The 55709-nt window shown below is 43.3% G+C and overlaps 1 protein-coding gene across 2 annotated transcripts; it reads right to left on the bottom strand.

The window, feature by feature from the left end:
• Positions 1 to 838: 838 nt before the first annotated feature.
• Positions 839 to 52333, bottom strand: GPATCH1 (G-patch domain containing 1). Of its 2 annotated transcripts, XM_061138958.1 has the most exons (21): positions 52218 to 52300; positions 46159 to 46215; positions 44562 to 44696; positions 40743 to 40828; positions 38950 to 39110; positions 37016 to 37113; positions 36140 to 36198; positions 35172 to 35414; positions 33786 to 33933; positions 30528 to 30607; positions 26539 to 26743; positions 24430 to 24726; positions 23199 to 23377; positions 22575 to 22702; positions 20566 to 20702; positions 20040 to 20206; positions 12034 to 12250; positions 9030 to 9137; positions 7152 to 7249; positions 5968 to 6110; positions 839 to 1124 (listed from the first exon to the last, which is right to left on the bottom strand). In XM_061138958.1, the coding sequence occupies exons 4-21, from the start codon at positions 40752 to 40754 to the stop codon at positions 1094 to 1096; spliced, it is 2511 nt and encodes an 836-aa protein (XP_060994941.1). In that variant the 5' UTR covers positions 40755 to 40828; positions 44562 to 44696; positions 46159 to 46215; positions 52218 to 52300; the 3' UTR covers positions 839 to 1093. The 2 variants fall into 2 exon arrangements, with proteins under 2 accessions (XP_060994941.1, XP_060994940.1); XM_061138957.1 differs by lacking the exon at positions 46159 to 46215 and having other exon boundaries at positions 52218 to 52333.
• Positions 52334 to 55709: the final 3376 nt, after the last annotated feature.

Genomic DNA, 55709 nt, shown 5'->3' with positions numbered 1-55709 from the left:
CTTTGATAATGGAAAAAAAACCTCTTCACTCTACTTTTTCATTTCTTAAAAAATATTTAGTTGGCTAGTTTTGGCTGCATCAGGTCTTAGTTGCCTCACAGTAGTGGGATCTTAGTTCCCTGACCAGGGATCAAACCCATGTCCCCTGCATTGGAAGGCAGATTCTCAACCACTGGACTAGGAGGGAAGTACCCCCTTCTCTGTTCTCTTTTAAGTTTGTTTTGTTGTGTTTTTAACATGGACCATTATTTTAAAGTCTTTATTGAATTTGTTACAATACTGCTTTTTCTTTATAATGTTTTCTGGTCATGAGGCATGTGGGATTTTGGCTCCCTGCCCAGGAATCAAACCCACACCCCCTTACATTGGAAGGCTAAGTCTTAACCACTGGATGGCCAGGGAAGTCCCCTGCACGCTCCTTTTCCCAAAGTCTCATCAGGGCAGATGAGACGGCCTCAGAGCAGGGACCTAGGGCTACAGTGAAAACACCTGGAGCCTGTGTGATCCCAGATGTGGGCACACACTCTTCCACTCTTGGTCCCAGTGCCTTCCTCAGATACTTCGGTGGCTTCTTCCTCAAGAGGCTGAGGCCGCCTGCCCGGATCCTGGGGCTGTGCTGCCCACTGGGCTCCTGGCTCCCAGCACCACCCATGGGAGGAAAGGAACCACACCCCCCAGGAAAACAACAAGAATGGGAAAGCGACCACCCCGCTCCCATACGATTCCTTAAGTAAGTCAGACTGTCCTTATCTGAACCTAGCTTTCTTTACCACAAAACCAGAGAAAAGCCTTCACTTTTCATTTCTTTTTTAAAAGTTTCAGGGAATGAAAAATCAAGAAGATAGAAAAATGCCATTTTAATTAAACTGTACAGTCTGAATTTCTTCCTCTGACACTAACAGAAGTTAAAAATAGAAATCAATTTCAGCAAACTTCCAAGGCAGGCTTTGAAATGTCAAGGTTTAAAAAAAAAAAAAATTTCACAGCATTAATTTACATATAAATACAATCTGTACAATGTATTAACTGAGTGATCAATGAACTTCCATCCTGGAGGAGATCTGGTATTGGGACAGGCAGGGGCAGAATTCAATTACTGCCTCCTTAGTGGAAGACGCTTCAGCCTGGAAGAGGAAATAAAAGAGAGAGAGTTAGATACAAACAGAAGAACTAGCTGGTTCAGTGGGGGAGGAATATGAAAATGCCAGGCCTTTCCCTGAATCAACGTGGCACAAAATACAGAGAGTGACCCACACCATGAAAGAAAGCAGCATTTAATCTGCACTCTTTAAGATTCTGTTCCCCCCAAAACACAGAGAGACCCACTCCACCTCTTATGTTAAGTAAGACCCATTTATAAAAGCAAGTTCTAATCCTGGTTTCATTTACCTATCTCATGTATGACCCTTGGGAAGGAACTAAAAAAACAAAAAACATGCCTGCTCTGGGGCCAGAAGCTCCTGAGCTGCCAGTCTTAAACCCAGCTTTGAGCGCACAAGAATGTTCACGGCGGCTCTAACTCAGCAAGCAGAGCTGGGTCACCCTGACTCTAGATCCTTGCTCTACAGCCCCAGACTGGAACGCCAAAGGCCCCCAACAACAGGACAGAAGAATACTCTGCGGTGTATCCTATTAAGGAATACTCCACAGCAATGAGGACGAACCAGTTGTTACTAGGACAATACGGAGGAATCTCACAGGCCAGATGCAAGAGCTCCTAGTACACAGGTCCTTTAAATAAATCCCAAACACAAGCAAGAGCAGTCAGTGACGACAGAAGCCAGAATGGCTGCCTTTGGGGTTAGGGGTAGGGATTGTAAGTGAGTGGGGGTTTCTGGAGTGCTGGTTTAGTCCTTGATCTAGGTGAATTCAGCTAGTGAGAATGCATGAACGATGAGCTTATGATGTGAGTGCACTAAAGAGGGTATTCCACTGTATGATTCCAAGTCTGTGAAATTCCAGAATGGGCAAAGCTAACTTAGACGGACAAGACACAGATCAGTGTCTCCTGGGGAGAGGATGGGGTTGGGCGGGGGGCGGGAGGGGGCAGACTGCAATGCCATCTAGAACTAGGCCATACCGTCACTGAAGAAAAGCACAGGGGCCCTTGACAAGAGTGAGACCTCAGCCAGGTGCTGGGGATGCAAGTAAGACCCATGTGGTTGTGACCCTCAAAATGCCTCTTGCAGGAGAGACTTCCCTGGTGGTCCAGTGGTTAAGAACCAGCCTTGCAATGCACGGAATGTGGGTTCGATCCCTGGGTCCAGGAACTAAGATCCCACATGCTGCAGAGCAACAAAGCCCCTGTGCCACAACTAGAGAGTCCATGTGCTGCAACAAAAGATCCCGCATGCTGCAACTAAGACCCAACGCAGCCAAATAAACAAATAAGTAAATGGGGAAAAAAAAGCGCCCCTTGCAGGAGATAGATGCAGACAGGTAATATACAGAGTGGAGTGAGGCACAAAAGATGGACAGGCCCCCTGTCTCTCTGTGGAGAGTCTAGGAGGCTTAGGGTTGAGGGGATGTGGAAACTATACCTTTAACAACCACGAGAGTAAGATTTAAATACACTTCACACCTCGGCCCCTGCCTTCCCCCGCTCCCAGGCCCTGCCTCAGCGATAAGTGCTCTCAGGAGTGTAAGAACCCCTCCAGTCCTCTTCTCTGCAAAGATGTACATACAGGTGTACACGGGGAAATCCAAATGAGTGAGGATGATAGTACCAACTGTATACACTATTCCGTAGCTTTTGGCCTCTTATTGTTAGGTTTCAGATGCCAGTCAGCAAGCAGCCCATGTTTTCTGACCGCCATGCTCGGCACGCTCCACCACACCCTCCGGACGGGCACCGAGGGGCTTCCACGTGTGCAAGTGCCTCCCCGCAGGAACGACTCATTGCGTGGCCCCAAACAGTCAAGGGTGATGACATCAGCTGTTGGTACCAGCCTCTCTGGGCCCTGCTTTCCCTGCCTGTGAACCGAGGGGACGCAAGTCACAGGGTGTGTGGGCATTAAAGGAGCCCACACCCATGTGGGTGCCTCACAGTGCCCGGCCCATCAAGTCAGCACTGGCACGTGCCCTGAGAAAAGGCAGACGTGAAACAGCACAGCCGCTTCAGGGGGCTCTGGATTAAACTGAAATGCTCATATCTTTGTGTGTTTGAACCATGAGATTGTCCTGTCTACTGGGAAGACATAAATGAAAAAGAACATGGGGCTGGCACTTGTATTTCCAGATAGCAAAATAACTATAAGGCCATAGTAATTAAAATGGAGTGGATGGGCTTCCCTGGTGGTCCAGTGGTTAAGATCTGCCTTGCAGGGGACACCAGTTCGACCCCTGATCCAGGAAGATCCCACATGCCTCGGAGCAACTAAGCCCGTACACCACAACTACTGAGCCTGTGCTCTAGAGCCTGGGAACCACGACTGCTGAGCCTATGCTCCCTAGAACCCATGCTCCAGAGAAGAGAAGCCTGTTTTGTCCCTCTTCTTCCTGGGCCCACAGCTGGACTTCCCCTACCCAGTCCTGTGGTGGACAGCAGGGTGGTCGAGCTGCCCCGGGCTATGGGCTAGGAGGGAAGAGGAGCCAGAATATGCAGGCAGGGCCAAAACCACCTCCAGAACCATCTTTCAAGCCATTCCCCTCCTCTGAGGATCACATGCTACAGTGGAACAGACGGGGATCCTGAGTAATTTTCTCAATTCCATTTATGCTTCATTGGCTGAGCCCCTGGGGTTCAGGGGTTCTTTTAAATTACAGCTCATTTACTCACTCTCATTAATATTTACAACTGGCCATCTATCTGGAGAAAGTTAAGTTGGATGCCTATACTATTCTGTTCACAAAAAAGGGAAAATAAAACAACTCAAATAAACTAAATGAAAACAAAACTGAAAAAGCATGAGGATAGTCTACCTACATATACAAAATCTTATATTAGGGAAGGCCTTAAAAAAACAAAATGTAAAACACACCACCACCACCACCACCACCACCAAAAAGAACTAGAAAAATGAGTGTACCAAAAATTAAAGCTTCTGTTCAACAAAAGTCATACAACAGGTAACACTCTAGAACAAAAAGGATGACTATCCAGAATTATGTTTTAGTTTCTAAAAAAGTTTTTTAAATGTTAAAAAAAAAAGGCTTAGGGGGATACTTCTCTGGTGGTCCAGTGGTTAAGATTCTCTGCTTCCACTGCAAGGGTCACGGGTTTGCTAATACCAGACCACCTCACCTGCCTCCTGAGAAATCTGTATGCAGGTCAAGAAGCAACAGTTAGAACTGGACATGGAACAACAGACTGGTTCCAAATCGGGAAAGGAGTACATCAAGGCTGTATACTGTCACCCTGCTTATTTAATTTATATGCAGAGTACATCATGAGAAATGCTGGACTGGATGAAGCACAAGCGGTAATCAAGATTGCCAAGAGAAATATCAATAACCTCAGATATGCAGATGACACCACCCTTATGGCAGAAAGTGAAGAAGAACTAAAGAGCCTCTTGATGAAAGTGAAAAGGCTAGCTTAAAACTCAACATTCAAAAAACTAAGATCATGGCATCTGGTCTCATCACTTCATGGCAAATAGATGTGGAAACAGTAGAAATAGTGACAGACTTTATTTTTTTGGGCTCCAAAATCATTGGAGATGGTGACTGCAGCCATGAAATTAAAAGACGCTTGCTCCTTGGAAGAAAAGTTATGACCAACCTAGGTAGCATATTAAAAAGCAGAGACATTACTTTGCCAACAAAGGTCCATCTAGTCAAAGCTCTGGTTTTTCCAGTAGTCGTGTATGGATTTGAGAGTTGGACTATAAGGAAAGCTGAGCACTGAAGAATTGATGCTTTTGAACTGTGGTGTTGGAGAAGACTCTTGAGAGTCTCTTGGACTGCAAGGAGATCCAACCAGTCCATCCTAAAGGAAATCACTCCTCAATATTCATTGGAAAGACTGATGTTGAAGCTGAAACTCCAATACTTTGGCCACCTGATGCGAAGAAGTGACTCATCTGAAAAGACCGTGATGCTGGGAAAGATTGAAGGTGGGAGGAGAAGGGAACGACAGAGGATGAGATGGTTGGATGGCATCACCGACTCAATGGACACGAGTCTGAGTAAGCTCTGGGAGTTGGTGATGTACAGCGAGGCCTGGTGTGCTGCAGTCCATGGGGTCACAAAGAGTCGGACACGACTAAGCAACTGAACTGAGCTGAACTGAACTGAACAGGGAACTAAGATACTACCTGCATGCCTTGCAGTGTGGGCCAAAAAAATTTTTTTGTAATTTTTTAATAATAATTCATAAACATCAGTAAAACAGTACCTAAAAACCAGAAAAACAATTTAACAGAGGACAGAACATTGTGAAATGTTCAGGAGCACGTTATTCACAAAGGAGCCCACAGCAAACGCTGAGACCCAAAGCAAAGGATACTCGGCCTCGTTACTGATCCAGGAAACGCGATGAAGATGACCTGCCATTCTTCACCCATGAGGCTGGCAAACATCTCCACGCTGTCTGTAGCTGATGTAACAACAAGGTACTTTCACAATTCAAATGGATAGAGCCACTTTTGACAACAGTTTGGTGGTATTTATTCCTTCCAAGTGTTCATTCCTATAGATTTATGTTAAAAATGTGAAACAGAACATGTGTGTCCCTGTGTGTGTGTGTGTGTGTGTGTGTGTGTGTGTGTGTAGTTGTGTAAAAAAGTCTCAAAGTCACAAGGCAACCGACAACAGAGGGGACTGTGGAGAGAAGAGAGACTTGGGGAACTGGTCACAGCTTTACCTGTACGATTTGAATTTCCACAGCAATAATATATTTACATATTACTTATGCAATTAAAAGTTAACTTTTTAAAAAGCTGAGCCCATACACAAATCTATCGCTCCCGACATCTGCCTCTAAGCAAACACGGCAGGGCTCCAATCAGCCTCTGCGCTGCCTACCGTCTCAGCAGCTCCTGGGGTGACAGGTCTGTGGGCCCTTCACTCTGGCTGTCGCTGCTGTCCGTACTCTCAGAACTACTGCTTTTCTCTGATCTTTTACTCTTTTGCTTGCCTTTGTGCTTGTGCTTCCGGTGCTTCTTTTTCTGAAAAAAGTAAATAAATAAATTTAAGGAGAACAAATGGGTGTTTCCGTCCCTTATTCGGCACAATTATAGGCTAATGAGGCATTTGGTTGCTGGAATCATTCAAAAACAAAACCAAAGGGCCTTCCCTGGTGGTCCAGTGGTTAAGCACGAAGGAAAAACTGGTAGAAGGTTAGAGAACAACACATAGGCCGCTGAGAAACAAGAGAGTTTGGTTTTCAAACCTGTCAACACCCGTTCCTTTCCTTTCACTCCAGGAGAACTTCTCTTGTCTTCCATGCTTGAGAAGCCTGTTTTCTGGGAGCTAAAAGGGGAGCTGTTTCTAATCAGTTCTCCTACTGCCCAGACCACTGTGGGAGCCCAGCACTAACGTTAACTGAATTAAACGTCTGCACCATAATGCAAAAGAAGATACCGATGTCGAGGTAAGGGCTGTCAACGGTGATCTTCAAGTGTCCGTCACTTCAAATGACAAGCTACAGACCCAAGTCTCTACTTGTAGTGATGACAAAGTAGTTGAGAAGTATTCAAACTAATACCTTCTTTTTATATTGAATAATAATCAATATTAAATGTTTTTATTATTTAATTAAACAATTATTTCATTAAAGTTAGTAATTAATTGCTTTATTACTTAATACTCAACCATTACTCTAAGATATTTATTTATGTATTTTTGGCTGCATAACCTGTGGGACCTTAGGTCCCCGAGCAGGGATAGAACCCAGGTCCCTGCAGTGGAAGTGCTCAGTCCTAACCACTGGACCACCAGGGAATTCCCAAGCCTGAGATATTAAATGTCCTTATTTCCTACTTTTTAATGTTCATGAATTTTAAAAAAAATTTAAGTACCACTGGATAAATTAAAATATTCTGTCTGAAAGAAAAACAAAGTGTTTTTGAAAATCAAGGGGTTACACTTAACTGATACTCAGTCAAGTCAGTGAGAGGCCTGCTGTGGCCCTATCCCTCTTTGACTGGTTTCCTGGGTCACTCCTGGAGGCTGGGGCATCTGACGCCACACACCCGGAAGTCACTCACCTTCTCTTTCTTCCGTCTATGCTCTTTCTTGGTCTTGTGTTTTTCTTTGTTCTTTTTATGTTTCTCTTTGAGAGGTGCCTCAGGTTTTTGACGTGCATCTGAAACACAGATGTAATAAAGACATGAACTAGAGGCACCAAGGGGAAAAAAAGGCTAAATTACTGAATTCAGTAATGACGCAGATAGAATGTTTACCATTAAGGCAGAACTCCAGCCCTACCTCAATGGTAAACAAGCAGATTAGCGTGTCACACTGTAGCTCTATATTTAGAAACTGCCAGAAACCTCAACCTAAGACCTGTTTGATCCAACTGGTGTTTGGCCACAGCCTTATCTGCCAGATGAAGATAAAGTCAGACCAGAATGCCTACAAGCTTTCTGTAATTTAACATCCTTGGGTAAACTCAAAGACGGATCAGAATCTGCATCTGGCTCTGTCACCAGCTCTGTGATCTTTGACACATTGTTAAAGCTCCCCAAGTCTGTTTTCCCATCTGAAAAAAAGGGGAAAACAAGAATCTCTATCCCCTTAGGGACATAGAGAGGATCAGAAGGGACCATAAATATGAACCCCAAAGCCATAACTGCCAGCCCCTCTGAAAGCCTCCTCCCTTTCCAAAAGCACATTTCATATGAGTTCGACTTATAACTGGAAAGGCTAAAAAATTAGCATCAAAAGAACATAATGTACGTGATCATTAAAAATGACTAAACAAGTTGCATGAGCCCAAATTCTCTATCTCCAAATTCTGATCGAAACGTTTTCATGAACTTCTAGTCATCAAACCAGCAGAAAACTACCTAGAGTAGAAACACTGTAAGCCATTAAATCAACTTTCATCTACCTAAAAAAAAGCTCCAAGATATTTCATGAATACAGTTCATTTTTCAAACCAAGTTAACAGATATCTGCAACTTTCTAGTATTATAGTTTGGTCAGATATTTCCAAATTTGACCTCCCCAAACTACTGTTTTTAATGCTAGTTTTTGGAAAATAACTCATAGACCAAATTAGGTTATTAACTATTACAAGGATATCAAGGGCCATTCTGGGAAACAGTCATAAGTAACTTAGCTTTCAGGTACAGACACACGTAGTTTAAACTAAAGATCTGAACAATTCTAGAGATGAGAAATACATTCACCACAATTTTTCAAAAGCTCACACTTTTTACTCCTCTCTGCTTTCTATCACTTCTTTGAAGTCTGGGTTAATTAACCAAACCGATATGTGTAAGTGGACACTACAGAAAACTATAAAGTAGGTAATAGAATTTTATGTCATTTATACATCTGGGCCCTGTTATCAGATGTGTGTTAACCCAGCTTTCAAAGAGATGATAAACCAGTATAAACATTTTATGTGAGAAGTCAATTTAAGCTGGCAACAAATAGAAGTTGTCAACAGACACTGGGGGAGGAGGATGAGCTATATTTACTACTGAAAGGATTAGTTTTATTTATTTACTTTTTTGCTATATTAGCCAAAGGATTAAAAAAAAGCCTCAATATCCTTCTCTCTACAATTCCTGTTCCATCTTCGTGTCCTCGATTTTTAATTTAGGACATTTTTTTTAAAATGTCTATAAGTGATAAAATTTGAGATACTAAGGACCTTTCTGTTAAAAAGATTTTTTTTTAAAAAAAACTGCAGGTGTCTGAGACTGAAGAGCAACTACTATCATTTAGGTACAAGGTGGAAGCACTGATTTTCTAAGTGTGACTGAGAACAGATAAGCGAGGAACAAACGTATATATTTGGGCGGACCCATGCTGAATTATGTTGGTCGGTGGAACGACGTGATTAGAGTTATCCTATCTCAGGGGGAGACTCTGGTGTCCATGCAAATGGATGACGCAAAGCACTCTCGACTCACTGGGGCAGAAGACTGGGGGCAGCCGTGGGCCGAACTCCTCTCTTTCATCTATCTGCATCTTCTGAATCGGGAAGAATGGAGCAGGCTCCTGGGGTGCTGGCTCGCTAGCTGAAAAACATCACAGTATTAATTAATATACATGCCAAACATTAATGTACTTGAGTCTAAAACTGTCTGTTTTCACTAGATAACATGTGCTTTTCTTCAGTACCCCACTTAACCAGCTCACGCCAAATGCTGAGGATACAGAGTGAACACGCAGGCCGAACCTCTGACCTCATGGACGTTTGAGCTGGGATGTCGGTCACACAAGGACACCTGCAACCAGGGGCCCCAGTGACCGTACCACTGGGGTGGCAAGGGTGCGTGTTGTACACACTCACATCACCTGAGACCTAAAAGGTTGAAATACATCCTTGAGGGAGGGCCATCTCAGGAGAATAAATAAGAAATAAATAAGGGCCATGTCCCAGCTCAGAAGGCTGCACATCACTCAAATTGTCAAAGAGCAGAAAAACTGAATATGAACAAATTATCATATTCACATTAATAATCTCATTTTTAAAGAAGAAATGATTTGGTTTTCAGAGATAAGAGAGAAAAAGATGGGGCAAGTTTGGAAAAATATGTTATCAAAGTGTTGGTGGTTATCTCTGTGAAAGGAGGATTCTAAGAGACTTAAGCTTTCTACATTTCTAAATTTTTAAACTTTTCAAGTAACATATAATTGTGTAACTAAAAAAATAAGTTGCCTTTTTTCACAGAAGAAATAAAGAAATAGGCTGACATTTTGCGGCCACCTGTGAACAAACAGGATCTTATATCTCTACATAACTTTTTGGTTAAAGGCCCTTAAAAATTATACTTAAGTCCACCACAGACTGACAAGGACACTCTAAGACTGAGATGGGAAATTCTGTCCACCCACCCAAGCATCTGAAAAGTCTCCCACCCTTGCAGATGGCCTCCCTTCCTATGCCAGAACCCCTGGCTGGAGTAAACAGAACAGGTAGAATAGGCTACTAACCAAGCATCAGACTCACTGTAATGAGAACAGATACCACCTATCAAGTGTTACTTATGTTTCAGGCAGTGCCCATCTGACAGGTGAGCCAGAGCACACAATCTGCCCTATAGAGAAGAAAGCAGAAGAACCCCTGTACATGTTATGTTCAAATGTTTCCCACTAATCCTGGCATCTTGTCATCAACCACATGAAAAAAAGAAAGTTGTTTTTTTAATGAAAATTTTACTATTTTTTAATTCTTCTCAATTAGCACATATAGGAAAATCAATATTATCAAACATAGCCATTCTAAAAATATACCATAGATTTATGCCAGATAGGAGAAAAAAAAAGAACTCTGCTCCATCTCAATTAAAAATGCAAAAGATTATGAATGAGAGTGAGTGAAAGTCGCTCAGTCATGTCTTACTCTTTGTGACCCCATCGACTGTAGCCTACCAGGCTCTCCTCTGTCCATGGGATTCTTCAGGCAAGAATACTGGCCATTCTATAAATCATATAAATATTTTTGGATCTGTCTACTAAGGAAAGCAAAAATAAACAAATAAGACCTAATTAAACTAAAAACGTTTTGCATGGCAAAGAAAACCATCAACACAATGAAAAGACAACTGAATGGAACAAGTATTTGCAAATGACATGACTGATAAAGAGTTAATATCCAAAATATTTAAACAGCTCATAAAACTCAACATCAAAAAAATTTTTAAAGTAAACAACCCAATTAAAAAATGAGGACAAGACCTGAAGAGACATTGTTCAAAGAAGACATACAGATGGCCAACAGGCATATGAAAAGATGTTCAACATCACTAATCAGCAGAGGAATGCAAATCAAAACATGATAAAAAAAAAAAAAAAACCCACAAGATATCACCTTACACTTGTCAGAATGCCTACCATCAAAAAGACCACAAATAACAAATGTTGGTGAGGATGCAGAGAAAAGAATTCTTGTGCATTGCTGGTAGGAGTGTAAACTGCTGCAGCCGCTGTGAAATATAATACAGAGATTCCTCAAAAAACTAAATAGAACTATCATGTGATCCAGCAATCCCACTCCTGAGTATATTTCCAGAAAAAAAAACAACAACTCTATTTTTAAAAGATACATCTACCCGAATGTTCACAGCAGCATTCTTTATAATAGCCAAGATATGTAAGCTACCTAAGTGTCCATCAACAGATGAATGGATAAAGAAGATATGGCATACACACAGACATGTGCGTGCGCGTGTGCACACACACACACAGACACGCACACAGGAATATTATTCGGCTATAAAAAAGGAAATTTTGCCATTTACAACAACATGGATGGACCTGGAACGTATTATGCATAGTGAAATAATTCCGACAGAGAAAGACAAACAGTAGATTATCACTTACATGGGAATATAAAAAATAAAACGAATGAATGAATATAACAAAACAGAAACAGACTCACAGACAGAGAAAACAGTCTAGTGTTCACCAGTAGGGAGAGATAAGGAGAGAGGGGCAAGAGAAGGGTAGGGGATTAAGTGATACAAACTACTATGTATAAAATAAGTAAGCTACAGGGTATTCCCTGGTGATCCAGTGGTTAGAACTCTGCACTTTTACTGCTAAGAGTGCAGGTTTGGTCCCGGGTCAGGGAACTAAGATCCAGTGAGCTGCAAGGTACAACAACACCACCAAAAAAGCTACAAGGTTATACTGTACAACACAGGGAACAGAGCCAAAATTTTAGAACACCTTTAAATGGAGTACAATCCATAAAACTTTTGGATCACTATGTCATATACCCAAAACATAATATTATAAATTAACTATACTTAAATAAAACTTGTTTTAATTTAAAAAAACACGAAACTTAAAAACATCATCAGTTGCTAATTATCCTGGTTAAAATTTGATACCGAATGAAGAAGCAGCTTCTCTATACACACCATTGTTTTCTTTTTCAGATTCCAAAGTCTGAAATATTTGACCTACCTTGAGCCACAGATGACGCTTCAATTAAGTCAGTCTCTTGGGAACTTTTGAAGTCAGCCTCCCTGGTACCCTCCTGATCATCCTCACTGTCACCCTGCTCATCCTCAGAGGATGAAGACTTCTCATCAGAGGAGCTGGCAAAGATGGCTTTGAATAAGTCCATGGATGGGCGGCCACCCTCTCCTTCAGTCTGTGAATCCACATCTTTGTTTACTCCCTGGATTAACAGTGAAATAAGAATCAGAGGTGAAGAGGCAAGGATGAAAGGAGCTACACATTCTAGAACACGGCACATGCACATACACAGGTACTTAACATTTATACTCATGTGTGTGGGTCTCCATATCCACACATTTGCTAACTAAACAATGATCACTCACATATTATCATTTTGTGGTATTTTTCTGATTCAATACCTGTAGACCACACTGACTGGTAGAAGCAGCTGAAACCTCTCAAAGAAATAGGTCATTAATCAGAGTTGCAAAGGACCCAGAAAAAGGCAGCAGGGACTAGCACAGTACCTCTGTCCTATTTTGAAAAGTCTATCTGAGGCTTCTACGGTGGTCCAGTGGTTAGAAATCCACCTTGCAATGCAACGGACACCGGTTCGATCCCTGGTCTGGGAAGATCCCACAACTACTAAGCCCACAGGCCCTGGAGCCCATGCTCCGCAACAAGAGAAGCCGCTGCCGTGAGAAGCTTGGGCACCACAACAAGTAGTAGCCCCTGCTGCTACAACCAGAGCAAGCCGCTGGACAGCAACGAAGACCCAGCACAGCCAAAAATAAATAAACACAAATTTTTTAAAAATGTCTATCTGAACCTTTAGAGGTCCAAACATGAAAGGTAGTGAAGACAGCGTACTTATTAAAAGGTGCTGAAAACTGGGGACCTCCACACTTGGACAGCAAGATCAAACCAGTCAATCCTAAAGGAAATCAACCCTGAATATTCACTGGAAGGACTGATGTTGAGGCTGAAGCTTCAATACTTTGGCCACCTGATGTGAAAAGCCAACTCATTGGAAAAAGACCCTGATGCTGGGAAGGACTGAGGGCTAGAGGAGAAGGGGAGGACAGAGGATGAGATGGTTGGATGGCATCACTGACTCAATGGACAAGTTTGAGCAAACTCCAGGAGATAGTGAGGGACAGGGAAGCCTGGCCTGCTGCAGTCCATGGGGTGGAAGAGTTGGACATGACTGAGTGACTGAACAACCACACGATGGGGAGACTGCGAGGAACACACTGACAAAGTGGTCCTGGAGCTCCCCTCTGCAATTACAGGTCACCCTTCCTAAAAGCAGCCCCAGGATGGAGGCTCAGGCTAGTGACTCTGTACATACTCCATCCCATAAACAGGGACAAAGGTGTGAAGAAGGCATGGTTCCCACATCCCTACAGCTTATCACCAGACAGGCATGGGGTGACCTAAAGTGCTAAGTGTAAACAGCAGCCACAAGAGTGGCTGAGATCAGAATCTGCTTCAGTCCTTCCATTCTACCACGGAAGAATGTAGGTCAGGAACGACACGAGGCTCTGTCAACGACGCACATGTGCTATACACACACACACACACATGCTACACGCCCCGCGTGGGCCTGGACTCTACCTGGCGGAGCTCTCGTTCTTGGCCAGTGGTCCCTCCCATATCCCACACCACCTCCAATTTCTGAAGCAGAGTTATAAATATGTGAAGAAAACCAGTACAAGATGGAGTTTGTGACTGTGTAAAACCCTTTCCCATAGAAAAAAAATGAAGGATATCATTGTCCACTAAAAATAACCAGGGCACTGTGGAGTAAGGACTACTCTAGAATTGGGGCTGAGATATAAAAAGATGAGCTTAGAACATCTAACTGTGCCCAGAAAGTGAGGACACGCTCACACCGTAAAAGGGACATACCAACGGCACACAGGAGCCAAACTGAATGGGCTTCAACTAACCAAACCAGGACAGTTGGAGCATTAAAATAAGTTGGAACTTCCCTGGCAGTCCAGTGGTTAACACTCCACGCTTCCACTGCAGGAAGCATGGGTTCAATACTTGTCAGGGAACTAAGATCCCACATGCCACACAGTGCGGTCAAAAAAAGTGACAGTACTCAATTATCCCTGTGGATAAAATAGCAAACCATGGGTCCACAGTGATAGAAACAATTTGATGAGGGACAGGGTGTTTATATATTTCAGAGCTCTTAAATTTGTATTGAAAACAAAGCAAAAATAATAAATAAAGATACTTAACTACAAAAGGGAAAAGACTAACTTCATAGTGGAGAAGTCTGCAGATACAACCTTACTTGAGTAATCAAAGTTAGAATCAGGAACAGGACAAATCAACACCATGCGCCACTCTGGCAGGACACTCTGAGACCACGGCAGCACCCCTTCTGAAGTGTTCCTGCCAAAAATGCAGGCGCGGATCTAGTCCTAAGGAAAGGCCAGATGAGCCCAAACTGAGGACTATTCTACAAACCACTGGCCTGTAATCTTCAAAAGTATCAAGATCATGAGAGTCAAGGAAAGACTGAGGAACTGTTCCAAGACTGCAGGAGACTAAAGAGGCGTGAGAGCTCAATGCAACAGTGATGCTATGCTGCACTCTTTTGCTATAAAGGACAGCTAGCGGGTCTCCAACGGGTTGGAGGACTGGGCAGTGGTAATGTATCAATGGTGACTTGCTGATTTTGATGGGCGTACCGTGGTTATATAAGAGAATGCCCTTCTTGGGACTCCCCCGGTGGTCCAGTGGTTAAGAATCCTTGAAATACAGGGGACAAGGGTTTGATCCCTGGTCAGGGAACTAAGATCCCACATGCTACCAGGCAACTAAGCCTGAGAGCCACAGCTAGAGAGTCCGTGCACCGCAAACGAAAGATCCCACGTGATGAAACACAGATCCGGTGAGCTGCAACTAAGGCCCGATGAGGCCAAATAAATACATGAAAAGAGAATGCCTTCTTTAAAAAAAAAAACGTGGGTGTGATGGGGCATCCGGCTGGCAATTTATACTCAAGTGGTTCAGGAAAAAAAAATTATCTACACTGTACCTAAACTTTCAAGATTGTTTCAAAATTTTAAAAGCTATAAAAATATCGGGAGAGAGGCTAACAGTGAAGCCCAAGAAATCATAGCCATAGTTCCCCATAAAAGTCATGTATTTGATATTTCTATGACAAGTCACAGACACCAAAGTCACATCCATGGACCAGTACTGAATGACAGTTTGCAGACAGTCCTGACCTTTAATAGTGTCTGTATTATTAAATGTCCCTTGGGGTGGGAAATGGCAACCCACTCCAGCATTCTTGCCTGGAAAACGCCATGGACAGAGGAGCCTGGTGGGGTATAGTCCATGGGGTCGCAAAGAGTCAGACACGATTGAGCACTTGAGCAAATACGCACATTATTAAATGTACATGAGTATATAAGACATTCTACCCTTAAACAGCCACAGAGGATGACTTCTTTTGTTTATATTTTTTCAAGAATATAGTAAGAGCTGTACTGAAATTAAACAATAACAACATATGCCAAACATACAACAACGGTATCTACAAAGCTCCCTAACCACCACCACCCCACCTTCCACCCAAAGTGTGTACATTCACAACTGTGGTGAGGCAGGGAAAGAAAGTAAGCAACTCAGAAAGGGGAAGAGACCCTCCTAGGGTCACAAGCTAATAACTGAAAAAGCAAGAACCAAGACATTTCAGCCAAAATTATCTAAATACCATCCCAACATGATTTGAGAAAATCTAGAAGGCTTTCTAACCCAATGACCATATCACAGAGCCAGAACCCCTGGGTTTTACACCATTAAAGCCCAAACGGCATGGTTCCAAATCCATGGTGGCATGGGGGATGGCTGCTCCTGCTAGGCTCAACAGGAAGGGGACCATTTTTTCTGACCATAGGAGCTGTGGTTCCAACAGTCTGGAGTGAATGTCACTGCTGTCTTCCCCATCCTGCCTTCCTGCCACTTGACTCCAGACAGAAAATGTCACGGGATATGCAAGGCAGAACAAGGAAACAAAAGCCCCAACTTTCTGACTGGAGGACTTAAAGGGCATGTCGGCAATATCAGGAAGAGGAGGAGCTGGATAGGGTGATCCAGGGTTAATGAGTTTCTTTCTGCCTCACCTCTGAGCTCAGGGATCTGATTTTAAGCAGCAAACCAAAGCCTTTGATAACAGAACTACGGGATTAACTACCAGCCAGGTCCCAGACCAGCCACAAGGAACAGCACATACAGGAAAGATCTGAAGAGTACTATAAAGGCTTTGAAAACTAGAAGAATATTTCAACCAAGATGGGTTAGAACTTGTGGCCTGAACCTAATAGGTCCATTGTCCACTTAAGCAAAACAAAACAAAACATCGAGATTCTCCTTAGAATTTAAATAAGACCCAGAATCTCATAACATTAATATTCAAAGTATCCAGAATGCAATCCAACCTTGAATAGGGAAAGTGTTAGTCGCTAAGTTACGTCTAACTCTTTACGACCCCATGGACTGTAGCCTGCCAGGCTCCTCTATTCATGGAATTCTCCAGGCAAGAATACTGGAGTGGATAGTCATTCCCTTCTCCAGAGGATCTTCCCAACCCAGGCAACGAATCTGGCTCTCCTAAATGACAGGGGGATTCTTCATCATCTGAGCCACCAGGGAAGCCCAAAAAGCCTATAGCACCTGATATTCCCAGGCATTCTCCTATCCAAGTACTAACCAGATCCCTGCTTAGCTTCTAAGATCAGATGAGATCGGGTACATTCAGTGTAGCATGGCCAGAGACAAAACTTACTTGGTACACAAACAAACAGGAAAATCTCAACTTGCAAAAGATAATCAACGCCAACCTCAAATGACAAAAATCAAAATGACAAAAATGTTGGAATTAGAAGATAGATTTTAAAGCAGCTATTATAACCATGCTCCAAGAATGGAGACAAACAAATGAAAAGATTTTTTAAAAGTCTTAGCAAATAAATAAAAGATATAAATACAATAACCCAAGTTAAAAATTCACTGGATGAAAAAAAAAAAAAAAATTCACTGGATGGACTCAGTAGCAGAATGGAAATAACAGAGAAAAGACTCAGTGAACTTAAAGACAAATCAAGAGAAATTATCTGATGTAAACAGAGGGGAAAAAAAGATTGACAAAGAGAACAGAGGCTCAGAGACCTATAGGACAAATTCATTTAATGTCAACAGAGTCTCAAGAGAAGTGTGAGAATGTGTGCAGAAAAATGTATCTGGGGGAATTCCCTGGTGGTTCAGTGGTTAGGATTCTGCAATTTCACCACTGAGGACGTGGGTTCCATCACCAGTCAGGAAACTAAGATCTCATAAACCTCTCTCTGTGGCAAAAAAGAATTTTTATAAAAGAAAAATGTTTGAAGAAAATAATGGCTGAAAATGTCCCAAATTTGTTCAAACATAAACTTATTAAAGATTCAAGAAACTCAGCAAACCCCAAACAAAATAATCTCAAAGAATCTCACACCCACATACATCGATATCAAACAGCCAAAACCGAAAACAAAGTGAAAATCTTAAAAGGAGTCAGAGGAAAAAACCACATCATTACAAGGAGAGGAACAACAATGTGAATGGCCACAGGTTTCTCATCAGGAACCACGAGGCCAGAAGGAGGTGGTAGAATATTTTTAAAGAGCTGAAAGAAAAGAACTGTTGACCCAGAATTCTACATCCAGCAAAAATATCCTTTAGGAATGAAGATGAAATACAGGATATTCTCAGATGAAGGAAAATTAAGAGAATTAGTAGTTGGAAGTTCTCGGAAAGAAATACTAAAGGAAGTAAGGGAGGAAATGACAAGAGGGAAACTTGGAACTTCAGGAGCAGAAATGGTAATATCCAAGTAGATCAAACATATTATCTCCTCAGCAGTTCTCTAAAATATGTATAATGATGGAAAGCAACAATTTAAATATTGTCTGCTGAAGTTTTCAGAGAATATATATATTAATATGTAGCATATAAGACAACATAAAGCCGGGAGGGTAAAGGGGTTGCACATTCCACTCAAAGTGATAAAATATCAACTCTAAATACATGGTGAAAAGGTTAAGTATGTGTATTGTAACTCCTAGAGCAATCACTGAAAAAACAGTAAAAAAAATAGACAAATTAAAATGGAGAACTAAAAATTATTGAATATAAAAGAAAGTGGGAAAGGAGAAACACAGGAATGAAAGAGTGGGAACAGAATACAAATAATAAAATTACAAACCAAAACCCAATTATATCAACAAATTACATTAAATGCAAATGGTTAAAACATACAAAGATTAAAACACACAGATTATCCAAATATATCTAGAAATAAAAGACCTAATAACAATGACATACTGTTTATTAAAAACCCACTTTAAATGTAATGATATTAAAAAAATGTAATGATAAAGAGTAATATTACATAATGATAAACAGGTCAATTCACAAAAAAAAATATAACAATCCTGGGAATTCCCTGGCAGTCCAGTGGTTAGGACTCTGCACGCTCACTATCAAGGGCCTGGTTTCAATCCCTGGTTGGGGATTGACCCTGCATGCCCCACAGAGTGGCCAATAAACACATAATACCTCTATATAAAACAATCCTCACTGTGTATGTATCTAACAAGAAAAGTTTCAAAATATAGGAAACAAGCACTGGGGAATACAGTATGGCCATTTCTTACAGTTACATCTGTATGTATGTATTTCCCACCAATCCCACAATTAGGTATGTACCCTAGAGAAGCGTCAACTCAACGTTCACACACAAATGCACACATGAATATTCACAGCAGCCTTATTTATGATAACCAACAGCTGGAAACAACTGTATGTCCTCAAAGACTGAACGGACCAAGAAGCTGTGGTGCACCCATCCAATGAAATATTGAGCAACAATGAGGGCACACACACTACTGAGGGATCTCAAAGGCAAGACACTCAGTGGGAGAAGCCAGTCTCAGAAGGCTACTTATGTATATTGTCTGATTCCATTTACATAACATCCTTCAAGGAACAAAACTATAGAGACAGAGTTGAGATCAACAGTTGACACGGGCTTAGGGTGACGGGAGGGTGTGACTACAAAGAGACAGCATGAGGGAATTTTTGAGGTGATGGTATCACTCTGCATCCTGACTATGGTGGTGGTTCCATAAACATGGATGGTTCATCCATCCATGAACTGATATATGTGCAAAAACTCATTGAACTGTATGTTTTTTTAAACAGTCAAGTTTAAGGTATGTTAAAAATAAAATAATTTTAATGAGGCTATTAGAAATAAAACCAACTTTTTATTAAGCTCAACCTTTAACTATTAAAGCAGTCATTTTTTTTTTTTTCTTTTTGCAGGGGGCACACCTCACGGCTTGTGTGATCTTAGTTCCCTGACCAGGGATTGAACTCGAGCCCTGACAATGAAGGTGTGGAGTCCTAACCACTGGACTGCCTGGGAATTTCCACAGCAATAATTTTTTAAAAACCCAATGGATATTTTCTCTACAGTTTCCACAAAAGTGAAACTTGTTACTTGAAAAAAATCATATTTTCTACATAATACACTGAGTTTTATTTCAGAGTCTGACACTCAGTGGAAGCCATTCTAGGTAGAGATGTTCATGACCTCTCCTCAAACGATTAAGGCTGTGTCTGAAATTGTTGAACTGCAGAGCAGACGTGGACAAACTACAGCCCATAGGCCAAAGCCAACCTACTGCCTGTTTCTGAAAAGTTTTCCTGGAACACAGATGAACTCATTTCTTTTCCCATATTGCCTATAGTTTCTTTCACACTCATCAGCAAAGGTGAATAGCTATGGTACTGTATGGCTCTCAAAGCCTAAAAATTTAATATCTGGCCTTTCACAGCAAAAGCATGCTTACCACTGCTATCGAATAACAACAAAGCATCACCACTGGGAAAGGCAAAGGCCACAGTCAGCCTGGCAAAGAGAGCTTGAAAGCCCTGAATACCTTATTCGAGACTGATTCCGTCGCACGCTCTTCCTCTTTGTTTACTAATGGACTGGGCTCTGGTTTAGCTGGACCAACTTTTGATCTAGCCAAACTTAAAAATTCACTAATGGAATCTTCTTTCTTTTCTTCTTTAGAAGTATCCCATCTGGATGGTTTTCTTAATTCTGAAAGGTAGGACACAGACCTAATGTCAGAATTAGCAAGCAAAAGGCAAGCTCTACATTATGGCTCTTTAATTCATTCAAGAACATCAGTGAGCCTTTATGGTCCAAGCACTGTGCGAGGTGGTAGGAATGTGGCAGATGCTGAAGCAGAGCCCCAATCACAATGGTGTACACTTGGACCATGTCAGCATGAGCTGATGTACTCATATAAACAATCCTTTTAACAGGAGAGTTTGCACTGCTTGTACCCTACGGGCTAGATGGGTAGTTGCACTGCTTGTACCCTTTACCTCTGTCTTCCCAACAGGGTAGGGGCTGGGACCACCGTCAGCACATGGACCTGGGGAAGCCCTACTCACTGTCGGAACCTCGGTGCTGTGAAACTTTTTCACTTGGTGCTTGAGTCACAGGTGAGGAAGCTGTCTCAGGGATCGTCAGAAAGTTGAAGACTGAGTATTTGTCACGTTTCACTCTTGGTAAGCCAACTAAAGTTGAACTGGGGGTTGAAAAGGAAACATATATATAATTTTAATAACAACTGCAAGGATAAAATCAAATTCCTATGAAGCTGCTCATCTGTTTTTCACCAGTAGCCATTCTACTTGACTGAAAAGATCCCTTAAGATGTTTTTGCTTCTCAAAGCAATTTTAGAACTTAGAATGTCCAACTTTAGGAGTCAGGAGCTTTTTCTTATTATAGTAAGAGCCAGAATTTAATTTTGACAATGAATTTCAATGAAGAAAAAGTTCGATTGCTAAAAATATGCTTAAATTGTCTGACAAAATCTCTGATTCAACTGGATATGCTTTCTTGCCATGTTTACAATCAGATAAGTTGTTGAATTCATGAAATGAATCAGAAAACATAAGTTTCATTTTAAACTTAAAAGCTTCTGCACAACAAAGGAAACTATAAGCAAGGTGAAAAGACAGTCTTCAGAATGGGAGAAAATAATAGCAAACGAAGCAACAGACAAAGGATTAATCTCAAAAATATGCAAGCAACTCCTGCAGCTCAATTCCAGAAAAATAAATGACCCAACCAAAAAATGGGGCAAACATCTAAACAGACATTTCTCCAAAGAAGACATACAGATGGCTAACAAACACATGAAAAGATGCTCAACATCACTCATTATCAGAGAAATGCAAATCAAAACCACAATGAGGTACCATTACATGCCAGTCAGGATGGCTGCTGTCCAAAAGTCTACAAGCAATAAATGCTGGAGAGGGTGTGGAGAAAAGGGAACCCTCTTACACTGTTGGTGGGAATGCAAACTAGTACAGTCACTATGGAGAACAGTGTGGAGATTCCTTGAAAAACTGGAAATAGAACTGCCATATGACCCAGCAATCCCACTTCTGGGCATACACACCAAGGAAACCAGATCTGAAAGAGACCCGTGCACCCCAATGTTCATCGCAGCACTGTTTATAATAGCCAGGACATGGAAGCAACCTAGATGCCCATCAGCAGATGAATGGATAAGGAAGCTGTGGTACATATACACCATGGAATATTACTCAGCCATTAAAAAGAATTCATTTGAACTAGTCCTAATGAGATGGATGAAACTGGAGCTCATTATACAGAGTGAAGTAAGCCAGAAAGATAAAGACCAATACAGTATACTAACACATATATATATGGAATTTAGAAAGATGGTAACAATAACCCTATATGCAAAACAGAAAAAGAGACACAGATGTACAGAACAGACTTTTGGACTCTGTGGGAGAAGGCGAGGGTGGGATGTTTTGAAAGAACAGCATCAAAACATGTATATTATCAAGGGTGAAACAGACCACCAGCCCAGGTGGGATACATGAGACAAGTGCTCAGGGCTGGTGCACTGGGAAGACCCAGAGGGATGGGGTGGGGAGGGAAGTGGGAGGGGGGATTGGGATGGGGAATACATGTAAATCCATGGCTGATTCATGTCAATGTATGGCAAAAACCACTACAATATTGTAAAGTAATTAGCCTCCAACTTATAAAAATAAATGGGAAAAAATAAATAAATAAATAAAATTTAAAAAAAAAGAAAACCTGAGTTTCATTTTAACTGTAAAACTCTATGTGCAGGATTAAAAAGGTGACAAATTAGACAGACATTTTGTTTTTGTAACTTGACATATCTGAGTTTCCTCAGATATCTTCTGACAGAAAAAAGTTTGCTAAATGGAGATCTGCTTATTTTTTTACTAACAAATTAAAAGAAGTTAAATCTGCAGAGTCTGCAGTTTCAAGCACTTACAAGAAAGTTCACCTAGAAAAAGGAAATTTAAACGAGTATGTAGGGGGAAAGAAAGCTTTAACACAGGGGCGTAAGTACTGACACAAAGGCAGGTTTATCCAACTTACTCTGGATAAGGGTCAGGGACATTAAATCTCTTACACAGAAGCTTGTCAGGGTGCCACTCAAATATATCTCGGGTAAGCTTCCCAAACATCTTCATCTTCACAGCCGACTGCTTGTCACCGATGTCATTCTGGGAAAAGACAGTCATCTGGTTCATCAAGTGGCCACACGGCTGGCCTGTTTCTCCATTTACGAGTTTTCAAACCATCTCCCAAAATTTCAAAACAGCTTACGCTATATATCTGCTAAAGTACACTGGAAGTTAAAAGAACAAACCTATTTCTTATTCTATAGTGCCATCTATATTTTGATGCTTTTCACCAAAAGATTTAATGTATTTGGCTACACAGGGTTTTCATTTTAAAAATTCAGTATTGTAGGAGGTACTTCCCTGGTGGTCCAGTGGTTGAGAGCCCGCCTTGCAATGCAGGGGACGTGGTTTTCATCCCCGGTTAGGGAACTAAGATCCCACATGCTGTGGAGCAACTAAGCCCATGAGCCACAGCTAGAGAGCCCGTGCTGCAACTAAGATCTGAGGTACCCAAATAAATAAATTAAGTAAACAAATAAATCATTTAAAAGAATTAAAAAAAAAATTCACCACGAAGGGAATGGTGGCAACAGACCTCTTGGTCCCGAGGGACTTCCACCTGCTCGGAATCGTCCTCCTCCTTGGCATGAGTGAACCGGGAGGATAACGTCGAACGGGAAGATGCATACAGCAGGGCTGCCCGGGCAAACTCGTCCCGCTCTCGGCCTCGCTCCCACTCCGTCATTCCGGGGTCCAGACAACGTTCCAGAGCATCTGCGGGGGAGAACAAGGAACAGCTTCACTCCTAGGAAAAAACGGGCAATTTACAGGAGAACAAGTCATGCGTGCCACTGTAGAGTTCATCGGAGGAAACGCAAATCGTTAGCCTGGTTTTGAAGGGCACGGCACTGAGGTACTTGGTAGGTAATCGTGCTCCCTTCCTCAAAACGATGCTTTTATCCAAAGCACCAATAGTCCACCATGGTAAACAGTTTGATGATAAAATAATCTGTTAAGTAAATGTTTTATTAACCCAAAAAACGGATGCTTTTGTTGAATTCTGCCTCCTGCATGTAACAGAGAAAATTACTGGGAGACTAATGCTTGATTCAGTTTTCAAATCCAGCAATTTATTACTAGTACCAGACAGTGAAAATTCATCTGTATACTGTATTCCTAAGTTTGAGCAGAAAACACTTCTTTCTCTTTTTTTTTTTTTTAATTCAACAAGAAAACATCAGGGATGTAAAATCTTGGCACAGTACACAAGGATATGGCACAAGGATATGCTTTGAAAAACCAACCCCTCTAATTTGAGGACAAGCTCTCTTAGGACTTCTGCGTATATGAGCAAGCTCGTGCCTCAGCCTTGCCATATTTACTTCATAGATCACAGAGTGACTTTTCTCCCATGCAAGGGTTCAACAGCCAACTATCTTTGTAAGTCAAACTTTAGACTATGATTTAGAGCTACATGGTTAGGATCTTAAGACAGAGTGGAAAATGACCTTCTTCTCTTGGCAGGAAGTGCAACCCTCACACAGAAGTCAAACATTTGCAAACAGAAAATGGTCTGTAATTTAGCATTAGCCAAGGCACGCTCTCTATTTAAACAGCTATCTTTGGGACCCGAGATACAGAGAAACACAGGCTAATTGTTCTTGCTTTCTTAGGTCAAGAGCCAGGGCCTGGAATCTTTACAGTGTTCACAGCAGGGCAAAATAAAACTGCCAGAGCAGGATACCTCAGTTCTGTCTGGGCCTCGGGTCAGAACAGTAAGAACACTCCCCCTGGTGACATGTGGGAGGCCCAGGCCTAGCACCCACCTTTCTGACCCCGTTTCATATTCACTAAAAATTCTTCATATCGTTTTTGCTTCTCTGGATCTTTAGCGAAAGGTTTGAAGTTACTGGTTCTTGTGGTGGCTGTCCCTCCACTCAACGCCATGTGCCACGAGCAGTGTCCGACATCTGGAGATGAGGGCTGCGGTCTGCTGCCTGAGGCACTCTGGGCCAGGCTCCTGGCCCTGAGCTGAGCGGCTTTAAGGTCAGATGCCTGCTTCACTTCTTTGAGTCTCTCTTTATCTTTCTGGGACAGAAATTCTAACACTGAAGTGGGTGCCCCTATAAAGAAACAATAAGAGTAAGAGATGAAAAATGTTGTTAAGACATCTATATGCACATTCCTCTCCACATATACATTTTCAATATCACAAATTTATGAAATTGGAGGGGAGTATTTTACATGCAGTGTCATCTGCATTCATACTGTCCCTGTGACACAACTAGACAGGAATAAAATAATGACACCTCCATTTTACACTTGGCAAAAGAGGGGGCTAATGCTTCAGTGTTTACCAGGCCAATGAGAGCTCCTAAAGAGGAACCTGACATTGCAGTCTCCGGGCCTCCGTTAGCATAAGCCCTGGCTCGGAGCACAGTTACCTGTCACACACTATGTCACAAATGCCCACTGAGCATCTGCTCCATGCTGGGCCTGGGGCTGGGAGAAATATGTGAGGTTGTGCTCTCACTACTGAGGGAGACGGACCCTAAAGAAAGCAAGAATCAACACCAGAGGACTGCCATGAGAGGAGGACTATGGGGGAAAAATAAACACAGAATAACCTAGATGAGAGGACTGGTCGTAGGGGCAGAGAGAGAGAGAATTAACAAACAGTGGGCAGGGAAAGCCTGGGAAGTGTCTCCAAAAAGATAATATCTGAGGTAAGTTCCAGTAAAAAGAAGGAGCTGGGAATTCCCTGGCAGTCGAGCAGTTCGGACTCTGCACTTTCACTGCCGAGGGCCTGGCTTCAATCCGTGGTGAGAGAACTAATATCCTGCAAGCCTCACAGCAAGGCAAAAAATAAAAAATAGCCAAAACAGGAGAGAAAAGAGAGGCAGAGGAAAAGTGAAGGCCCCAAGGCACATCATGGTGGCAGGCTCAGAGGGCAGGAGGGAGGACCACAAGGCTGGACCGCAGCGGGGTTCAGGCAAAGTGGAGGAGGCTGTGGCCCGAAAGGCAGGCAGGGTGGGGTCCCCAGGGCCCCGAGAGCAGGAGGGGAGTGTTTTAGGGGAGTGCGAGGGGAGCGATGTAATTTGGCGGCTGTTGAAGGGAACTGAGGAGGCAGGGAGGAGGCTGCGGCAGTGATCCAGATGACAGAAGGTGGGCGCAGAGACCAGGGTGGAAGCAGTGGCAATGCAGAGAAGGGGACGGGGTCCCCACGCACGGTGAGGGTAGACCGAGAGGCTTGCTGAGGGGCTGGGTATGGCAGGGGGAGGCAGGGAAAGAAAGGTGCGGAGAATCAGGATTCCCGTCTTCTAGGCCAGGCAGGGGGTCACTGGTGGTACCATTGACTGAGAAGGGGAAGGCTGGAGAAACAGCAACTTTGGGGAAGGAAGTGGGGAACCAAGAATTCTCATTTGGTCTACTATATTTCAGGCTCCCAAACCAAGTCCAAGTCCATCTCTCAGTGGGTCTTTGGGCTCCAGCCTACAAGGGGATTCTCCATATCTGTTCATCCTTTCAGACACACTCATTCCTCTCAGGCTTTCGGGAAAAGAGCCACAGTACCCCTTTCCCCTGAGGAAAAGAAACCATATGTTCCCAGGCTGTGCAGAAAAAAATGAAGGTACACATGGCCCTGGTCTTCACCTCATTCTTGGACAACTACCAAAAGTCTGGAAACTGCTGCACTTAAGACAGGGCTTATAATTTTAATGACAGAACTCAAACTGATGATGGGAAAACAACAAGTACTAAGTAGAGGATGTGTACAGTTAAGCATGCCATTCACAACCAACCATTTTTATTCCCACAGCTTGCGAATACAAAACTATGTAAAAAACTTCAATGGAAAAAGGACTTTCCATTTTGCTTTGGGTAGCTCAGGTTATTACAAATGTCATGATTTTAACCTTCTCCGTGGCACATACCTTGAATAGGCGTCTCTCCTAGCAACTCTCCCCTTTTGTAGGCATTCAGCTGGTGCCTACTATGTGTCCCTGGGTCATTTGTCGGCTTCCCGGCTGACTCCGATAATACCTGAAGTAAGTGGGAGTTCTCTGAGGTTGCAGCCACCACAGGTCTGAAATAATGCACTGGTCGATAGTCTTTTGGCAATTCAGGTGGTGGATAAATCTTAAAAAAAAAACAACAATAAAGCAAAACTCAAGAATATACAGGCAGCAAGGTGATGACGTTTTACTGAACCAAGACAGCTCATTACCTCTGGCCATTGTTAATCCCACCCTTTCCTAGGCAGGGTGGCAGCCCCAGGAACAGCCTGCCCAAGTGCCCAGGCAATACCCATCCTGGATGTGGAGGGGCATCAGAACCACCTTGTTCTCAAGGTCAGACATTTTAGATATCACCCCTGATCACTCTTCATTTTATTTTTATTAGTTGGAGGCTAATCACTTTACAATATTGTAGTGGTTTTTGCCATACATTGACATGAATCAGCCATGGATTTACATGTGTTCCCCTTCCTGATCCCCCCTCCCACCTCCCTCTCCATCCCATCCCTCTGAGTCTTCCCAGTGCACCAGCCCTGAGCACTTATGCATCCAACCTGGGCTGGTGATCTGTTTCACCCTTGATAGTATACTTGTTTCAATGCTATTCTCTCAGATCATCCCACCCTCGCCTTCTCCCACAGAGTCCAAAAGTCTGTTCTGTACATCTGTGTCTCTTTTTCTCTTTTGCATATAGGGTTATTGTTACCATCTTTTTAAATTCCACATATATGTGTTAGTATACTGTATTGGTCTTTATCTTTCTGGCTTACTTCACTCTGTATAATGGGCTCCAGTTTCATCCATCTCATTAGAACTGATTCAAATGAATTCTTTTTAATGGCTGAGTAACATTTCATGGTGTATAGGTACCACAGCTTCCTTATCCATTCGTCTGCTGATGGGCATCTAGGTTTCTTCCATGTCCTGGCTATTATAAACAGTGCTGCGATGAACACTGGGGTACACGTGTCTCTTTCAGATACCCCTGATCACTGTTAACAGAGATGCTACTGTGCATGCTTTATATCATGGGAACAATAATGATAACTATGATAATTATAGTTACTGCAACTGGTTCACATGGAGAACTGGTCCACTGTGAATTAGAAAACTTAGAAAAGTAAGATTCACGGCTTAGCTTTTAAAAAATAACTTTAAATAAGTTTTTTCCCCCCTGTAATCTCTCCTAGTTTAATGTTCAAATAGTATGACTGATAAAAAATGTTATTAAGGTGCTGGAGATATATTTGAAGAGTATTATGTCTTGGCTGAACTTAGTTATTTTTAAATTCAGTATTCTTTCTCTGGTTATGTTTCAGTTTCAAATGGGAGTTTCAGGCCTTTTTTTTTTTAATCAAAAAATTTTATTTAATTTCAGTACTTCACTGAAATTAAAGTACATTTGGGAAATTCAGGCATTCCTGATGGTGGAACAGATAAGCTAAAAGAAAGCACTCACCATTTTAAAATTACTGCTCTAAATGGTCTTCCTTGCTCCTGGTCTAACAAATACATGTTTAAGGACAGTCCTATTTAATCCATTTTCTAGATTTTTCAGCTACCTGGCATTCTGAGCTCTGTGATGAGTGAATCACTGAATGTTCTCAGCCCCAGCCACACACTGCACTCACCTGGGGGGGTTTAACACTACTGGTGCCTGCCTTCTGTCCCATAAAAAAAAGTCAGCTGTGGTTGGAGTTTCCCAAATTTCCCAGTGGCTGTAAGGTGCAGCCCGGGGTGAGCACCTGGTCTGATGAGAGTCATAAAACAGTGCTATGATCATTGTTAGCAAATCTCATTTTTATCATCTTAGCTTGACTACCTTCTCTGAAAAACACAGGCTCCCAAATCAGCCAGGAACATTCTCCTGTTACCATGACACAAAAATCCAGAAAAGCGTGGCAGAAAAGAAGTGTGTGTACACACGACTCTTCTTTATTCTCCTCTACTGCATTCAAGGGCTACCCTGACGGCTCAGTTGGTAAAAGAACCGCCTGCAGTGCAGGAGATGCTGCTTCTATTCCTGGGTCGAGAAAATCTGCTGGAGAAGGGATAGGCTACCCACTCTGTATTCTTGGGCTTCTCTTGTGGCTCAGCTGGTAAAGAATCCGCCTGCAATACGGGAGACCTGGGTTAGATCCTTGGGTTGGGAAGATCCCCTGGAGAGGGAAAGGCAACCCACTCCAGTATTCTGGCCTGGAGAATTCCATGGACTGTATAGTCCGTGGGGTCGTAAAGAGCTGGACACGACTGAGCAACTTTCACTTTCACTGCATTCAAAGCATTTCACTCCCTCTGCTAAATCATTGCTCTGTTCTGCCTCTGGATGCAGAGCCTGGGTTTTTAGTCGCATATTAGAAAACCTGCCTGTCCGTAAGAGGTTCAGTGAACACAATCTCGCTCTTAATTGTTCATGGCCAAAGCCCTCTCCAGGGAGGAACCACCAGTGCCCTTCTCTCCATTTATACATCCTGCCCACAACCCTGGGTTTGTCTGTCTAGCGCTCTCAATGAGCAGGAGCTACTTGGGGGCCAACACTTAGCCTTGAACACTGAGGAGAATAAGTACTTCTCGACCGTTTTAAAGAATTGTTTTTAATGTGGATCATTCTTAAAGTCTTTATTAAATTTGTTACAATATTATTTCTGTTTTATGTCTTGGTCCTTCGGCCATGAGGCATGTGTGATCTTAGCTCCCTGACCAGGGATTGAACCTATACCTCCTGCATTAGAAGACGAAGTCTTAACCACTGGACTACCAGGGAAGTCCCTCTCAACCATTTTAATGCTCCCTTTCATTCGTGTAAAAAACTCATATTCCCCTTTGACATTTCTGGTAAATGACAGCAGCTTACTATGTGCCCCATACTGTTCTGATATATTCTGCTCGCTGTTCCATTAACTATAACAACTAAACAAATCAAAGCCACTGTAATACCTATATGATTTCTCAGGCTGCGCTGTTCCTGGTCTCCCAGGTTCTGAAGAACTACAGGCCAAGCCACAGAGGTACTTAACAAATGTTTCCTGAGTCAAAAACAAAAAACCTGTTAAAAGTGTGGAACAATCTAACATAAGGATGCCAAGGAGGCAAATGGCCAGACACTCCTCATGAACTATGATGGGTGTTAAAGAACCATGTGTCCAAAGCTGTAAAAAAGCTCACAGAAACAGGACTGTCTGGAAAGGCATGGAGACTTCTCGCCAGGACTCGACGCACACACTCCCAGCTTTTCCCCCTTCCAGTTGGCACAAGCAAGGAGCCCAGGGAGCACTGCCCATGGCAGCTAACGTGCTCCATGGCGGCCAGAAGTCACAACCAGGAGCTGCTATGGCTCTTTGAAACTTTCTATAAGTTACATTGCCCCTAGGGTTGTATCAATTCTATTCTCCTACCAGTTTTTAATACAATTCTTCCTTAATGGAAATAGCCACTCACTTGAAGCGCAGATTTAAAAGATTAGCAGTTAGGGACTTCTCCAGTGGCCCAAGAATCTCTAGTGGTTGAGAATCTGCCTTGCAATGCAGGAGAAAGGAGTTTGATCCCTGGTCGGGGAACTAAGATCCCACATGCTATGGAGCAACTAAGCCCAGACCAGAACTACTGAAGCCCATGCACCACAATGAACGCTCCCGTGTGCCACAACTAAGACCCGATGCAGCTGAATAGATAAATATATATATATTAGGGGAAAAAAAGACTAGCAGTTAGATGTTTTAAACAGTGTGGTTACTGACTGACATTTCCAATGTAGAATGTTTCCTTGGACCATTAATAGTCATCAAGCCGTTGCCTCAGTTAACAGAATTTATTTTTCTTTTCAATTGTCAATACAATAACTGATATTACACAGCAGCAGATATTTTAAACATTAAACCAGCAAGAAAAAAAAAACAAAAACTTACTTTCTTGGAAGATAAAGGTTTAGAAGCCAAGGAAAAGCCATCCAAAATTTTGCCAACGTAGCGAAGGTCTTTCTCTGATTCTACAAAATGATGTAATTTGATTAGTTCCAGAGGCAAAGAAGATTAGAGTAAGACAGAAGACCTCAGTTTTTTATCTCCAGGATCATAAAACACTACATGTCACTGCTCTCAGTAAAAGGGAGGAGAGAATGGCCTGGAAAGCCCTCACACCTCTGTTGACTCAGTGACCAGCAGCCCAGAGCACACCGCCCGTGCTGATTAGGCTGCCCATGGCACCTCGGTCGACATTATCTAGAAAAAGTACCTGAGGTCCTAAGCTAAGGGGCACCAGAGGATATACTCTATGGAGTAAAAGATCTCAAAACCATCAAGAGAACAAGTATGGATAAAAAATAAAAATAACTTTGAAAGAGTCATGAAGAACCATGGGGCGACAAACCTCCCAGTTTCTTTAGCAACCATCCAAACAAGGCACAGAAGGCAGTACAACCAGGTCAGCCTGTAATCTAATCGTGGGACTAATTAAAGGTGCTTTTGTCGTTTTCTCAATTGAAATTCGAACAAGAGATAAAGATCATTAATTCCGGATATGACTAAGGCCCTCTGACTTGCAGCTAGGGATGGTTTTATTGGTCTCAGAGACAACCCCTTTGATTCTCAAGGACTGTCTGCACTTAGAGGTTATGCTGAAAATCCATATGCGTGAACTGCATTTTCTGTAGCCAAAAGCCCCTGTTGCATGACCCCAGCACTTACACAAGCTGGGTGTTGAACCCTGAAGCAGGCATGGCTACGTGCTGTGTAGGTGGTGCTGAGGTTTTAAACCATTTATGACGCAGCACTGGCCAGTAACTACCCTCCCCTATAGCCTCATTCTTTGTACTTCAGCTGACTTAAAATGTTTGTACCAGCTTCTGGAAATCCCTAAAACCCTGTAGGGAGATACAGGACTAAATTTTACATTCTCAGAATTTTGTATTCTTTTAAAAACCAGCAATTTCACTTTTATGAATTTGTTCTGAAGAAATAAATAAACGTCTATACACAGAGAGCCATGAGACTATTACAGCCCTATTGATCAAAAAAATAACAACAATTTAAAAATCAGCTATGGAGGCTGGCTACATATAGACTCAGTGAAAAACCGTAAGGTCAGAACTGTAGATGGTGTGACCCTAAGGGGAGGGGAGAGGACTGTGGCAGAGAGGTAATAAGGGGCGGGTGGGGAGCTCAGAGAGAGGCACCAACCCAGGCTTGATGGGGAGAGGAGGGGAATTTAAGGCAAAGGTGCCATACATACAAAGAAAGAGCCAAAGATTAGGCGGAGAAGGCAGATTTAAATATGTATATTTATTATAGATTAGTAATTACTATATAAATAATATGCTAACATTAGTAATATAGTATATATACATATATATTATATATAACAATATATATTAATGTTGATATAGCTAGTTTTATTGGGCTGGCCACAAAGTTTAGGTTTTTTGATAGACCTTATGGAAAATTCCAAATGAATATTTGGCCAACTATAAGTAATAACTAGCATATGGTAATACAAGCTATATTAATTAATATGTTATATTATAATGTTAATATTATATGTCTTCTTTTCAGTTATAAAACCAATACATAGTCTTGGGAGAAAAATCTGAAAATACAGGTGAGCAAAAGGAAGAAAATAAAAGCAGCCTAGTTCCCACTTGGATGTGACGTCTACTGATGTCTGGCTACACACCCACCCAGCACCTTGTATAAAACCTTATATGTTGGGCTTCCCTGATAGCTAAATTGGTAAAGAATCTGCCTGTAATGAAGGAGACTCCGGTTCAATTTCTGGGTTGGGAAGATCTCCTGAAAGAAGGGAAAAGCTACCCACTTCAGTATTCTGGCCTGGAGAATTCCATGGACTGCAGTCCACGGGGTCCTAGAGTCAGACACCACTGAGCGACTTTCACTTTCTTAGTGGTGATGAGGACAGAGGCCACTCACACACGCAGAGTGCTGGGTTTCCATGGGACAGGAGAGTCACTGCCACACCCAGTGCCCAGAGGCACAGAGAGGTAAAGCAGCCTGCCCAAGGTCAGCCGATTACTGAGGAGAGCCAGGACTGCAGTCTTCAGAGTCCGTGCTCACAGCCATCAAGCAAACTACTTCTGAAGACTATTTATTTTTGCACCTGCTCTTTTCTCTTCTGGAAATGTAAAATTGGCATTATTTTGGGGAGTGATGCTTAGATTATTTAAAATAAGGGTTAGATCAAGCTTGACCTGACTATAGCTAAAAATGTCTAAATGGAATGTTTTATTTAGACTCTCATCTCCTTACTTTAAGTGGCTGTTATAGGAGGTGTCATTTATTCACCATTTATTCTTTGGGGTAGGTACTATGCCAAACCTGTGATGCCATTTAATCCTTACAGTGCCCTCAGAGTGGATTTTACCCTCACTTTACAAATGGTTATAAGCCTCATGCAGCTGGGAAGTAGAGAGCTGGGATTCGAAGTTAGGTCTGATTGAGGAGACAGCCAGGATTCAAATCCAATTCTGACTGGATTCACATGTCATTAAATCACATTAAATCATTAAAATCACATGTCATTAAAACCTACTGACTCCTCCCTACACCTTCTCTGAAAAGAAAAACTGAAATCCTACTTAGATCCATAGGGTCTGAATCACTATAGACTCTGACTTGAAATTCCAGGTGTACTGAGAGAAGTCCATCTCCGAGCTCAACAAGAGCCCCTAAGAGCCAGATACACAAGTGAAGAGATGGGCTGGGCACCAATCTCCATCTTGCTGCAGGCTCTCTGGACGGACCACTTGGTCCCCACACCTGGCTTCCTGACCGGTTTCTTGAGTTGGCCTCTTTTGGCCACCTGCCCAGTTCCTTGAGCTGGGAATGCTACCCTCTGACCAAGTGTCAGCTCTGACTTGCAACATGAGCCAGCACCTGTCGACATACTTGCTCCTGTCCTGATTCCAGCCCCTTCCTCCTCCCCGCTTGACCTTGCCTTGACAGTTGGCTTTGGCCTTGAACAGGTCTAAGTCCCACGTCTGTCTTACTTCCCACAGTGGGCCTGTCTTCTCCCCACTGTGTTTCTCACTCTGCATCTTTGACCAATGACTTCCTGCTCCACAGAGGCTGACCCTCCAATAGCGATTGTGCAATCCCTTCTTCCTGAGGTCCTGACACTTGGTCCTACCATCAGTTGTGGGCCCATGGAATTACCTTTCTGACTTTTATACTGCCTGGGTGCTGTCCAGCCATAGAGTCCATCCCCGGGCTCCTCATCCTTCAAAACGGTATCGTACTTGGATAGAGTTTCTGTGGCATAGATATCGTCATCTTCCTCTTCCAGGGCACCAACACCAAAAGCCTTCAAAAACAGAATTTCACACTGAGAAATTTCAGGGTTTTCGTGCATGCCAGCATTGAAGAATGAAGCTACTATAAGGATATGACTGATCAGACCACATTAGCACTTGGAGATAACCAAGACAGAAGCGAATGGGAGCCCCAGATTAATACATGGATCCCGGTCTTTCGGAAAACAATGACCAGAGGGGAATGTCCCACCTCCTGTGCTGCAGCTATCCTCCAGGCTCAGCAGCAGCCATGGTTGGGACCCCAGTGCAGGAAGAGAAGTGGAGAACACTTCTCCCAAATAGCCATGCAGGGGGAGAAATGAGACCTCCAAAAGGAGAAAGGAAGAAATGTTCATCTACTGAGGCCAGGGTTGGTGACCAGGGTCTAAAAACCACTGCTACTCAAACAGCTGCAAAAGGAACTCCTAACCTTTGTAGGAAATGGCCAAGAACAAGTATCACTTTGTGATAAAAGGATTGGGGAAAAAAGCAAAACAAAAAAAGTATAGGAAAGAAAAGGATCTCTGAATCAATTTGAGAGAACAGGCAATCAGGAAAAGCTCTCCATCTCCTCAAAGGTCAAAAGCAAGTCTCCCAAGTAAATTCTACACACGAGTTCCTGACTTAGAGCTTGCAGCACTGGGAAAGAGTCGGAGAGGTAGTAAAATGTGGACCTGAATTTGGAGAGGCAAACTCTGATTCAACTATTAATTAAATCAAAGAGGTAAGTGTGGTTTTCTGCTCAGCCCAGCAGGGGTATGGGAAAGCATGTCTCACACCTAGAAATGCGCCAACTCCACCAAGAACATTAGGTCACAGGATCACGTATTCAAATCAGGAGGGTATGTTTTAAATGTCTTCAGACAAGCTCTTAAGGAAAATACAAACCCTTTAAGGTCTTCATTTAGTCAATCAATAATGAGTGCTTACTATGGGGCAAGGGCTTCGAAGGTGGCACTAGTGATAAAGAACCCAGCTGCCAATGCAGGAAACATAAGAAATGTGGGTTCAGTCCCTGGGTTGGGAAGATCCCCTGGAGGAGGGCATGGCAACCCACTCCAGTATTCTTGTCTGGAGAATCCCATGGACAGAGGAGCCTGATGGGCTATAGTCCATGGAGTTGCAAGGATGGGACATGACTGAAGCAACTCGCACGCACTCACATGCATGCACTATGGGGCAAATACAATATGACAAGAATTCTTCTTTGTCAATGATTCCCTGCCTATAAAACAGAAAACACTTTTACCTGTCCTGAAATTCCCAATTTTCTTCCTTTATTCACACCAATGTCTCCAAGAAGATGGCTGGTCTCTTCGTGTCCCCCACTAAAAAGATTAAAATGTTCTCCTGAGGTTCCAAACAGTGCTTGGTGGGGATCCAGGCCCTTGTAAGCCAGTCCGTGTACATTATCTTTGGGTGTGAAATCCACGGGTGTGACATCCTTGGGTGCAAAGGTCACATTTTCTGGCAAGTAGTCATCATCTTCATCCTATTTTCAGTGTTTAAAAAGTGGAATGCAGGTGAGTCATGGCCTGGCGTAAAGCCTGTAAAATACCATTTTCAAATGCCATGATTCATTCCCCAGACAACAGTCATCATACTTTCATTTCTGCTATCACAGATCACTAAATCAAGTCCCCGAACAAGTGACACTAACACAAACAACTCCATACTTTGTAACCTCTTTTTTATCTTTTTATTGAAGTACAGTTGATTTACAATGCTGTGTTAGTTTCAGGTACACAATAAAGTGATTCAGTTTAATAACATATATCTTTTTCAGATTTCTTTTGGATTATAGGTTATTTCAAGATATTGAATACAGTTCCGTGTGCTATACAGTAGGTCCTTATTGTGAGCAACTAAGTGCACACACACACACAGTGTATATATTTTAATCTCAAACTCCCAATTTGTCTCTCCCCCTTGGCCCCATCACTATCTCCTTTACTAACCATAAGCTTGTTTTCTATATCTGTGAGCCTACTTCTGACAAACGATTCCATTTTAAGAATCTGAACAGACTGGGGGCATCAATGGGGCTGGCATGTTGCTGAATATATTATCTGGCATAATGAGGACAGTTTTAGGGTATGGGTATTCCCCTGAAATAGGATAGGACTGACTTCTAAAATTTTCTGACCTTAAATTTCACGTTCATAAAATAACAGGTGCTATTGTGCCAAACTGAAGGTCAATCATCCTATACAATACCTCAGATCCTTCAGAGCCTCCAGGGGGTAATGCACAGCCATAGATTTTTACTCCAGGATCTATAAAAGAGATTTCAACTGCGTTAGCCAGGGGTGACTAGAAATGTAGAAAGCTGGTTCACGGACGCACTTCAGAGGAAGACGGCTGAGCCTGTGAAAGGTGCTCCAGCTCTCGAGTCGGGCACGCATCACTTGGGTGTTGCACTAGCTCCTGCCCCACCTGCACTCTGGCAGCAACGCACACAGTGACCAACCACTACTGCCCAGAACCACAGGGAACCGGAAAGTGCTGCTTCCTCCAAGAGTTCACAGTCTAGCTGGGGAGACCAAGGGACAGGAATGAACAGAAAATAACCATGGTAAGCTACAACACTGTTTTGGTAAAGGTAGGAAACAAGAACTTTCACAGGCTGCTGGTGGGAATGTAAAATAGTACAATCCTGCCAGAAAGTGATCTCGCATTACAGGCGAAAAACCTAAAAATATCTGCACATCACTTGACCCAGCAATCTTATTTCTAGAAACAGAGAGTCATCAAAAAGTATGCTCCCAATGCAGGGGGCCTGGGTTCAATCCCTAGTCATGAAATTAGATAATACATATCGTAACTAAGAATTCATAGGCCCCAACTAAAGATCCCACATGCTGCAATGAAGATCAAATATCCCAAGTGCCACAGCTTAGACCCAGCACAGCCAAATAAATTAATAAATACATAATTTTGAAAAAAAAAAAGTCTGCATGGCACAACTAAGAGTTTGCATGCCACAACTGAGGCAGCAAGGGTCAAAGATCCCACATGCTGCAACTGGGACCTGGCACAGCCAAGTAAATGTTTTTAAAAAGTATGCTGCAGAATAGTAATCAATATACATACCAGGTTTCTGTCGGCGTGGTCTTCTCTTTACTCGAGGACCAATTCCTTGTCCTTCCTTCCAACCCATTTTTCTTAGCAATTCAAAACCAACAGATAATCTAGGATATCAAGGTACCAACAACGAACTTTTTAAAACAACCAAGGAACAGTAGGAAACAAGCAACTCATATATCTGTCATGCCTGAGCCCTTCTCCCATCCCTGCTAGGATTGCATGGCCCTGCTGTTCCCACCACAGCTGACTGAACCTGGGGAAGTCCATCAGATGCCCCCTCTCCCAGGGCTTTGGGACGGGCAGACAGATGCCAAGCACGTGGCCTGGGAAGCCATGATGGTCTGAGGCTGCCAAATCAGGCCACATGCCCAGGAGCAGAACAAGGAGGTATGCAGAATGGGAGGATAGAATGAGGAGAGAGCCCTTAAAATTGGGAGGCAGGGGGTCAGAGGGAAGCCACACCAGCTCCTAGTAGCTCTGCAGCCTCCAGTAACACAGCCAGCGGCTAGAGTTCTAGAGTTATGCCATGTGGTAACAGCGCAAGGTCCTGTTAGCAAAACCCCCTTTTGTACTCAAGCTAGGCTAAGAGGGCTTCTCCTACTTGCAGCCAAATTAACCTTAATTAAGATTATCATCATGCAAAATGCCAGGGTGGATAAATTACAAGCCAGAATCAAGATTGCCAGGAGAAATATCAACAGCCTCAGACATGTAGATGATACCCCTTTAACGGCAGAAAGTGAAGAGGAACTAAAGAGCCTCTTGATGAGGGTGAAAGAAGAGAGTGAAAAAGCTGGCTTAAAACTCAACATTCAAAAAACGAGGATCATGGCATCCAGTCCTATCACCTCATGGCAAATAGATGGGGAAAATGTGGAAACAGTCTCAGATTTCATTTTCTTGGGATTCAAAATCAATGCGGATGGTGATTGCAGCCACGAAATTAAAAGATAGTTGCTCCTTGGAAGAAAAGCTATGACCAACCTAGACAGTGTATTTAATAGAGACATCACTTTGCTGACAAAGGTCCATCTAGTCAAAGCTATGATTTCTCCAATAGTCATGTATGGATGTGAGTGTTGGACCACAAAGAAGACTGAGCACCAAAAAATAGATGCTTTCGAACTGTTGCACTGGAGAAGACTCTTGAGAGTCCTTTGAACAACAAGGAAATCAAACCAGTCAATCCTAAAGGAAATCAATCCTGAATATTCTTTGGGAGGACTGTTGCTGAAGCTGAATCTCCAATACTTTGGCCACCTGATGCAAAGAGCCAACTCACTGGAAAAGATTGAGGGCAAGAGGAAAAGGGGGTAACAGAGGATGAGATGGTTGGATGACATCACTGACTCAATGGACATGAGTTTGAGCAAACTCAGGGAGATAGTGAAGGACAGGGAAGCCTGGCATGTTGCAGTTCATGGGGTCGCAAAGGGTCAGACAAGACTGAGTGACTGAACAACAACAAGATTATCATACATAGGCAAGGCAGTGGTGCCAAGATCAGAGAAGTCAGAATTAAATTCTTCTGGGGATGTCCCTGGTGGTCCAGCATTTAGGACTCTGAGCTCCCGATGCAGGGGACTGGTTTCCATCTCTGGTTAGGGAACAAGATCACACATGCCACAACCAAAGATCCCACAGTAAGTGTGTGAAAGTCGCTCAGTCAGTGTCTGACTCTTTGCGACCCCATGGACTATACAGTCCATGGCATTCTCCAGGCCAGAATACTGGAGTGGGTAGCCTTTCCCTTCTCCAGGGGATCTTCCCAACCCAGGGATCGAACCCAGGTCTCCTGCATTGCAGGCAGATTCTTTACCAGCTGATCCCACAAGCTGCAACTAAAAGAGCCTGCATGCCAAGATCAAGGGTCCTGGAAGCCTCTGCCAAGACCCAGGGCAGCCACATAAATGAATTCATTACAAAAAAATTCTTCTTACTTTGCTGGTGTTATCAGGTCATCAAGCAGAGTGGCTCCAGGAATAGGGGCAGTAGCCGCTGCTAACTGCCGGGCCTTTTCTCGTATCCGATCTTTGGTTTTAGAAGCAAAATCATCTGTGGTAACAATTGATTTAGGTGCTATCCCAAATTCACTAAGATCCTTAAAAAAAAAAAAAATCAAACAGTTACTCACATTATTTGGAAAGTAATTAAGTATGATACATCACATGGCTTTATTTCTCTGAAAAAAAATGTTAAAACTATGAAACTGAGTTAAGAATCAGCAGAGCAGCTGATTTTCACAGTGGTTTGGATAAGCTAAGGCCAGCCGCCAACGACAAAGTGGCTTGACAGTGGCCGCTCAGTGAAGCCACTACAGGCAGTGCTACGCTAGGAAGACAGGAAGTAAGGGCTGTGTTGTTTGTTCTTCTTGGACAATATCTCAAAGGTCAGTGTGAAGGGGGTAATCTTAGAGCCGCAGTCAGCAAGTATTCAGGAGCACCTCTGTGCCAGGCCTAGTGTTAGGAGCTTTTGCATTTACTGAAGCAGTTACCGTTGGGAGCCTGTCCAACAACCAATGCCCCTTCCTCTTTCCCCACAGAACCCTGAGGCTGTCCAGGCACCAGCCTTGCTCTGAGCCACCGTGCATTTCAGGACTGGTGTCTCTGGTGGGGTATGGAGGGTTCAGGAGAGGGGCGGTGGTTCATGTTTTATCTAAGCCAGGCATTCTGATCCCATTTTCCTTGCCAGGGACTCTTTAAGAATGGGTATAAAAGAATTCACCAGAGCAGATGTGAGGGAAAATCCACCAGATGGTTTCTTTGCTCTCAAGAAAAGATTCCAAAAAGAAAGTCCTCTTTCCACTGGGTAACGTCATCACAAACGTGACACCTCAAACTACCACAGCCACCTCACAATGGCAAAGAGAGCTCGTGTAAGGACAAGCTGATGTACAGAAGATTACTAAGAACCTGGGACCCTGCTGACATCTAGACTTGTTTCATTAGATATGCTTCCTCATAGATTATGCAGGTCAAGCAGGAAAAGGACCACCCCTGGCCTGCAGCCTAAAGAATGCCCATATAAGTACTTAATCTTTATCACAAATGAACTCATGAATAGGTTTTAAAGAACAGGTTTAATTTTACAAGAAAACAGAGCGCAACCTTTGGGCTGCAGGACTACTTTAGAACCCCCCACTGTTTACCCCTAAGAAGTTGGCGGTCATGATTGCTTTAATGAGACACGCAAATGCCTGCATGGAACTTCCTTTCACTCCTTTCTCCAGTCATTTACTCCTCCTTAAACAGCAGCATGGCATCACCAACTCAGTGGACATGAGTTTGGGTGAACTCCGGGAGTTGGTGATGGACAAGGAGGCCTGGCGTGCTATGGTTCATGGGGTCACAAAGAGTCGGACACTACTGAGCGATTAAACTGAACTGAACTGAAACAGCAGTATGTGTTTTAAGAGTCACTGTGAAGGCTATGGCCTCAGCTCAGCAGACGTTGCACTTTTGGGGCAACTGGGGCATTTTCAAGTAAACTTGCCTATATATGACCTTCTGCTTACACTCTTGACTTTAGAAACTGGTGCCAGCCTGTTCAGGCACTACACCAATGAACGAGAATCCATTCACATACAGGGCACTATAAAGTCCAAATACCAAAAAGATAAAATCTTACAAAGAGGAGATCGTGCACTGGACTTTCTAGGAAGAGAGAAGGTGCTACAGCAACCACCCACCCACATCCCACTGGCAACCTGGTGGTTATAGTTCTGCACACCCACCTCTTCATCCATAAAATCTTCGGGACCAAGAACAGACTTGTCTGCTCTGTTCTGTCGTGAAGACACGAAGGAAGAGGGCGTCCATCCTTGAAAGAAAAGAGTTTAGAATGTTATAATCCTAGATGGTATTTTGGCTTATGACTAAATAACTAAATAACACATATGGAATTGAAACCTCCAATAACTACAAATTCTCAGTGCCTTCTCAGCTCACTGTTTACATAGACACAATTAGGCCACATAAACTTATTCATTTCCATGTGCCCTGTTGTCAAAACTTAGGGGATACAGTGAGAAATTTTTCTTTCCCCAGAAGAATTTACAACCAAGAGAAATCAAATTATACATTGAAAGTTAAACAGTGGGTTGGACACGACTGACTGAACTGAACTGAGATGACTGAATAGAGAGAACGCCAAGGACTTAGAGAAACATGGAGCCACAACATGGCAGGAGCCTGGGTTCCTGAGCCAGCAATTCAAAAGGAGGCTCCCAGAAGAGTCATCAGAGTGAGAATACACACTCTCTTACTCTCTTATGTGCAGGAACCCTTCATCTTTGAGTCCTTAGCTCAGATGAAGGGATAAAGAAGTTGTGGTACATATACACAATGGAATAGTACTCAGCCATAAAAATGAATGCATTTGAGTCAGTTCTGATGAGGTGGATGAACCTAGAACCTATTATACAGAGTGAAGTGAGTCAGAAAGAGAAAGATAAATATCATATTCTAATGCACATATATGGAATCTAGAGAAATGGTACTGAAGAACTTATTTACAGGGCAGCAATGGAGAAACAGACACAGCGAATAGACTTATGGACATGGGGAGAGGGGAGAAGAGGGTGAGATGTATGGAGAGAGTAGCATGGAAACTTACATTACCATATGTAAAATAGATAGCCAACAGGAATTTGCTGTTTGTCTCAGGGAACTCAAACAGGGGCTCTGTATCAACTTAGAGGGGTGGGATGGGGAGGGAGATGGGAGGGAGGTTCAAAAGGTGAGGGATATTTGTATACCTATGGCTGATTCATGTTGAGGTTTGATAGAAAACAACAAAATTCTGTAAAACAATTATCCTTCAATAAAAAAATAAATTAAAAAAAAGAAAGTTAAACAGTGAAAGGAACCCAACTAGATCTCAGAAGAAAGATGAAAGATCACCTTAAAAGGAAGGACCTCTCTGAGACCACCAGGATCGCAAAATACAATAACATACTAACATATCAAGGCGCTTCCCTGGTGGGTCAGCAGTAAAGAATCCGCCTGCAATGCAGGATCTGCAGGAGACATGGGTTTGATCCCTGTGTTAGAGAAGATCCCCTGGAGGAGAGCATGGCAACCCACTCCAGTATTCTTGCCTGGAGAATCCCATGGACAGAGGAGCCAGGCGGGCTACAGTCCACTGGGTTGCAAGAGTCAGACATGACTGAAGCGACTTAGCATGCACACACTAACATATCAAAGAAACACTACGTCAAGGTGCATTAGTCAGCCACGAAAGGATTCAACCCGGCTAGTCTAAGAGTGGGTTTCCCTGGTGGCTCAGATAGTAAAGAATCTGATTGCAGTGCAGAAGACCTGGGCTCGATCCCTGGGTTGGGAAGATCCCTTGGAGGAGGAAATGGCAACCCACTCCAGCATTCTTGCCTGGAGAATCCCATGGACAGAGGAGCCTGGCGGGATACAGTCCATGGGGTCGCAGAGTCGGACACAGCTGGGCAACCTAGCGCAGTCTAATGTCAGCAGTGGCCATCCACACCAGGCCCCCAACTCCATCAAACTCCTGAGTCCTACAACTAACAGCCCTGTTCCCACTCATGGTTACCAAGCCTGTGCCGTGCCTACAGGGAGAAACTGCACGGAGGTCAAATGTACCCAGAACCCTCTAAGATACTGTTTTAATCTTCCCTCATGTCCTTTCTGACTTCCTGCCCGAGTCTTGAGGAGCTGAGGAGTATGGAGCAGACCGACACCCAGTATGTGGGTGGAGCTGGCTTCCAGGACAATTTGGGAGAAACCCCAGGAGAGTGAAGGTCAGCTCTCCCAGGGAATACACTGGGCCCAGCGGCTTCCCCATTTGGATTCCTACAGTCTTTGCCCTGTAGCTGCACAGTGCTTGAATCTGTCACTCCTGAAGGTAAGGAGATATTCCAGTGTATTAACATATCACAGTCTATCCGTGATGACTAATCCTTTGAGCTGGTCTTACTTTTTAATTATAATATACATACAGCCATAATTATAACCATCAGTAGTCTACTCATATATTTCTTTCTTCACAAGCCCGACTGCCATTTTTAACATTTTATAAATGTGCTTCTTTAATAGTGCCTTAGTTACCTAATTTTGCTTTTCATAATAATAAGGCTGAACATTCTATGTAGCATTTCTGGAGTAAACCGTTCAAATATTTTGATCATTAGTTCATTGAATTGATCTTTATACATTCTTGATATTGAACTTTATTTTTTTTATTTTTTCCAAACCCTTGAAAATAATTTTATTGACTTCTTAATTTATTCTATTTGCATCTTTCCTCCTAATTGGGAATATACATTGGGTAGAAAAAATTTTTTTATTTTTTTATTTATTAAAAAAAAATTTTTTTTTCCATTTATTTTTATTAGTTGGAGGCTAATTACTTTACAATATTGCAGTGGTTTTTGTCATACATTGACATGAATCAGCCATGGATTTACATGTGTTCCCCATCCCAATTGATATTGAACTTTAACCCATCTTATTTACCCTAATTATTTTTCTTACCTGCTTTCTACCTTCCACTTTCTTGTATTGTTTTCCATCTTTATTTTACTATCATTATTATGTATGAGTAATTAAAAAAAAAAATCTATCACAGATTTGGCTCATCTTGTTCTTAATAACTGCTAGGTGAGTTAACCAGTCATTTTAATTCATATTTGATATACATACATCATTTTCTTTCAGTTTTTCTGTTAAAACATTTTTTTAAAACATACACTAAGCAGTACAGAAGTTACAGTGCTGCATAATGTAAAAAATTTGGTTGATTTTTCTTTTCTCCAGGTGGACAACATGTATGGACAAGTGATACTGTGGACGCCCGGGTCAAGACCAGTGTCCTCACCCACAAAACAGCTGTGACACTTGCCCGCCTTAGACAGAGTCGTGTGAGATGAAGACGCCCTGAGAGAACTGCGTGAGAGCACTGCCTGAGGCGAGACACAGTAGGAAACAGAAGTCACCCTCATCATTTAATCCCCTGGCTGTGCTGTGCTGCGCTAAGTCACCTCAGTCGTGTCTGACTCTCTGCAACCCCATGGACTGTAGCCCACCAGGCTCCTCTGTCCATGGACTTCTCCGGGCAAGAATATTGGAGTGGGTTACCATGCTCTCCTCCTGGGGATCTTCCCAACCCAGGGACTGAACCCTCATCTTTTAGGTCTCCTGTATCGGCAGGTGGCTTCTTTACCAGTAGTGCCACCTGGGAAGTCCAATTATCTGGTTAGGATGTATCTTTTTTTTTTTTTTTAAGTCAAACCTTCAGGTTGTAATCAATGAACAACACACAAGTTCACTCTGGAAACATCCAAAGAACACAAACGATTATAGTATACCTATTGGGTTGGCCAATCCTTTCCATTACACTGTGTGGAAAAACCCGAACAAACTTTTCAGCTAACCCTATACTAACATGTTTTTAGAAGTTTTTTTTTAAAGGGAGCATTGCTGGGGGTGGGGGGGAGGGTGGGGGGCAGAGGAGTGAAAATCTTATTATATTTCAATCATTTGCTTTAGCCATACAGTAGCTGTAATTAAGAAAATCCTACCTTCTTTTGAGCCAACAGTGTTGAAGTAACCAGCAGAGAAACCTCCACTAAAGGCTCCATGAAATCGTTTATACCTTCCTTTTTCATCTCTGACGGTCTGATCCTGAAGAGGAATTGGCTTCTTTGGTCTCTCACCTGAAAAAGAAAAAAAAATTTTTTTGGATGAGAGAGAAGGCGGTGGTGGGTTATAGAGGATTTAGGGGAAAGAGCACTGTTTTATTTATTTGTTTATTTGGTCACGCCACATAGTTCACAGAATTTCAGTTCCCTGACCAGGGATCCAACCCAGGCCCCCCACAGTGGAAGCACTGAGTCCTACCCACTGGACTGCCAAAGAAGTCCCAAAGATCATTTCTTAAATGTAATGAATTGTTCACTTCTTGTAGCTTCAAATATAATTCAAGTTGCTTTTCCTAGATTTTAATAGAGAGTGTAGCTTAGAAAACAATATATTTTATCAATTAAAATAATATATTTATTATTTTGTATTTATTTTATTTATAGTTCTAAGAAAATTATAGATATCTCTTTTAATATTTATATTAGAAATATGTTTTGGCAAAGTGGCCTGCTTTTCCCACTAAGTTCCATTATGAAACTGAATTACACTGGGGTGAGGGTTCCAGCCCATGGAGGTGAAACCTGCTGGCAGTCAAGCAGGCAAGCTGCTGGGGTGGCACAGGGCGTGCAGGGGCTTATGGCAGAGAGAAGCACTTCTACATCTCTCCTGCAAATTCATGGTATCCCTGAGTCCAGAATTTCTCCACTGATATTGCCCATTTTCCCCAAAGCTTACGTTTCCTTATTTCTGGGACTCTCTTGATTCCACAGTTTCGTTGTTGTTATTTAGTCACTAAGCTGTGTCTGACTCTTTGCAGCCCCATGGACTACAGTTACCATTCTTTAAATTTATTCCTTTTCCTACTTTGTTGGAAAGGGCTGAGTTGCTATATCATACAAACAAGTGAGTGTTAGTAGCTCGGTCATGTCCAACTCTTTGCGAACCCATGGTAGCCCACCAGCGTCCTCTGTCCATGGAATTCTCCAGGCAAGAATACTGGAGTGGGTAGCCATTCCCTTCTCCAGCAGATCTTCCCAACCCAGGGATCGAACTCGGGTGTCCTGCATTGCAGGCAGATTCTTTACCATTTGAGCCACCAAGGAGGCCCAACAAAACATTTTAGCCTTTGGACTTCTCTGGCCGTCCAGTGGTTAAGACTCTGGGCTTCCATCACAGGGGGCACAGGTTTGATCCCTGGTCAGGGAACTGAGATCCCACGTGACATCTGTGTTTGTGCGCTTAGTCTCTCAGCTGTGTCTAACTCTTTACGACCCCAGGGACTGTAGCCCACCAGGCTCCTCAGTCCATGATGTGCAGTCAAAATAAACAAAAATTTCATCCTCACCTAAAAATTTCCTATGTTTAAAGTTTCAGGTACCACAGCACAAATTACTGCCTAATTTTATCAATTCCAATGAAAACTTCTGTATCCATTTAAAATAAAAAGTAACCATCACGTTACTTTCAAATATTCAGTTCAGAAAGCAAGTTACATAGTAGTTAAGTGCTCTGAGTGGAGAGTCACAGCAAGCCCACCTTGACTAGCACTGGGATCCTGGTCATCTTAACCTCTCTGTGCCTCAACTTCCTCATCTGTAAAAGAGAGATGACACTAATAGCAACATCTATTTCATAGACGGGTTAAGCAAATTAGATCAGAAAATGCATGTGAAGTTCTTGGTAAAAAGAGGGACACACAAATAAATACCTTTAAAGTACCAGCTTCTGTTGTTATCAGCAGTAGTCAAGGCTATGGTCTTTCTAGCAGTCATGTATGGATGTGAGAGCTGAACAATGAAGAAGGCAGAGCGCCAAAGAACGGTGGTGCTGGAGAAGACTCTTGAGAGTCCCTTGGAAAGCAAACCAGCCGTTCTTAAAAGAAATCAACCTTGAATACTCCTTGGAAGGACTGATGCTGAAGCTGAAGCTCCAATACTTTGACCACCTGATGTGAACAGCTGACTCACTGTAAAAGACCCTGATGCTAGGAAAGATTGAAGGCGGAAGGAGAAGAGGGTGACAGAGGATGAGATGGTTGGATGGTATTACCGATTCAATGGACACGAACTTGGGCAAACTCTGGGAGATGCTGAGGGAGAGGGAAGCGTGGGAACTTGCAGTCCATGGGATCTCAAAGAGTCAGACATAACTTGGTGACTGAACAACAGCAAAGTAGTAGTACATACAGTAGGTAAGACATGTTCTAAGGCCCCTGGGTACCTGTTACTTCAATAATTCAGCCAGTCACTAATTCTGGATAATGGAACAAAAAGTAAACAAATGCTTAGCCTCATAGTCCTAAATTCTTACTTGTAGCTTATGGAGGCTTTAGGTCATTTCTAGACTATTAGCTACCCTCCTCCTTCCTAGGTTTGTGACCTTAGGCAAGTTTCTTGATTTCTCTAAGCCTCAGTCTCCACAATTACAAAATTAGGGTGATAACTGAACCACCTTGTAGGATGGTGCTAAGGATTAAAAACCACATGTGAGGAGCTGCGCACAGTTGCTGGCCATAGCAAAGCTTGGTTAGTATCAGTTAGAAATTTCATTTCATTCTAAAGAACTGAATCAGAACTGAATCACAACTTGGGTCCCACAGGCCAAGATTTTCACCCTTTCTTACAAATGCAGCTGACACGCTCCATTACCACACGTGCACCTGGCTAACACCAGGCTAAGCTGGAGTGACTCCCTTGTGCTGGATAATCCCTCCTTAGGCGGGACTGACTCAGCATGGTTAGCAGCATCCCTAGCCTGTAACACCAAATGCCAGTAACACACCTGTCCCAATAAAGCATGACAACCAAAAATGTCTCCAGACATTTCCAAATGTCCCTTGGGGGGCAAACTCATCCCTAGTTGTGAACCACCAGGTTAAGGTGAGAGAGGACAGGTCCCACCAACTCGAGGTCCTGTCTTGCTTGGCTCTCCAGGTACTCCTGAGATGAAAACGGAGGTAAGATCGGTCGACAACTAAGCAGAACCCAGCAGCAGATGATGGGGGCCACACAGTGTGGGAGCCACTAGGCTCCATGGGGCTCCTGAGTGAGAGGCACCACCTCTAATCACAGCACAAGAAAACTCCAGGGGGGAGTGGCATTTGAGGGAGGCCCTGTGATAATCATCCCTACTAATAATAACTAATCCTTTCCTTTCACACTTTTATCTCATTTATCATACCCTGATAAGGATGCTCTGATTAAAGAAGTGCCTTAAGTTCCTGAGATATGCAGATGAAACCACCCTTATGGCAGAAAGTGAAGAGGAACTAAAAAGCCTCTTGATGAAAGTGAAAGAGGAGAGTGAAAAAGTTGGCTTAAAGCTCAACATTCAGAAAACTAAGATCATGGCATCCAGTCCCATCACTTCATGGGAAATAGATGGGGAAACAGTGGAAACAGTGTCAGACTTTATTTTGGGGGGCTCCAAAATCACTGCAGATGGTGACTGCAGCCATGAAATTAAAAGACACTTACTCCTTGGAAGGAAAGTTATGACCAACCTAGATAGCATATTAAAAAGCAGAGACATTACTTTACCAACAAAGGTCCGTCTAGTCAAGGCTATGGTTTTTCCAGTAGTCATGTATGGATGTGAGAGTTGGACTATGAAGAAAGCTGAGGGCCGAAGAATTCATGCCTTTGAACTGTGGTGTTGGAGAAGACTCTTGAGAGTCCCCTGGACTGCAAGGAGATCCAACCAGTCCATCCTAAAGGAGATCAGTCCTGGGTCTTCCTTGGAAGGACTGATGGTGAAGCTGAAACTCCAATACTTTGGCCACCTCACGTGAAGAGTTGACTCATTGGAAAAGACTCTGATGCTGGGAGGGATTGGGGGCAGGAGGAGAAGGGGACGACAGAGGATGAGATGGCTGGATGGCATCACCTACACGATGGACATGAGTCTGGGTAGACTCCAGGAGTTGGTGATGGACAGGGAGGCCTGGCGTGCTGCGATTCATGGGGTCGCAAAGAGTCAGACATGACTGAGTGACTGAACTGAACTGAACTAAGTTCCACAACCAATAAGCACAAAACTGAAATCAGATTTCAACTCAAGTCAGGGATGCAACCCATTCTGCCCATTACTTGTCCCCTACCAGCAGTTTACTGAGGGCCTTCCAGAGGAAGCAGGTCTGTTCTAGACCTGGGTGTGGAAAACTAAACACAACTCCACTCCTGTTCCCAGGGCACTCAGAGTCTATAGGAACTGCTCTGACAATGTGCAAGGCCCACAACATCACCCAGAGGCATTCATCCCATCAGGAAACAGTAAACAGAAGGTCTAAAAGGGGAAGGTAAGATGTTAGAGAAGGTAATACAGTCTGACTGGAAGGAAGCCACAGAAGATGGAACCAGAAGAGCAGATGGGGGCTTCCCTGGTAGTCCAGTGGTTAAGGATCCACCTGTCAATGCAGGGGACACGGATTCGATCCCTGCTCCAGGAATATCCCACATGCTGTGGGGCAGCTGAACCCTGCAATACAACTACTGAGCCCACGCTCTAGAGCCTGTGCTCTGCAACGAGAAGCCACCACAGTGAGAAGCCCCTGCATGGCAACAAAGAGTAGCCCCTGCTCGCTGCAACTAGAGAAAGCCTGCTCACAGTGAAGACCCAGAACAGCCAAAGCTAAATAAATACATAAGAAAGGCAGATGGTGCAGCAGACATGGAACACGTGCTGCAGGGTCCAGGTGCGTCCTGTGGGCGACTGGGGGTCAAAGGTAGTTTTAAGTGGGAGAATCACAGCACCAAGGAAGAAGAAAATGGGCCTAAATTAATCTGAGTGCAGGATGAGCTGGAGATGAGAAGGTTTCTACAGCCAAGTGAATGCATCTAAGGGAAGATAAGATAAGCCCCAAGGCCAGATAAGCTTCCAGGCCAGGGCACCTATGTGTCCAATAGCCTGTGTATAACAGATCAGTCATTGTCTCGTTTTTTTTTTTTTTTTTTTCCTGAAGGTTCTGTTTTTTTTTATTGGAGTACAATTGCTTTACAATGTTGTGTTAGTTTCTGCTGCACAACAATGTGAATCAGATACACACACACACACACACACACACACATCTCCCTCCCAAGCCCCCATCCCAACTCTCTAGGTCATCACAGAGCACTGAGCTAAGCTCCACTGTTTTTTTTTTAAAGATTTTTTTAAACAAAATGTGGATCACGTTTTAAGTTTTTATTGAATTTGTTACAATATTGCTTGTTTTATGTCTTGGTTTTTTGGCCCCAAGGCATGTGGGGTCTTGGCTCTCTGACCAGGGATCAAACCCACACCCCCTGCATTGGAAGGCAAAGTCTTTTAATCACTGGACCACCAGGGAAATCCCTTCACTGTCTCTTAACCAATAAAACTTTCTGTCAGGGCCAGCAACTTTAATCAAGTAATAGAGTCCCTCCTCACCAGTGTTTGTCTAACCTGTCACTAAAGTTTCAAAGCAGGAGGTAAAAGTGGTTATTGGTCTAGTATGTTACATTGTAAAATGTAGTGGGAGTGTGTTTTAACTTCAAAGCGCTTAGGTAACAATGGATCAGCCCTCAAAAACTTCTAGTTAATGAGAAGTTAAAAGATGATTTTAGGACAAGAAAAAAAAAGTTCACTCTAACTTCAAAAGACTGGCTAGACCGCTCATTCCAGATTTTGTGCACCATCAAAACAGGAAGAATTAGAAAAATATAGATCAAATAGTTGATGACTTACAATAGGTCACTTCACAAGGAAACAACCGTGAGCAAAAATATAGAAATGACCCAAACTGCTGCCTGACAGGCTGTAATAACCTCCACCCATGAGTGTTTAACCCTTCCTCGATCTGCATACCTAAATTCCAACCAGTTTTCAGGAGTTCCTATCCTGCCTTCTCAGGTTTTCCTGTTAGCGTGTGTAGGTTATTTCTTCTCTACTTGACATACTTTAGCGCTTGTGAATCACATACTTTTGCTCTCAACTAGATTCGAAACCCCTTGAATCAAGTATCTTTGTCAATAAATTCCTTGGGATGATGTGTTTGCCGATACAGCTAATATGATCTTGCATGCATGTGTGTTTATGCTAAGTCACTTCAGTCGCGTCTGACTCTTGGTGACCCTATGGACTGTAGCCCACCAGGTTCCTCTGTCAATGGGATTCTCCAGGCAAGAATACTGGAGGGGGTAGCCATTCCCTTCTTCAGGGGATCTTCTCGATCCAGGGATCAAACCCACATCTTCTGCCGCTCCTGAATTGCTGGTGGATTCTTTACCACTGAGCCACTGTGGAGACCTGGTGCAATCTTAGATTGTACTAAAGAAATACAGCCTAAAATAAAGGACGCACCTAGTGATGGCCCCACTTTACCCACACTCTGGTCCCATACTTGGAGAAAAGCTTTGACAATTTAGGGTTGAGGGGACTTTAAACTGAATCTATTAGAGAACTGAGTGTGGTACAGAGATGTCTTAGAGGAAACGCAAGGGGTGTCTTTAAATACATAAGAAGCTTTCAGGAGACTAGCAATTCTTTGTCTGTTGTACGCAGACAGTAGATACAGGGCCAGCATCTGGCAGAAGTTTCTAATGATTTGAACTGTTTGTAGGGAATAAGAGGGTCCTCAGTGGCTATGTCCCAGAAGTACAAACAACCTGACAGGATGTGGTCAAGATGGGAAAAAAAGGAGTCTGCAAACAACTCCTCCCCACCATACTTGCTTTGTCTTCCTCCACGGGGCTAGCACTGCCATCAATCCTTACTGGCTACTCAATACATACTTTACTGAACAAATCAAGTCATGAAGTGGATCAGACCAGAAACATGGAGGAGAATCTTGCTTCATCTTGCTCTCACCCCTACATTCCACCAGCAAGTTCGCGATCAGCGCTGCTTTCAAAGTACTCTCAACTCACCACTACTTACCGCCGCCACCATCATCGCCCTAATTTTGGTAATCTCCCTGCTTCACTCCTGCCCACCCCCAACCGGCCGACTCACAAAATCAAGGATAGAATAAACCTAAAAACATACATCCCTCCTTTGTGTAACCCCTCCCCCAAGACTCTTTTACACTTAGGATTAAAATCCAAACTCCCTGATCACACCAAGTAAGGTTCAACCCCCACCTCCTCCTCTGAGATCATCTTCTGCCAGCCTCTCCCGGGTGCTGTATGCTCCACCCACAACAGTCCGGCCTATTCCTCAATTTGGCAAACTGGCTCCGACTTCAGAGCCTTTGCACTTGCAGTTCGCCTTGCCTAAAATGCTCTTCACCCAAATCTTCGTACCGTTGCTTCCTTTCTCTGTTTCAGGTCTGAACTCAAACGTCCTGTCCTAGGAAAAACATCGCCTGACCACCGCTGCTCCCCTACCTCGGCTCTCACACGAACCTATTTGTCATCTTTCTATTTCCCATCCCTCCGGGACTTTGATCCGTCCCTCCAAAACATAAGCACCCCAAAAGCACAGAGCACGCCTTTCTGGTCGCTGTTCCCAGAGCCCGTAGCACGCAAGCCTTTCCCCCAGTGCCAGAAAAGGTCTGGCACAGAGTTGAGTGTTTTGGCCCCGAACCCTGGACCCCCAGCCTGTTTGCCAGAGGCTCTGGCGACGAATATAGCGCGCACCTTCTTCCAGCGGCTCCAGGCCAGTCCCATAGCTGACCAAATCCTCGTCGCTGTCACCGTCCAGCGCCGCCATACTGCTTCCTTCCGGACCCCGCCCCCTCGCTACGGCGGCCTCAACCGGCCAAACATTTTCCGCGCTTTCTTCTCCGCGAACCGCTACGAGTTCCAAGCGCGAGTCGCGGAAAGTGCTGACCCCGCCAGGCAAGCTTCTTTCTTGGGATCTGCGCCTGGTGGTTCTCAAACCCGTTTTGTTGGAGGCAGACCCCCTCAGGAGTTGCCTCGGAGGCTTTGGCTGCCCCGACGTCCCATCCTAACTACACCAGGTGCCGGTCTGGAGGAGGCGCCTGGGAGAGAGTGGAATGCACCCCGCTGTCCGACTGCTGGTTCTCCATGAAACCTGCGCACCTCCACACCCCTCCCCAGACCGGTCCACACCCTTCCCCAACTTCCCCTGCTGGCAGACTCTGCTCCCCTCATTGCTACCACTGTCATGCGGGGAACTTGCCTCTACTCCCACACATGCGCGCGCTATCTGACTATAACGCCCTTGTTTTAGCCGCTGAGTCGTGTTCCACTCTTTGCCACCCCATGGACTATAGCCTGCCAGGCTCCTCTTTCCGTATAACACCCTTAGGTTTAGTAAGTGTAGTCCCCTTCCAGATCTCTGAAAGGATTCACAGGCAGGGGTACGCTGATGCCCACGGGGAAGGTAGTCTGGGGCAACACTTAGTCAAAGAGAAAAATAAAAAGAAATCAAAAGAAAAGGAGAAAGAAGGTGGGGGTTGTAGGTGTGGAACCCTATACCGAGGTCACAGATGCGGAGCCCTGCACCAAGCTCATCTCCAGAACTGAGCCTCAAAGCAACCGTTGCCATGAGTCTCCCTGTTCTAAACCAGCCTACTCCCTGACCTCATATTAGATAAAAAATACCCGCCCTATACCACTCTAACCAGTCACTTAATGCCACCCTCCAAACAGGAGTTTTCTTTGTCTTGATGCTATAAAAATGGGCTACTATTCCAGGAAACCTTGTCTCTCCAGCTGTCTGCAGTTCCAATAGCATCGACCACTCTATCTTTCTTTTAATTGAAAGATAATTGCTTTACAATGGTGTGTTGGTTTCTGCTGAGCAACCACTGGAATCAGTCATAATTTTATGTATAATCACCTCCCTTTCGAGCCCCTTTCCCCTTGCCATTCCACCCTTCTAGGTTGTCATGAGGTGCCAGGCAGGATTCCTTGTATTGTATAGTAGCTTCCCACTAGATATCATTTTTACACATGACAGTGTATATATGTCAATGCTATTTTCTCAGTTCATCCTGCCCTCTGCTTCTTCCACTGTACCCACAAGTTCATTCCCTGCATCTTCATTCCGTCCCTACAAATAGGTTCATCAGTACTATTTTTCTAGATTCCATAAATATTCATTAATATATATTTGTTCTTCTTTTTCTGACTTCACTCTGTATAACAGCCTCTGGGTTCATCCACTTCAAACGGCTGACTCAAATTTGTTCCTTTTTATGACTAATATTCCACTGTATATATGTACTACATCTTCTTCATCCATTCATCTGTTGGTGGACTTCTGGGTTGCTTCCATGTCCTGGCTATTGTCAGTAGTGCTACAATGAACATTGGGGTACATGTGTCTTTTTGAATTGTGGTCTTCTCAGGGTATATGCCCAGTAGTGGCATTGCCAGGTCATATTGTAGTTTTATTCCTATTTTTTTTAAGGGATCTCCATGAAAAATGAAAGTGGCTCAGTCGTGTCCAACTGTTTGTGACCCAAAGAGTATAGTCCACGGAATTCTCTGGGCCAGAATACTGGAGTGGGTAGCCTTTCCCTTCTCCACAGGATCTTTCCAACCCAGGGATCAACCCAGGTCTCCCACAATGCGGGCAGATTCTTTACCATCTGAGCCACAGGGGAAGTCCAAGAATACTGGAGTGGGTAGCCTATCCCTTCTCCAACAGATCTTCCCAATACAGGATTCGAACTGGGGTCTCCTGCATTGCAGGCAGATTCTTAATGCATCTCCCACTCTAATAAACCCTATTCTCCCCTCCTTCTGCCTCGTGTCTGGTAATTCTTTTCCAATCTGTGCACAGATCATGGCAGTATGGAGGGGAGAAAAAGGAGGAAAGAGCAGTAAAGTGAGATAAAGAAAAAAAAGGAAAGAAAATTGAAAAGAGAATGAAGAAAAAGAGAAAGGGAAAAGAAAAGGCAAGCAGTCAAGCAAAAGGCTGTGATGTGGGGTGAGGGACACTGAGGGCTCCCTTACTGAACCTAAGGAAACAAACATCTGTTCAAAGGGGTGCCATTGTCCCACCCCAAAACTCCTTCTTACGGAGCAGAGAAAGGAAGCCCAGATTTTCAAACTGAGGGTCAGAAGTCTGCATGGCTGAGAATCACTAGGATGTTGTTGAGCTGTCCGTCCTACCCATGCCTCCAGGCCTCCTGAATCAGACTCTCTGGAGTCAGGACTGTTTCTTGAGCGCTCAAGACACTCTCTGGCCTCAAGGCCCCTGTCGTCACTGTTCCCTCCGCTTAGGGTACCACAGGAGTGATTCACAGCCTCACCTGCTTCAGGTCTCTGCTCAGAGGTTACTGACTCAGTATTATGTCTATTGTCTTTCTCTCCCGCATTGGAATGGAAGCTCCCATTGAAATATAAGCTCCAAGGAGAGATTTGAGCCAGTTTTGGGTTTGTTTAATATTGACTGCACTGGGTCCTCATTGCAGTACATGGGCTTCTTTAGTTGTGGCTCATAGGCACAGTTGCCTTGAGGCATGTGGGATCTTAGTTCCCCAACTAGGTATCAAACCCACATCCCCTGAATTGGAAGGTGGATACTTAACTACTGGACCACCAGGGAAGTCCTTGAGCCAGTTTTTCTTTCTTTCTTTCTGTGCTGTATCCTCAGAGGTTAGAACAGTGCTGGGAATATAGTAAGCACTCAATAAATAATTTTGAAGAATGAATAACTAATTAAATAAGTCATGGTACATGACTTTTTTTAAAAGTTATTTTAAAAACATCTTCTAGAGGTTTCCCTGGTGGTCCAATGGTTAAGACTCCATGCTTCCACTGCATGGGGCACAAGTTTGATCCCTGGTCAGGGAACTAAGATCCTGCATGCTTCACAGCGTGGCCAAAAACAAGCCATCAAAAAAAGCACAGCTTCTAGGGGTAATTGATAGACTTTGTTGTATACCTGAAACTAACACAACATTGTAAATTAACTCTACTCCAATAAAAATTTGAAGAAACACAGTTTTGAAGTTTTTGGCACGTTTCCCATCAAAAAGTGGAGTCCATGTGCCCTCCCTTGAATCTAGGCTCCACAACTAAGACCAAAAGAATACAATGAAAGTGTCAATATAACACTTACCACATCCAAGCTTTAAGAAACGGATAGCTTCAATTTTCCTGGGCTGCTGGCCCTGGAACCTTAATCTCCAGGTTGAGGAGAGGAAGCCAGGT

Source organism: Dama dama, chromosome 4 (genome assembly GCF_033118175.1).
Source record: "Dama dama isolate Ldn47 chromosome 4, ASM3311817v1, whole genome shotgun sequence".
NCBI classification, from domain to species: domain Eukaryota; kingdom Metazoa; phylum Chordata; class Mammalia; order Artiodactyla; family Cervidae; genus Dama; species Dama dama.
The sequence above is the reverse complement of the archived record's forward strand: the minus strand, read 5'-3'. Positions and strand labels throughout refer to the sequence as shown.

Excerpts from the sequence above, each read along its gene's own strand:
- GPATCH1 (XM_061138957.1), bottom strand. The coding sequence starts at position 52,290 with ATGGCGGCGCTGGACGGTGACAGCGACGAGGATTTGGTCAGCTATGGG. Across the intron at positions 30,608-33,785 it reads GCAGTATAAAAGTCAGAAAG|AATCAGAGAAAGACCTTCGC; the intron begins GTAATTCCATGG and ends ATCATTTTGTAG. Across the intron at positions 12,251-20,039 it reads CGGAATCAGTCTCGAATAAG|GGAGTAAACAAAGATGTGGA; the intron begins GTATTCAGGGCT and ends CTGTTAATCCAG.